The sequence below is a fragment of the Ylistrum balloti genome, unplaced genomic scaffold (genome assembly GCF_031769215.1).
Source record: "Ylistrum balloti isolate Yb309-2 unplaced genomic scaffold, AGI_CSIRO_Ybal_v1 Utg370830, whole genome shotgun sequence".
NCBI lineage: Eukaryota > Metazoa > Mollusca > Bivalvia > Pectinida > Pectinidae > Ylistrum > Ylistrum balloti.
In genome coordinates, this window is record NW_026782479.1 from 1 (window position 1) to 69405 (window position 69405).

General features: G+C 36.7%; 1 protein-coding gene and 1 pseudogene across 1 annotated transcript; one reads left to right on the top strand and one right to left on the bottom strand.

Annotated features, from left to right (window-relative positions):
• The first annotated feature begins 8206 nt into the window (after window positions 1-8206).
• LOC132558842 (N-acetylneuraminate 9-O-acetyltransferase-like) lies at window positions 8207-55532 on the top strand. Its single transcript, XM_060223454.1, has 21 exons — window positions 8207-8339; window positions 10913-11009; window positions 12581-12767; window positions 13624-13734; window positions 13919-13970; window positions 14968-15051; window positions 15429-15519; window positions 15721-15829; window positions 17549-17673; window positions 18330-18400; window positions 18847-18967; window positions 22346-22454; window positions 22693-22782; window positions 30973-31092; window positions 47274-47430; window positions 47593-47672; window positions 51053-51157; window positions 52293-52433; window positions 53028-53105; window positions 53404-53496; window positions 53907-55532. Exons 1-21 carry the CDS (start codon window positions 8207-8209, stop codon window positions 54162-54164), a joined length of 2412 nt encoding a protein of 803 aa, XP_060079437.1. The 3' UTR covers window positions 54165-55532.
• A 9086-nt stretch (window positions 55533-64618) lies between these two features.
• LOC132558849 (uncharacterized) lies at window positions 64619-65493 on the bottom strand (annotated as a pseudogene).
• Between the last annotated feature and the right edge of the window lie 3912 nt (window positions 65494-69405).

A 69405-nucleotide genomic window follows, 5' to 3' on the forward strand; every position in this document is an offset into this window, starting at 1 on the left:
AAACACCCTTAAAGGCAGCGTCACAATCCCCAGGGTTTCGGCGCTTTGGAGCTGATTGATCTTCCGTTTTGGTTTTCACTGTGTTAGCGTCCATTGACAGTGATAGGAACGATTTGAACGGATCTGCCCCTTGACCATTGGTCTTGCGGTTGTAGCTGGACATTTGGTGGCCGTAAGTAAATTTACTTTTTTGTCTAATGGTATTGTTTCTAGGTCTTTATCACATCATTAAAAAAAATTCTTCTGTTGAAAGCACTGCATGTTGTCAGCTACACTGTAATTGATGTGTTTACTATGTATGTAAATCAACCTCTACTTTATAGTTCTATATCAGACAGAAAACGAATTAAAATGAAATTGTATGTGAATTAATTAAACGAATAGCTTAAGACTTAAATGTAGATTACCTCTGACAATGTTATTAGCTTATATTAACCAGAAGACGGAGAGAGAAAAAAGGGATATAAACAACAGTGATTATAAAAGTGTTAAATCTTAGTTTCCTAACGCGTGAGGCAATTAACCTGTCGATGAAAAAACATGCGCGGATAAAAATCATTACTTATATATATATATATATACACTGTTGCTATTGATAATAATATATATATATAATCTTCTCTTTTGTATATGGTACCTTCTGCATGTGGCGTCATCTTTGGGATAATAACTAAAATCGCGGGACTGCAGACAAATATACCAACATTAATTGATAAATTAGCGCCTTTTTCTCTTGACATTTAAATCTTAGCCGGATTTTTCCGAGCTGACATTAAAATCCTTTTTGATCTTCAACAGAACTAAACATTCTCTTTGTTAGTGACGATTTGTGTTTGATTTCTTTCTTCTCATCTATTTATTATGGAAATTTAACGATTCTCGAATTGCGTTTTGTCCTCTCGCATCCCGCCAAACGGCCCCATTGTCAATTCTGTGTTCATCGATGTTTGAATAGCGGAATATTAACGGTGGCGGAAGCCGCGAGAGCGTAAATTACAATGCCTGACATTTCAAACGTGGACGGTTAGACAGAGGGCGAGGCATGGATCCCGCGGGGTTAATTAGCATAATTACTGATAGCGTCCCCACTGGACAATGCCTTCTGTGCTATTGCCAACATCAGAAGCTGCCACGAACATTTGTTACGGGCGCTTTCATTGGCTGGTTTCGGATTGTGAAAGCGCCCCACCCCAGGACGCTTAAGCTTCTTCCGCTCGGTCTAGCGTCATCCCCAAATCTTGTTTACGATTTCATCACAGATTCATAATAACATTTATTTTTTTTATATTCGAATAATAATCCTCATGGTGCTTTATGATACCCCCATCACTCGCACAAAGCTGTTGCTTCACACAAGCTGTTACAATTTTCAAATGTAACATATTGAAAAGGTTTAATTTAAAGATTAAAGAGAAAAATATAACAAAGTGACATTAAATTATTATATTTAAATGAAAGAGGGTAAAACCCTAACAATAAAAACGGCATAGACATGTCCTCGTAATTTATGAACAGAAAGAAATAACATTTTAGACCACACTGTATCTCACCTGTATTAAAATATTCTTCTTTCTGACAGCATGGCGTGCGAATCGCGTAAAAACATACCTGGTATGAATTTTAATTATATAAAAATGTAAACAATGTTGACATTAGATTTAATTTGTGAAACTATTCACAATGTATCCCTTGGTATTTCTCTATAATGTGTTATAACGGGATTGGTCTTTAAAAAACAGTATTTTTTTAATTGTTGATTTTGTTTCTAACGTTTTGTTTATTTGTTTTCTTGTTTTGTTTTTTTTGTTTTGTTTTTCGCTAATGGTATCGGGGGTGATTGACTAAAGGACCACGACATTAATTCTTTGTAAATTAACTACCAACATCACGTTATAACAGTAAACTTGATGGTATGTCATTCATCACAACAGGGTAACGCAACTTAATCTCGACATTTCGAGGAGAAATCACAACAGGTACTAGTTAACAGTAATGAAATTTTAATAGAAATTACAACCGGGGAGAGTAGCATGATTTTGATATTTTCTTGAGAAATAACCTTAATCTGTTGATATATATTTTAGTTAGCCATTCCAAAGAACGCGTATCTGCACCTCTCCTAAGAAACGTTTCTTTTGTCTATGAAGGAATTTGACTGCATGCGAGTTGGTTGGACATATGTTCAGAAATTTGTTTGACGATACGTGAATACTTTTAGTAAAACTATCGTCTAAGGCACCCTGGGACTAAGTTGGTATTTATATAGCTAAATTGTCCCAATTAAAACCTCATTCACTGCGTCATTTTTACTCTTCTCTTTCTTCCGTTTTCAGATCCAATATACCGGATGCATTTAAAATTAGCTAGGAGCTTCGGCCCTGCCGTCGTTACCGGTAAATGGGAAAACCACTGGGTAAGCATGATGTCATACAAGTCTTAATTCTGATAGATTGATATAGACGAGTCTTTAATTTAACGAGGACAAAGTAAGACATTTTTCTTGACCCCAGCCCTTGTTCACTCCTTATTCTTCGTTGCTTTTCCTAGTCGTTCCCTCATTGCCCCTCCCCTTTCCGCTCTTTACATTATACATCCAGCATTCCTGAGTCCTCCCACTCCTATTTTTTTTTACTGTAGCCAAAATTTAAATATCGTTCTTCTTTGGCTCTTTTCCTACTCACCCCAGTCCCTGTCACATTGCCCATACGCTAACGCCCCCTCCTCACCCTAGTCCCTGTCACATTGCCTATACGCTAACGCCCCCTCTTCACCCCTCTCCCTGCACATTGCCCATACGCTAACGCCTCCTCCTCACCCCTGTCCCTGCCACATTGCCCATACGCTAACGCCCCCTCCTCACCCCTTTCCCTGCCACAACGCCCCCTCCTCACCCCTTTCCCTGCCACATTGCCCATACGCTAACAACCCCTCCTCACCCCTGTCCCTCTCTGCCCACACTCTCCCTATTCACCCCCGTCCATGCTACACCGCCCACACGTTAACTCCCCTTATCACCCCTGTTCTTGTTACACTGTCCACGCTCTGACCCCCTCCTCTCTCCCCAGTTTCTATTACACTGCCGACATTATAACCCCCCACTCCTAATCCCTGTCTACGCTACACTGCCAACACGCTAACTTCCCTCTCCTCCCCTGTCCCTGTCCCTATTACACTGCCGAAGTCTTACTCTCCTCCTGTACCCGGTCCCTATTACACTGCCCACAGTCTCAGTCCCCTACTGTACCCGGTCCCTATTACACTACCCACATTCTAACATTCCTCCTGTACCCGGTCTCTATTACACTGCCTAAGTTTTACTCCCCTCCTGTACCCGGTCCCTATTACACTGCCCATATTCTAACTCCCCTTCTGTACCTGGTCCCTATTGCACTGCCCAAGTCTTACTCTCCTCCTTTATCCGATCCCTATTACACTGTCCACACTCTAACTCCCCTCCTGTATCCGGTCCTATTACACTGCCCACACTCTAACCCCCTCCTGTATTCGGTCCCTATTACACTGCCCACACTCTAACTCCCCTCCTGTATCCGGTCCCTATTACACTGCCCACACTCTAACTTCCCTCCTGTATCCGGTCCCTATTACACTGCCCACACTCTAACTTCCCTCCTGTATCCGGTCCCTATTACACTGCCCACACTCTAACTTCCCTCCTGTATCCGGTCCCTATTACACTGCCCACACTCTAACTCCCCTCCTGTACCCGGTCCCTATTACACTGCCCACACTCTAACTCCCCTCCTGTATCCGGTCCCTATTACACTGCCCATACTCTAACTCCCCTCCTGCATCCGGTCCCTATTACACTGCCCACACTCTAACTCCCCACCTGTACCTGGTCCCTATTACACTCCCCACACTCTAACTCCCCTCCTGTATCCGGTCCCTATTACACTGCCCACACTCTAACTCCTCTCCTGTATCCGATCCCCGTCACAATATAACTTTCCTCCCTTACCTCTGACCCTGCTGTTTCGGTTCCACGATCTGTAAATGACGGGGGGAGGGGGTTCTGTACAGTTTTGACATGTCTATCAGACAACTATAGTAATTGCATTTGATTGGTAAAAATGTACATGATTACAATAGGACAGCGAGAAACACAATCACTTTAATCTTTAGTCCCTTTGATTCCTGTAGTGTGAATTTAAAATATGACCAATTTTTCACTGTTTATTTTTGTTTAATCTGAAATAACGATAGAAAATTTCGTTTCTTACATGGACAATGTTTTCGATACTATAAAAACATATAGACTATGTAAACATCACAATATGTTTTAAACTGTAACCGTTATTTAAGTTTCTTCATCGACAACAATGATTAAGGCTGAGTATATTGGGTTAATTGAAAGTACCAAATCACCTCGAATCTGTTGAATTAAGCCTTTACATTCTTGTATCACCACTGCCCAACCTGTTTGTTACCGATCCTCGTATTACCGCACTTGTTCCAGAACACAGACGTTACCCAACCATAAAGTTAATTTAGGTCAGATTTGTTACTGCGCCGTGAGCGCTTGTTGTTTCCACTTAAACTTAGCCTGTGGGGACAAATTGTAATGGAATATGTATATCGACATTTTTTCGTGGTTGCGAAATGGATCGTCAAAGAAAAAAACACAGCATGGGAAAGCCTCTACTCTAAACCCATCTGTATAGTTTGAACAGGTGTCAGAGTCGGGATATCTTACACAGGCAGCAGATAAAATATTTTGACATCTTTGTTTTTCAACGATCAAGAACATCTGTAAAACTAGCTTGAAACTTAACGCGAAGTCTGAATGGGTTTCCAAACTAATGTCATCTCTTAAACCGGCCAATCAGAACGAGCGTAGCAGTTTTTGAAATTGCTGCGCGTGTTCTGCCAGCTGATAGTAACGCTTACTATACGCGCGGTTATCTCGGTGTTATCATCAAACATCGTTGCCAAACAAAAGACAACCAAGAGTTAAAAAGGTTACTTATATTGGCACTGGTTTAGGAGGGAATAGTGCTACATTGTGAACTTCTGAATGAGATTTTTTAAGTGATAAAAATGACTCAGTTTCTCCTCCCCCTCCCCACTCTTTTTACTGTTTAGATCTCGAGCTGATTAGATTTTGATAAGTTTCGTAATGTAGCATTACTAATGTGTGACTGATTCAACTTTTCAAAAGTCAATGTAAACGTGATCTTGGCGTACACACAACCAGGTGGAAATACAAAACGTTAATGAACCATCGGGGTTTTAACACTTTTGCCAGAGGTAAATATTCTACTTTAGAATTTACATTCAAAACAACGCAAAAGGCAAAAAGATTTGTCAGCTTTATAAAACTGAATAAAGTATTTTTGATGCATATTTTATTTGAAACAGTTAAAAGTAAACGATTCCTTAAATATTTTTCTTCATAAATACGATATTTGAAGTTTTAATATCTTCTGGTAAGTGTTTGTTTCTGTCATTACACATGCTAAACGAAGATATTAGTAACGGACTGACGTAGTAGTTTCCAGTTCTGTAAAAATGCCCGCCAGTGGATTATCAGTTGTACCAACAGCGACAGAGGTCTCACCCCCTCCCGTCATTCTGAAAATCTAATCAGATTTTTTCCCAGTCAAGTGGCTCTTCTGATAAATTCCTCAGCAGCCGCGGTGGTTTGGATATAAGGCCAACTTAAAATTAGCTTAAATTCGAGAACAGGGTCAAAGTTGCATGAGTGGTAAATATCCGCTTGTAAGGGCTGAGGCGTTCTGTTTCCAATTCAGTTTTTGACATATGTTGTAGTATTCGTAAATAGTACTTTGATTATAAATAAACTGCATTCATGGTCTTAAAAATTTCATATCTTTTAAACAATTTGTTGATGTTTCTTTCGGTTATCTATCAATATATCATTCTCTAATCATTTCTGTATCTAGTACAATTAAGGAATAGTTTAGCCTTGTAAGATTCACGCCCCACAGATAAGGAATTACTACCGACTCCGGGGTCAGTGCATAGCTTTTCATTAGCCAGTGAACGCACAGGCACTCGAGGCCAGGATATTATTTTTTAAACGTTGATTTTTGTTTTAGCACTCATGACTGACGTTATTTAAACGAAATATCAGCAGAATTCAAGTTTATGTGCCGGTTGACAAATCCGAGGTCCACGGTCATTAAAAATACACAAGGCAAGCAACTCCAGATTTTAAAAAATCGACCCCTCGCTTGGAAACTGGCTCAAAAAAAGTAGTTATGATAAGTTCCTTGTAAAACAATATGTATCCGTAGGTAGTGTGTATATTTACCTTTTATTTGGTGCATAACATTACAGGCAACGAGAAATTCACAATACGTACATGAGATTAACATCTCAATAATCGGAGATTTTATCGTCCATGTAATTATCTTTGACGGAAGTAACATGCCATTTCAAGGGCGGTCACTCCGACTTTTTGGGAGAGGAGTTCCGGATAGCACTATACCAGTGAACAGGTAAGAAAGGATCCGATGTCATTACGCGCGTAACTTCAAAATAGATATTTTTATTTCTACAAATACATTTGCGGGGATGGAAAAATAATGGCTGGGCAAAGAAAGTCCACAGTTGCCAACTCGGATACAATATCATGGTAAGGGATTATACAGAATGCATCAAATTTCAATCAAGCTGGCGGTAATGAGAATTTTTTTTCAAAAAAAAAATAGAAAAAAAAAATCATGCAGATAATGAAAAAAGGGCGCAATTTATGAAAAATATCGTGGGGGAAATATATTAACTTAGAAATTGGAAATTAAATGATTTTTTTTCTATTTTTTTTTAAATGCCCAGCCATTATTTTTCCATCCCCGCAAATGTATTTGTAGAAATAAAAATATCTATTTTGAAGTTACGCGCGTAATGACATCGGAACCTTTCTTACCTGTTCACTGGTATAGTGCTATCCGGAACTCCTCTCCCAAAAAGTCGGAGTGACCGCCCTTGAAATGGCATGTTACTTCCGTCAAAGATAATTACATGGACGATAAAATCTCCGATTATTGAGATGTGAAAAAATCTAGCTAAAACAAAAATCAACGTTTAAAAAATAAAGACAACATAAGAAATTGGAAATATGATAATGATCCGCCCGATCCTTCTAAAACCTTTTCACTTAGTAGAAAAAAAGTCGATGTTTTTTTACCAACAAGTGTTTGTTTACAACCGCAGTCTAGTACCAAACTCGAACAAGCTGGGATCAAGAAATAGGAATTCCTTAAATTAACCACCCGTTGCTTCTCAACATATGACGACATCAATAACAGTTATCGTTTTAAAGCCTTTCTCTAGAAATAATAATAAAGATGGTTTGAAGGATGGACAGACACAACAATGTTCCATTTAATTCATTGATCATAATTTGCACCAGATGGCAAGGCTGTTCAATTTTCTTTTGTCAAATGCTTTACACAATAATTGTGTATATATTGATGAGTCTTTATTTAAATTTATTTAAATCCATTTTAAAATGGCCTTCGCCAAGCTGTTTGGGTACAATTCACGTACAAGCGTGATATAAAAAGGGGCCCATGTGAATTTGTAGGAGGATATCGATATTACATACTAGCTAAATGCCAAATGTCATTGGGAAGAAACAATACATAAGGCACGTCTGTCTCTTGATATTATAGGTCTCGGGTACCAATACTGCCATATAGATTTCTATAGAAATTTCAACTTCAGAGGTCAAGCATAACTAATTGAATTATCGCGAACGTATCATGGTTTGATGATCAGGAAGATATGCATGTGTGTGATCACTTATTATCTGGTCATTGAAAAAATGACCTCACTGTCATAAGTACCGCGTACTAGAGTCCGTGAAGGGACGCCAATGGATGCTTTTTAATACAATTACTTCGTATACATGACGATATATTTTACTAGACCGTTTTCATTTATCGGTTTGATCCGTATATTCCTTTCCCTTTCAAGACTGTATATTACTGAAATAAGACATATCAGAATCGAACAAGCTCCTCAAAGTTAGTCTATAATTAATGACAATTTTTCCGGGTGATTACTTTCTTAATTTATATTAGGAGCTTAATCCACGTGTTAAACACTGCAGACTCCCCTTGGCGAACCTCAATCTGAAATACTTGTCTCGAATACGCTTGAGAAACAGTCTTGCACTACAAACGTTTGAGAGACGCTGTCATTCGGCGTAGAAACGGGCATGGCGGACAACCGCAGTAATTCGTCAACGCCTGAAATAACTTATTATTTGAACATCGAAAATGCAAAAATCCTTGCGTTTACTATGGTCCTGGGGTTCGTTATGTATCATAGTGTTATACATATGAAATATGGTAAGTATTTTTTATCTGGGTAATTGATATTTAAAAAATATCTTGCTCTGCCATCTGACAGAATATTGACACTGACAGACGAATCAGCTTATATCCATGTTTTTATTAATTGTTAGTGTTTGTACCTCAAACTCTTATTCTTCAATACCGATGCCATGAATAGAGACTATTTTCGATATATTTCACAGGGATTGAAGGGTTAAAGTTGTGTTTGTACTTTTCGTGAGACAAATACATGCATGTCAATTGCAACGATATGTTAATCCCGGAAACCTGTATCTTGTCTTGAGCAGGAGTGCTTATGCATGCGGCGTACTAGCGTCTTTCTCTGAGTGATAAGTACTTTAAGGCTTTACAATGCAATTGATTTGTGCACACAGATCGAGCCTCACTAACTCTGGCCTTGAAACACACAGACTTAAAAACAAGGTAATGAATCATGATTCGTGAAGCGAGACATTTATGTGTTATGCACCAGGCCAAATCTTGTTGATTTTATATCATTACATAATTGCAAGTTTTTACTTATTCACACACATACCTTACTTACATTTTATTGCCAATATGGTGTCGTGTCATCTTCAGAAAAAGAACCTAGTGATAAAGGTTTGAATATGACTTGTGTTGGTGATCTTTTCTATTAGGCCACACCAATTTTTAAAATGATTTCTTCAGATTTTTCGACAAAAAACAGGAGCAAGAGGGTGGGGTTTTTAATTTGATTTTGTTTTTCTTATTTTGGATAATATCATGCAAGCGGAAGTAAAATTTAACAAATATGGATTTCATTGCTTCAAGAGATGCACACATTGGATAATTGAAATGGTATTTAGCTGTAAGTAATGTTTTGGCATATTTTTAAGTGATCACCTTTGTACTGGGAATATTCAAATACAAATTTTTCATTCTAACATGTGATAAATATTTCACTTGAAAATGATAATCATTTCTCACTGCACAGTATTTCTTTCCATGGTTTTCCAAATTAATTCATACTAGTTATGAGTGGAATGGTAAAACAAAACAAAAACAAAACATATCCAAAGTGACAAATAACAAAAAATATGAATTGAGGAATTCTTACTTAAAATTCTGAATTTATTCAAAAGCATATCAGCTAGTAAAAATTGGGATGTTTACTCGCAAGTATGAGCACAAGAGAAACCTAAACTCTACATCATGTTAGCATAACATGTATAATTGTTTTCTTAACAGTTGATACAGTTTTTTAACCCTGGGAAAATACTAGCTGCAATATACCACTCGGCTAGAGAGAACTTCTCTTTAGCTCGATTGGTTGAGTGTCAGTCTAGTAAGTCAGGGATCTCGGGTTCGATTCCTAGCGGAGGCATTGAGATGAAAAATGGCCTCTGTTACAGTTTTATTAATATTTATCAAAGAAAAAAAGAAGACAAAGTTAGTAATTGACCACAAACTCATAGTTTATACAGCTTTACGACAATTTTCACTTGTATCACAATGTCAAGTTATGAAACATACTGTTTCATCATAGCTTCTCAAGCTTACAGTACTAAGGCGCAATAGTCCCATTTCATTCTTAGCTCACTTGGCGCAAAGGGGAATTATCTGATAAAAAATGCTTCTCTTCTTTTTGTTCAAGTGAACATAAAAATCAGTGTTGAATATGGAGTGGAGAAAAATCACAAGGTGAAATCTATATCAGCATTATTTCATATTGTAAATTTAAGCAGGATGAATATTAAAATTTACTTTGATATAATTAAAACTGTTAAGAAATAACTAAGTAATAGATAAGATTTTCTTATAAATGGTCTTAAATGTATGTACACAAGTATACAATGGTAACAGAATTATCTCTAGGGTTTTCATGTAAGAAGTCAAGGACAACACATTTGTGTTTTTGTATACATGCTTGGTGTGACTTTTGTGTGATGGTTATAGAGGATAACAGTCCAAAGTTTTTTGGTAGTTGACACAGTCTGTTACAGTGCTCCAGATAACTTTTTGACGTGTGGGGTTTTCACTCCTACCTTTATAAATTGAGGGGTTTTTTCACCCCTGCCTTCATCAAGTGTATGGGTTTTTCCATATTAGGGTAACACTGAATTTGTAAACATTTTTGACAGCGCCATATTTGCTATGTGACTGGTTTATGTCTGTTTGACTTAGATTATTGAGTTTTCTAACTACGTAATATTGGAGCCAGACATTGACGCAGAGTCCGGATTTCGCACGGGTTAATGACGCAAATCTTATTTTTTTCCTAGCGTGAAATTAGAAATATTGTGCGTGAAAACGCATTCACACAGGCTATCTGGAGCACTGTGTTATCTTCTATTGTACTGTTTTTTGGATATATATATACCGGGTATGTGTTTTGAGAAAGATCTCCTGGTATCAATTTAATCTGCATCTTTTCTAGTGAACAATGATCATGACCAACGTAACCCATAACCCATACACTACTGTGCCTGTCTAAATGTTTGGAAATGACAATATTTTAACAGTTCACTGCATTGTTTTCAATGCTAGAGGCCTATTCACCAAACCTGAATTATAAAAAATATTAATCGTTCACTTTTATTTAAAAGGTAATGACTCCTGCAAATGGTTGCTGAGTGATGGTCGTTTCCCGGGTTACAACACTTGGCAACCCTATGGTTGTATGATGCACAAGTATAATAACTTGTAAGTACATATATCATTATCATTTATTGAATGGTTTTGAAAGAGAAGAATGTATGTCCTAGATATATTTTAATTATAACTTTATGGGGTCCTTAAGGATTCAATCAATTGTGTTATTGTTACTATATATAGAACAAATGAATCTCAATACTCCCATGTCATCAGTAATAAGTGGCAAATACAGCGATTAGTGGTTTATCTTACATGGTCTGACCAGTTTTATATTAACCTGCATGCCACATTTTAAATCATTCAAATTGTGATATGGTTGAGAATTTACACATGTGCTTATGTTCTTCCAAAATTATCAGATAAATGAACACTATGGAGTTTATTAAACTATGGGGCTAGTGCACTTCCCTATCTAGATATTGACATTTCTCTTAGCTCGGATTTTCCTCGGTCGCCTTTCTAGATTTAAAAATCTAGACCCTTAGCATAACTAATACAAGTCCTAGAAAGCGGAAAAGCTGTATATGATACTGTATATCCAAGGTAAGTCATTGTTAGCTAGCTATGTAGTGATATACTGGTACACCCCAATAGATAATGTATCATATTGTGTTACAAAACCAACATAACTGTATATCACAATATATCACATGTTGAGTGTTTTATATTAATTTTTTAAGGATTCTTGATAAATAGGAACTGTAATGAAGTAATGTAAGACCCTGTATCAGTTGGTATCCAAAGATGGTGATAAGTTGTTGATACAACATCAGTGCATCAGGATATATCATGAAATGTTCAGCCATGTTGCTTCACCCCTATTCTTAGCCCACCATCATCAGATTTGTGGCGATTCAAATCGCCCTACGTCAATCGTTCATGGTCTATGGTTTGTCCGTCGTCTGTTTGTAAACAACATTTTTATTGCTTTAACTTGAGAAATACTGAATGGTTTGTTATCAAATTTCACGTGTAGGTTCCTTTTGGTCCCTAGTTGTGCCTGGTCGATTTTGGGACTTACCAGAAAAATAGAAAGGCCAATAGAAGGCCATCTTTAATTTTGTTCTTGAGAATTACTTGATGTTTCTTCCTCAAATTTCATATGTAGGTGTGACTTTGTCCTTAATTGTGCCTGTTTGATGTTGGGACTGATCGAAAAACAAAATGGCTGACAGATGGCCATCTTGGATTTTGACCATAAAGATTTGTTACTGTTGTTTTTTTAATAATACTCGATGGATCTGCCTCAAATTTCATGTATTCCTCTTGGTCCCTAGATGTGTGGTACATTGTATTAATTTTGTGACTGATTTTAACAGGCGACCATCTTGGTTTTGGCAGTTAAAATTATCATTGCTATTTCCTGGAGGAATTTTTAAATTTCACATGATAATTAAAATCAAAGAAGATTATAAAGATGAGAAAAGAAGGGAAAAGGACTTGTGAAGAACAAAGAAAACATCAAACAATTGTGGGTGCCAAGATCCATATGGGATCACATGTTTAACTCCACTTCAGTATAAATTTGGATTAAAAGGTGCTATATATGTATATATATTGTGTGTCTTTTGTAAAACCTTTGTAATCATATCAATAATCATTATAAAATTTTATTTCAGAGATGCCAGGATGTGTATGCATTACATATCTTATTGGGGTGGAAACAACCACATAACATTTCTGGGAGACTCAAGAATTCGACAGCTTTATTTTGAATTTGTCAACCTGTTAAGTCCAACACCAATTAAGTCCTACAAGACCCACTCTGATCTACATTTCCGGGATGATAAAATACATGCTACTGTGGTAAGTAGTTGTAGTGATAACAATCCTCATGGCATGCTACCGTGGTAAGTAGTGTGTGGTGATAACAATCCTCATGGCATGATAAAAAGTCTTTCTAGAATTAGAGTTATTGACATGTGTATTTTTTATTTTATTCACAACATTAAAGGGGACAGTATGTCATCATAGAGATTTTAAGTTATAAAAATAAAACTTAATGAAAAACCTGTAATTTTCTTAAGTAAGGAAAGTTATTAATTTAGTCCAAAAGTAAAACACAATTCTTAAAACACAATTCTTAAATTACAAAAACTTAGAAGTGTGAACATCGACCAAGATTAATCCCACCAGCAAGTTTAAATGTGAGCATGCAGCCTCTGTTCAATTCCATGCATAGTTCATCATTGTCAGGCACAAGGACTGGAATGATCCTCATTTAGACATGATGTGAAAAGTTATTATGTAGCATTTTTGACATTGAACAATGGAAGGCCTCTTTTAAGATTTAAGTGCTTTGAACATCAATGGCAAGAAAACTTAATGATTTAAGTTACAAAAATAAAGAGATAAAGTCAACATGATAAGACACAGACAAGAGAAGTAAAGCCAGATTTAAACAACAACAAAAAAAAAAAAAAAAACAAGTGAAAACAACCCTGGAAGACCTTTTCTAATAATCTTTTGAAATCTTGATTCAATATTTCAGAAACAAAGTCCTGCTTGTGTTGATAAGTCAACAGTTTTAACAATAACTAGCTGATACAAGCTTAAATCAATTAAGGAATGAAAAATGACTGATGTTCGAATGTGGGTGTTTGATATTATTGCTCTAGATCTGTTGATTATCCAAATTTACAGTTTACGTTTGATTTTGTAGGATTTTCTATGGCATCCAATGGTGAACACCTCCATGTATGAAGTATATAAGAATTGGATGATGCAGGACCTGAAAGACCAACCCAACCTCGTCATCACAGGCAGCGGCACGGTCAGTAGTCATCAGCTGGTCATTCTAGCATCTACATTCTCTATTTTCTATAGACACATTATTGAATCAATTTGTATTGCTTCACTACACAATTCTGACGTAGAAAGTTTAAGAGTCATAACTGAAAAAAAACTAAATAATTGATATTTTGTCTATTATATAAACTCTATACTTTTGTTGACAGTGGTGTATCAAGCAATTCAATGGAAGTGAAGATGCCAAGAATAATTTTGCAGGTAATTACCATTAATAGACAGTCTGATCTTTGAGTAATATTAGTTTGGAGCAATTCGGTCACAACATTTCTGTAAGAATAATTGATGATAATGCCAAGATTTTAAAATCAGCAAGAAAATACCAACATGCTTAAAAAATCTAAATTCAAACTCTGAATCAATGAAACAATATATAAACAAAATGAAGAATTACATAGAGACCCTTTTACTGTTCCAGAAAAGTGATTGTCTTCATCAACAACATCTACCATGTAAATCTTGGTCAATATTGAAGTTAGTATTTGATAACAATTTCAGCATAGAATTCTGATTTGTTGGAGTTTATATTCAACATTGACAATATTTTGTTCACTATATTATAGCAATGTTGTTTTTTTTTTATTTCAATGGGCTTTTGATGACAATGCCTGTTTGAGAAATAAATTATCACTAGGGTATATCATAACAAAATTTCCTATTATGAACATACAAATATCCACAAAAGTTCCACGGTCAATCTTGCCAAAAACTTGTTTCTCAGAATTCAGCTATGTCAGTATAGAAGTTTCATATGCTTAGGTAACACGAGAGTCATGACTTGTGGAATGATAGAATCTGCAGTTACTCTCCCACAGCTTTAGATCTTTCATTATATCTACATATTAAAAATTTGTTAGTACTGTATGGAAAATTTGTTTAAAGAGTTTATAGTGCAAAGAGAAGAATTATATATCAGAAGAATAATGAAACAGTTTTCTAATCCGTTATTGGACGACATGAAATGCTAAAGCTGTTATAGATATTAAGTCTTCGATTAAATCTTAGATTTTGCATTTCCTTATGAACAGTGGTATCTATTACCGGGTAGATATGCATATTGAATTGCATAAGTTATTGTTGTGCATTTCGTCAAGAATTTCATACCATGTGTTCGTGTATTGGAGTTTTAATTGGTTTTTATAGAAATGGTTGAGTTGCTTTAGACATCACTGTGTACCCTTGTGTTTTCTGACTACAGTAAATCTGACGTTGGTCATCCCACTAATGAAGAAGATGAAACGGGCAGGAGGCGGCAAAACAAATATTATCTGGATGTTACAAGGTAATAGGAATATGACCTTATCCTAAACTGGCTGACACAACCACTTCTAGTGGGGGAATTAGTTTTAAAAGTATTGGGTATCATGAGTTGTATTGAGCAAGATCCTTTAGTAACTGCCTGTCTACATTGTTTTGTTTACACCAGTCCACAGTTACTTTCAAGTTTAAACAAATTCTTGATCAATTAAATTTACCTTGATTATGTAAATAGGATATTTTTTCTCTTTACAATTATATTTTAGACCCTGATAACCCTATGTTTTGCTATTATTTTGTTAATAAGACAAGGCTGTACGGAAATTTCTATCACCCAGCCTTCTGTCATTGATATCATAAGAATGGCATGTAAACAGAACAAATTGTCTTCCTTTGTTTCAGATCCTGTTGATGAGACGAGACTGTATGGAAATAGAAGTTCTATAACAAATCAACAGATAGATAACTATAACAGAGTGGCTCTCGACCATCTGTGAGTATATCTATTATACTTTTGAATTTTAGTTCTGGTAAAATCTAGAATGATGTGACGATGATGGGAGAGTATTTAAAATAGAAATAAAATGTCAGCATTATGACATATCACTAGTCATGTTATTCTAAAACCTTACAGGGTTATCCACATAACCCTTTTTGATTAACAATTTTATATTGATAATTTTTATTTGTTAAGGGATGATGAAAGTGTGGCAAAGGTCTGGAGTTCATCCCGTTTGGTTGCTCAGGGAATTGGGGAAAGATCTGAGGATGGCCTTCATATGACAAAGCCAGCACTAGACCTGGTAAGTATAGATATAAGATGGATATGGTAGATCTGCTTGTGATAAAGGCTACATTATGCCTAGTAAATCTAAACATATCAAAGCTTTTTCTGCACCTAACGTGTGTACAGTTCTCTAGAGTTTCCTCTAGACATGATAAATCTACACATGATGTAGCATACAAAAGGCCTAGGATGTCAAGATATATTTAAATCTTTTCCTGCACCTAACGTGTTCAGTTCTCTAGAGTTTCCTCTAGACATGATAAATCTACACATGATGTATCATACAAAAGGCCTGGGATGTCAAGATATATTTAAATCTTTTCCTGCACCTAACGTGTGTACAATTCTCTATAGAGTTTCCTCTAGACTTGATAAATCTACACATGATGTAGCATACACAAGGCCTGGGATGTCAAGATATATTTAAATCTTTTCCTGCACCTAACATGTGTTCAGTTCTCTAGAGTTTCCTCTAGACATGATAAATCTACACATGATGTATCATACAAAAGGCCTGGGATGTCAAGATATATTTAAATCTTTTCCTGCACCTAACGTGTGTACAAGATATACAATTCTCATGTGTTATAGAGTTTCCTCTAGACATGATAAATCTACACATGATGTAGCATACACAAGGCCTGGGATGTCAGGATATATTTAAATCTTTTCCTGCACCTAACATGTGTTCAGTTCTCTAGAGTTTCCTCTAGACGTGATAAATCTACACATGATGTATCATACAAAAGGCCTGGGATGTCAAGATATATTTAAATCTTTTCCTGGACATAATATATGTTGGAAACATCCCAAGGTTAGAAAAAATTATTATGGTTGAAAGTTTGCTTAACATTTGATTTTGAAAGTAAATAGAATAGCATTGATCATTGTCCATGTGAATATACAGGAAGTTAATCAGTTCAAGACGGCAAATCAGTGATACAATATGAGACAATCATTGGATTGTTTATATCTTTGATAGCAAACTAGAAAAACTCAATTTTGATAAAATTTGTAATTCATTGTTTCAGAAACATCATATATAATTTATAGATGATAAAAGAATCAGAGAAACTGAAAATAATTTGGAAAATTAAAAAAAAAATTATTATGACCTATTGCTATTATGTATCGCAAGTCCTTGTGCACCATCCGCTGCTCGTAAACTTTTCCTTTAAAACACTATCACTGCTTAAGGTCTGGGTGGATTTCAACTAAACTTGATCTAAACTTGGGAATTGGGCCCCTAAAGGGTAGTTAAACAATACTTTGCTTCAAAATGCTACAATTCCTTAATGCATGAATGGATTTCATTAGAATCTTTGAGGTGGGCAATTTATTCAGGAAGTTGATTTGACTCCTAGGGACTTGGGGCCAGGGCTGAAAATGGGAAAGTTTGTCAAAAATTTTGCTTCAAAACACTACTTCCTTAATGCTTGAATGGATTTAAACCAAATGTGGTCTGAAATATCATTGTGGAAATTCATCAGATTTCTCAGATGACTGTTAAGGGCAAACAGCCCTCTTGTTACATTTTTGTCAGTGAAATATAGAAAAATATCTCATTTTTTGTCATAATACTTTGCAGACTTATGCCAGTAGAGAACACAAATCATCATATAGAATTGACACTGTGCACTTGTGAAGAGTACTAAAATATTAGACACACTTGTGAAATATATTTGTTATTACTGAAGATACTATTAAATATCCTGTATTTATTCTGTCTTGAAAGGATGCCCAGATGTTGATGAATATGTACTGTAATGACAACATGAACCATGCCGATGGCACATGTTGTCGCAGTCCAGAAGTAGCCACCACCCTCCAGATCATTGTAGCTTCATTCTTCCTCGTCTGGTAAGTGTTTGGATTAATTACATTCATCAATAAAGAAAATGAGGAAATGTTTTAATTTTCAGTCAGATATTAGCATTCTTCAATCGATAGATTTTCATGAAGATATTTCCTATTGAGGTTTTCAAACTAGTGATGGGTAATGAAAAATTATATGAAAAATTTTGAAATTGTGAAAGAATTCACATTTACCTGGTGTCCTTTCACATTCATTTCCAATATTAACCAAAGAAAGTTTGGTAATCATGATCACCTTTCACACAAGTCAGGATCCTTTTCTACTGTATCTGTATGTAGTCTGAGGGAAAAGAGATTATTTTTCCGTGGAAATACATAATTTGAGTTTCAAATGAAAGAAAACATTTGCATACGTTAACTTTACATTGGCAGTAATATCAACAGTCATGCTGGTGTTATTTAGATGGTGTCATATTAAAAGTATGTTCTTATAAAATATTTGTTCATTGCATCAGTAGTGACAAGCCACGAGTTCCTAGTTACAGTTGAAATGATATGTCATTTTGATGTATTTTACCCTTATTATCTTAATCTTTTAATTAGTTGAACTGTTCATAATTATTATGAGAATATGTTGTTAAGTGTTTGACAGTTGGTTTGTTTGAGCTAGTCCTTGTATAAATTCCTTCTTGTTATTTCAGTATGGTTTCTGCTATAGCCCTGATCATGTACAGGAAGAGACTTCGTCGTATTAGCGTTAAAGCTCGAGCAGGTAGGCTTTTTATGGTCTAAAAAATAATATTATACACAGAAAGTATCAAGAAATGCTATGTTGAGGGAAATATTTGTCTTTTTTTACCCCAATAACCCACGTTTTCCGTGATTTTGTTCCGTGGTTTGATTATACAGTCTGTTATTAACACACTTGTGCTACAAATTTAGACTGAACTTTCCTCTACTAATGATAGAATGCTAGTTATGAATATTTTCTTATGCTGTTTGGAAGTGTATATTTAATTTTAATTAAACACTTTAATTCATTCATCGTGTTTTAAATCCCTTTCCTTACACATTTATCTTGAACCAAAGTGACATATCTGGTATCTGGTATTTATTATCTGTTGTGTTGAGTGGGTTAGTTTTGAACTTTGAATAATCTGCCTGAAAAAAGAAACTTGTTTTTTTCTCAACTAAACAAATGATTTTTTTTTTTAACAGAAAATGGCCAGAGGAATGGTCAGAACTCCAGTATCATTGAGCCTTACCAGCCTTGTTTTGACATACTTACCTCCCTGGCAAAATTTGGTATCATCATGGCATACTTCTATATATGTGACAGGTATGGTGGTTTACAGCACTATTTGATAGCAGGATTTAATCCATACATCAAAGTAGAGGGGATAGCTGTTTAGGTTTAGTTCTACTACAGATCAATGTTTATTGACAATTCTGAGTTGATTCTTGTTATAACATTTAGAAGTACATACTGTGATTTGTTTCTACGATTGATAAAGAGTGTTTCTGTTTGGATGATAATGTAGTCAGGATCATAATGATTGTCTGTTGTGATAAGTCAGGAATTTCATTATCATAGACTTATCATTGTCTGTTATGGTAAGTCAGGAATTTCATTATCATAGACTTATCATGTCTGTTGTGGTAAGTCAGGAATTTCATTATCATAGACTTATCATGTCTGTTGTGGTAAGTCAGGAATTTCATTATCATAGACTTATCATGTCTGTTGTGGTAAGTCAGGAATTTCAGGATCATAGACCAATCATGTCTGTTGTGGTAAGTCAGGAATTTCAGGATCATAGACTTATCATTGTCTGTTGTGGTAAGTCAGGAATTTCAGGATCATAGACTTATCATGTCTGTTGTGGTAAGTCAGGAATTTCATTATCATAGACTTATCATTGTCTGTTGTGGTAAGTCAGGAATTTCAGGATCATAGACTTATCATGTCTGTTGTGGTAAGTCAGGAATTTCATTATCATAGACTTATCATGTCTGTTGTGGTAAGTCAGGAATTTCAGGATCATAGACCAATCATGTCTGTTGTGGTAAGTCAGGAATTTCAGGATCATAGACTTATCATTGTCTGTTGTGGTAAGTCAGGAATTTCAGGATCATAGACTTATCATGTCTGTTGTGGTAAGTCAGGAATTTCATTAACATAGACTTATTATATGTCTGTTGTGGTAAGTCAGGAATTTCATTATCATTGACTTATCATTGTCTGTTGTGGTAAGTCAGGAATTTCAGGATCATAGGCTTATCATTGTCTGTTGTGGTAAGTCAGGAATTTCATTATCATAGACTTATCATGTCTGTTGTGGTAAGTCAGGAATTTCATTATCATAGACTTATCATTGTCTGTTGTGGTAAGTCAGGAATTTCATTATCATAGACTTATCATTGTCTGTTGTGGTAAGTCAGGAATTTCAGGATCATAGACTTATCATGTCTGTTGTGGTAAGTCAGGAATTTCAGTATCATAGACTTATCATATGTCTGTTGTGGTAAGTCAGGAATTTCAGGATCATAGACTTATCATGTCTGTTGTGGTAAGTCAGGAATTTCAGGATCATAGACTTATCATTGTCTGTTGTGGTAAGTCAGGAATTTCAGGATCATAGACTTATCATGTCTGTTGTGGTAAGTCAGGAATTTCATTAACATAGACTTATCATGTCTGTTGTGGTAAGTCAGGAATTTCATTAACATAGACTTATCATGTCTGTTGTGGTAAGTCAGGAATTTCATTAACATAGACTTATCATGTCTGTTGTGGTAAGTCAGGAATTTCAGGATCATAGACTTATCATTGTCTGTTGTGGTAAGTCAGGAATTTCATTATCATAGACTTGTCATTGTCTGTTGTGATAAGATAGGAATTTCATTATCATAGACTTATCATTGTCTGTTGTGATAAGTCAGGAATTTCATTATCATAGACTTAACATATTTCTGTTGTGGTAAGTCAGGAATTTCATTATCATAGACTTATCATTGTCTGTTGTGGTAAGTCAGGAATTTCATTATCATAGACTTATCATTGTCTGTTGTGGTAAGTCAGGAATTTCAGTATCATAGACTTATCATATGTCTGTTGTGGTAAGTCAGGAAGTTCAGGATCATAGGCTTATCATTGTCTGTTGTGGTAAGTCAGGAATTTCATTATCATAGACTTATCATATGTCTGCTGTGGTAAGTCAGGAATTTCAGGATCATAGGCTTATCATTGTCTGTTGTGGTAAGTCAGGAATTTCAGGATCATAGACTTATCATATGTCTGTTGTGGTAAGTCAGGAATATCATTATCATAGACTTATCATTGTCTGTTGTGGTAAGTCAGGAATTTCAGGATCATAGACTTATCATGTCTGTTGTGGTAAGTCAGGAATTTCATTATCATAGACTTATCATGTCTGTTGTGGTAAGTCAGGAATTTCATTATCATAGACTTGTCATTGTCTGTTGTGGTAAGTCAGGAATTTCAGGATCATAGACTTATCATGTCTGTTGTGGTAAGTCAGGAATTTCATTATCATAGACTTATCATGTCTGTTGTGGTAAGTCAGGAATTTCATTATCATAGGCTTATCATTGTCTGTTGTAATAAGTCAGGAATTTCATTATCATAGACTTATCATATGTTTCTTGTGGTAAGTCAGGAATTTCATTATCATAGACTTATCATATGTTTCTTGTGGTAAGTCAGGAATTTCATTATCATAGACTTATCATTGTCTGTTGTAATAAGTCAGGAATTTCATTATCATAGACTTATCATATGTTTCTTGTGGTAAGTCAGGAATTTCATTATCATAGACTTGTCATTGTCTGTTGTGGTAAGTCAGGAATTTCATTATCATAGATTTATCATTGTCTGTTGTGGTAAGTCAGGAATTTCATTATCATAGACTTAACATATTTCTGTTGTGGTAAGTCAGGAATTTCAGGATCATAGATTTATTATTTGCTGTTGTTAGAATTAAGATACATATTATCAGTATCCTATTACCATAACTTTCAACAACATAAAAATTTTGAAATTTAGATATTGTTCTTCTGTATAATGACCAAAGTAAGAAAATTTGAATTCCAGCTTTCACTAATTTAACATTGTGATAAAATGTTCATTTGAATTTCTCATTGTATGATGAATTTGATGGTGTTCCCCATGCTTCCTCAGTTTTGGAACGTATGGTTTTAGACCATCATACATAAAGCTGGACACCAACTCACATGGGAGACCAATGTGTCTGCGTGTTCAGCACACACTCTGAATGACTTCCATGTGTATTTGGATTCCTACAAATTGTTGAAAAAATTAATGAAAATGAAACTGTTTTTATTAATTAATAAGAAACAGTGTAATGTTTGTGGAATTGTGTCCAGTGGGCCAACTCATTATCCAAGACTCACAATGAAGGGGTAGGCTTATTATAGGACATAGAAATAGTACCTTATGAACTGTGCTTCCTAACAGCATACAATATTGGTAGGCTTATTTTCAGGCCTAGACTTATTACCAGATAGATATAATTAAATCACTTTCTTGATTCTGACTCGCAGTTCTTTAGTCTTGATCAATTTCTTTCTCTTTTTTTCATAATATATGTAGTTGGCTCACCACATTCATTTCTGTTTTAGTGTTTTAACCAATTACACATGATCATTGATTTTTTTTTTTACTTGTTTATTTCAGAACCAATTTCTTCATGAAGGAAAATAAATATTATACTCACGTGAACTTCATCCTCCCGTTTGCCTACATAATGATACTTGGATTCTTCTTCACAGAGAGCACTGATCAGGTAGGTGTAAAAACTAGACTCTGTTACCCAGAAACATTTCAGCAGATTTTTTAACATTTTTAATTCAATCCCAGAAACATTTCAGCAGATTTTTTAAACTTTTAATTCAATCCCAGAAACAATTCAGCAGATTTTTTTAAAACTTTTAATTCAATCCAATGTCAAGAAGAAACTGATATTTGTCTCAATAGATTGATTTTCAAATTCTATGTCATGTTGATCTTTTTGCCTTTTCCAGACAGTAGTTTTACACCGGGACCAAACAGATGAATGGAAGGGATGGATGCAGCTTGTAATATTGATATACCATTTAACTGGAGCTTCTAAGGTAGGTATTGTATAATAAGTTATTGGAATTCTGCACTTAGGTACATTTTGTCGCGTTTGTGTAATTCGTGGGAAGATTCATGTGAAAATGTTTCCTTGGCCAAATAATGTATAAAACATTTAATCTCACAACACACCTCTACACTACCCCCAACATACCTTAGTATTACCTCCTCCCATACCACAGCCACCTCTGTCCTCAATACATACTGCTAATGTAGATTCACCTCCCATCTTTAATCTCACAACACACCTCTACACTACCCCCAACATACATTAGTATTACCTCCTCCCATACCACAGCCACCTCTGTCCTCAATACATACTAATGTAGATTCACCTCCCATCTTTAATCTCACAACACACCTCTCTCCTCCCATACCACAGCCACCTCTGTCCTCAATACATCCTGCTAATGTTTATTCACCTCCCATCTTTAATCTCACAACACACCTCTACACTACCCCCAACATACATTAGTATTACCTCCCCCCCCCATACTACAGCCACCTCTGTCCTCAATACATACTGCTAATGTAGATTCACCTCCCATCTTTAATCTCACAACACACCTCTACACTACCCCCAACATACATTAGTATTACCTCCCCCCCCCCCCCATACTACAGCCACCTCTGTCCTCAATACATACTGCTAATGTAGATTCACCTCCCATCTTTAATCTCACAACACACCTCTACACTACCCCCAACATACATTAGTATTACCTCCTCCCATACCACAGCCACCTCTGTCCTCAATACATACTGCTAATGTAGATTCACCTCCCATCTTTAATCTCACAACACACCTCTACACTACCCCCAACATACATTAGTATTACCTCCTCCCATACCACAGCCACCTCTGTCCTCAATACTAATGTAGATTCACCTCCCATCTTTAATCTCACAACACACCTCTACACTCATACTAGTATTACCTCCTCCCATATACAGCCACCTCTGTCCTCAATACATACTGCTAATGTAGATTCACCTCCCATCTTTAATCTCACAACACACCTCTACACTACCCCCAACATACATTAGTATTACCTCCCCCCCCCCATACTACAGCCACCTCTGTCCTCAATACATACTGCTAATGTAGATTCACCTCCCATCTTTAATCTCACAACACACCTCTACACTACCCCCAACATACATTAGTATTACCTCCCCCCCCATACTACAGCCACCTCTGTCCTCAATACATACTGCTAATGTAGATTCACCTCCCATCTTTAATCTCACAACACACCTCTACACTACCCCCAACATACACCCCCCCCCATACTACAGCCACCTCTGTCCTCAATACATACTGCTAATGTAGATTCACCTCCCATCTTTAATCTCACAACACACCTCTACACTACCCCCAACATACATTAGTATTACCTCCTCCCATAATACAGCCACCTCTGTCCTCAATACATACTGCTAATGTAGATTCACCTCCCATCTTTAATCTCACAACACACCTCTACACTACCCCCAACATACATTAGTCCCATACTACAGCCACCTCTGTCCTCAATACATACTGCTAATGTAGATTCACCTCCAATCTTTAATCTCACAACACACACACCTCTACACTACTACAGCCACCTCCCCAACATACATGTAGATTCACCTCCCATCTTTAATCTCACAACACACCTCTACACTACCCCCAACATACATTAGTATTACCTCCTCCCATACCACAGCCACCTCTGTCCTCAATACATACTGCTAATGTAGATTCACCTCCAATCTTTAATCTCACAACACACCTCTACACTACCCCCAACATACATTAGTATTACCTCCTCCCAACACACCCCATACATACTACAGCCACCTCTGTCCTCTGTCCTCAATACATAATACATACTGCTAATGTAGATTCACCTCCCATCTTTAATCTCACAACACACCTCTACACTACCCCCAACATACATTAGTATTACCTCCCCCCCCATACTACAGCCACCTCTGTCCTCAATACATACTGCTAATGTAGATTCACCTCCAATCTTTAATCTCACAACACACCTCTACACTACCCCCAACATACATTAGTATTACCTCCTCCCATACCACAGCCACCTCTGTCCTCAATACATACTGCTAATGTAGATTCACCTCCCATCTTTAATCTCACAACACACCTCTACACTACCCCCAACATACTAATTAGATTCACCTCCCATCTTTAATCTCACAACACACCTCTACACTACCCCCAACATACATTAGTATTACCTCCCCCCCCATACTACAGCCACCTCTGTCCTCAATACATACTGCTAATGTAGATTCACCTCCAATCTTTAATCTCACAACACACCTCTACACTACCCCCAACATACATTAGTATTACCCCCCCCCCCCATACTACAGCCACCTCTGTCCTCAATACATACTGCTAATGTAGATTCACCTCCAATCTTTAATCTCACAACACACCTCTACACTACCCCCAACATACATTAGTATTACCTACCCCCCCCCATACTACAGCCACCTCTGTCCTCAATACATACTGCTAATGTAGATTCACCTCCAATCTTTAATCTCACAACACACCTCTACACTACCCCCAACATACATTAGTATTACCTCCCCCCCATACCACAGCCACCTCTGTCCTCAATACATACTGCTAATGTAGATTCACCTCCCATCTTTAATCTCACAACACACCTCTACACTACCCCCAACATACATTAGTATTACCTACCCCCCCCATACTACAGCCACCTCTGTCCTCAATACATACTGCTAATGTAGATTCACCTCCAATCTTTAATCTCACAACACACCTCTACACTACCCCCAACATACATTAGTATTACCTCCCCCCCCATACTACAGCCACCTCTGTCCTCAATACATACTGCTAATGTAGATTCACCTCCCATCTTTAATCTCACAACACACCTCTACACTACCCCCAACATACATTAGTATTACCCCCCCCATACACAGCCACCTCTGTCCTCAATACATACTGCTAATGTAGATTCACCTCCCATCTTTAATCTCACAACACACCTCTACACTACCCCCAACATACATTAGTATTACCTCCTCCCATACCACAGCCACCTCTGTCCTCAATACATACTGCTAATGTAGATTCACCTCCCATCTTTAATCTCACAACACACCTCTACACTACCCCCAACATACATTAGTATTACCTCCTCCCATACCACAGCCACCTCTGTCCTCAATACAAACTAATGTAGATTCACCTCCCATCTTTAATCTCACAACACACCTCTACACTACCCCCAACATACATTAGTATTACCTCCTCCCATACCACAGCCACCTCTGTCCTCAATACAAACTAATGTAGATTCACCTCCCATCTTTAATCTCACAACACACCTCTACACTACCCCCAACATACATTAGTATTACCTCCCCCCCCCCCATACTACAGCCACCTCTGTCCTCAATACATACTGCTAATGTAGATTCACCTCCCATCTTTAATCTCACAACACACCTCTACACTACCCCCAACATACATTACCTACTCCCATACCACAGCCTCCTCTGTCCTCAATACTAACTAATGTAGATTCACCTCCCATCTTTAATCTCACAACACACCTCTACACTACCCCCAACATACATTAGTATTACCTCCCCCCCCCCCATACTACAGCCACCTCTGTCCTCAATACATACTGCTAATGTAGATTCACCTCCCATCTTTAATCTCACAACACACCTCTACACTACCCCCAACATACATTAGTATTACCTCCCCCCCATACTACAGCCACCTCTGTCCTCAATACATACTGCTAATGTAGATTCACCTCCAATCTTTAATCTCACAACACACCTCTACACTACCCCCAACATACATTAGTATTACCTCCTCCCATACCACAGCCACCTCTGTCCTCAATACATACTGCTAATGTAGATTCACCTCCAATCTTTAATCTCACAACACACCTCCATACATTAGTATCTTTAGCCATCTCACAACACACCTCTACACTACCCCCAACATACATTAGTATTACCTCCCCCCCCCATACTACAGCCACCTCTGTCCTCAATACATACTGCTAATGTAGATTCACCTCCAATCTTTAATCTCACAACACACCTCTACACTACCCCCAACATACATTAGTATTACCTCCCCCCCCCCATACTACAGCCACCTCTGTCCTCAATACATACTGCTAATGTAGATTCACCTCCCATCTTTAATCTCACAACACACCTCTACACTACCCCCAACATACATTAGTATTACCTCCTCCCATAATACAGCCACCTCTGTCCTCAATACATACTGCTAATGTAGATTCACCTCCCATCTTTAATCTCACAACACACCTCTACACTACCCCCAACATACATTAGTATTACCTCCTCCCAAACCACAGCCACCTCTGTCCTCAATACATACTGCTAATGTAGATTCACCTCCCATCTTTAATCTCACAACACACCTCTACACTACCCCCAACATACATTAGTATTACCTCCTCCCATACCACAGCCACCTCTGTCCTCAATACATACTGCTAATGTAGATTCACCTCCCATCTTTAATCTCACAACACACCTCTACACTACCCCCAACATACATTAGTATTACCTCCCCCCCATACCACAGCCACCTCTGTCCTCAATACATACTGCTAATGTAGATTCACCTCCCATCTTTAATCTCACAACACACCTCTACACTACCCCCAACATACATTAGTATTACCTCCTCCCATACCACAGCCACCTCTGTCCTCAATACATACTGCTAATGTAGATTCACCTCCCATCTTTAATCTCACAACACACCTCTACACTACCCCCAACATACATTAGTATTACCTCCCCCATACTACAGCCACCTCCCCCATACTGCTAACAGCCACCCATCTTTGTCCTCAACACATACTAATACATGTAGATTCACCTCCAATCTTTAATCTCACAACACACCTCTACACTACCCCCAACATACATTAGTATTACCTCCCCCCCCCCTTCTACATCCACCTCTGTCCTCAATACATACTGCTAATGTAGATTCACCTCCCATCTTTAATCTCACAACACACCTCTACACTACCCCCAACATACATTAGTATTACCTACCCCCCCCCCCCCATACTACAGCCACCTCTGTCCTCAATACATACTGCTAATGTAGATTCACCTCCAATCTTTAATCTCACAACACACCTCTACACTACCCCCAACATACATTAGTATTACCTCCTCCCATACCACAGCCACCTCTGTCCTCAATACATACTGCTAATGTAGATTCACCTCCCATCTTTAATCTCACAACACACCTCTACACTACCCCCAACATACATTAGTATTACCCCCCCCCCATACTACAGCCACCTCTGTCCTCAATACATACTGCTAATGTAGATTCACCTCCTAACCTTATTGTCACAACACACCTCTACACTACCCCCAACATACATTAGTATTACCTCCCCCCCCATACTACAGCCACCTCTGTCCTCAATACATACTGCTAATGTAGATTCACCTCCAATCTTTAATCTCACAACACACCTCTACACTACCCCCAACATACATTAGTATTACCTCCTCCCATACCACAGCCACCTCTGTCCTCAATACATACTGCTAATGTAGATTCACCTCCCATCTTTAATCTCACAACACACCTCTACACTACCCCCAACATACATTAGTATTACCTCCTCCCATACCACAGCCACCTCTGTCCTCAATACATACTGCTAATGTAGATTCACCTCCAATCTTTAATCTCACAACACACCTCTACACTACCCCCAACATACATTAGTATTACCTCCCCCCCCCATACTACAGCCACCTCTGTCCTCAATACATACTGCTAATGTAGATTCACCTCCCATCTTTAATCTCACAACACACCTCTACACTACCCCCAACATACATTAGTATTACCTCCCCCCCCCCCCCCCCATACTACAGCCACCTCTGTCCTCAATACATACTGCTAATGTAGATTCACCTCCAATCTTTAATCTCACAACACACCTCTACACTACCCCCAACATACATTAGTATTACCTCCTCCCATACCACAGCCACCTCTGTCCTCAATACATACTGCTAATGTAGATTCACCTCCCATCTTTAATCTCACAACACACCTCTACACTACCCCCAACATACATTAGTATTACCCCCCCCCCCCATACTACAGCCACCTCTGTCCTCAATACATACTGCTAATGTAGATTCACCTCCCATCTTTAATCTCACAACACACCTCTACACTACCCCCAACATACATTAGTAATACCTCCACCCATACAACACACACCTCTGTCCTCAATACATACTGCTAATGTAGATTCACCTCCAATCTTTAATCTCACAACACACACACTACCCCCAACATACATTACCTCCTCCCATACCACAGCCACCTCTGTCCTCAATACATACTGCTAATGTAGATTCACCTCCAATCTTTAATCTCACAACACACCTCTACACTACCCCCAACATACATTAGTATTACCTCCTCCCATACCACAGCCACCTCTGTCCTCAATACATACTGCTAATGTAGATTCACCTCCCATCTTTAATCTCACAACACACCTCTACACTACCCCCAACATACATTAGTATTACCTCCCCCCCCCCCATACTACAGCCACCTCTGTCCTCAATACATACTGCTAATGTAGATTCACCTCCAATCTTTAATCTCACAACACACCTCTACACTACCCCCAACATACATTAGTATTACCTCCCCCCCCCCATACTACAGCCACCTCTGTCCTCAATACATACTGCTAATGTAGATTCACCTCCAATCTTTAATCTCACAACACACCTCTACACTACCCCCAACATACATTAGTATTACCTCCCCCATACATACTACAGCCACCTCTGTCCTCAATACATACTGCTAATGTAGATTCACCTCCAATCTTTAATCTCACAACACACCTCTACACTACCCCCAACATACATTAGTATTACCTCCTCCCATACCACAGCCACCTCTGTCCTCAATACAATCTAATGTAGATTCACCTCCCATCTTTAATCTCACAACACACCTCTACACTACCCCCAACATACATTAGTACATACATTAGATTCACCTCCAATCTTTAATCTCACAACACACCTCTACACTACCCCCAACATTACCCCTCCCATACTACAGCCACCTCTGTCCTCAATACATACTGCTAATGTAGATTCACCTCCAATCTTTAATCTCACAACACATATACCACAGCCACCCTCAATACATACTGCTAATGATTCACCCCCATCTTTAATCTCACAACACACATTAGTATTACCCCCCCCCCCCATACTACAGCCACCTCTGTCCTCAATACATACTGCTAATGTAGATTCACCTCCCATCTTTAATCTCACAACACACCTCTACACTACCCCCAATCTACCTCCCCCCATACTACAGCCACCTCTGTCCTCAATACATACTGCTAATGTAGATTCACCTCCAATCTTTAATCTCACAACACACCTCTACACTACCCCCAACATACATTAGTATTACCTCCCCCCCCCCCCCCATACTACAGCCACCTCTGTCCTCAATACATACTGCTAATGTAGATTCACCTCCCATCTTTAATCTCACAACACACCTCTACACTACCCCCAACATACATTAGTATTACCTCCCCCCCCCATACTACAGCCACCTCTGTCCTCAATACATACTGCTAATGTAGATTCACCTCCCATCTTTAATCTCACAACACACCTCTACACTACCCCCAACATACATTAGTATTACCCCCCCCCATACCACAGCCACCTCTGTCCTCAATACATACTGCTAATGTAGATTCACCTCCCATCTTTAATCTCACAACACACCTCTACACTACCCCCAACATACATTAGTATTACCTCCCCCCCCCCCCCATATCACAGCCACCTCTGTCCTCAATACATACTGCTAATGTAGATTCACCTCCCATCTTTACTCTCACAACACACCTCTACACTACCCCCTGACATACCTTAGCAGTATCTCAACCTATCACTATCATCTCGGCTGTCACCTCTACAGTATCCAAACTAACTCCTTGAAATATTAAATTTACTCAAGTGGTTATACATATATATCAAATGTAAATACCAAATGTTGCATATTTTTTCTTTTTCTTCTGCAGGTGCTCCCTATATATATGCACATCAGAGTTTTGGTATCATCCTATCTGTTTTTAACGGGGTATGGACACTTCATGTTTTTCTGGAAGAAAGGACAATACAATGTGTTTCGTTACTGTCAGGTAATTATAAGAAGGCTCATACCAGTCTGTTTTCCTTTCCATCATTACAAATGTACACAATCTTAGATGCGTATGTAAAGATATTTAATCTAGTTCCTATATATACTATTTCCTGATGTCGTATATTTATTGTATATTTCGTAACAAAACTTGTTAGAATATTTATTATCCTTTATGGGAACTTATTATTTTCGTAAGTGAAATACACAAGTGCTGATGGTGAGAATTTGTTCAAACAGATGATTGTTATTTAGGACTCTGAAATGATCAATTACTAATCAATTTCAAATTACTACTCCAAAACCTGGTGTCTGTTGACTATCGTCCTATCTCAAAACAATAATTTCCGTAAAAAGAAAAGCATCTGATGGCTTGAAGGTGACAAAGGGGTATGTCTGTTTGGTGATAAAATCAAACACATATAAACCTTGTCTGATTGTGTGTTATATTTCACCAGAAAACAGTTTTTACCCGGAAATTAATCATTTCATTGAAGGTAACTAACTCTTGCCTATGAGGTCATATAATTGTTATTCTGCTAGTTTAAATAAACAAGATATACATTGTTAATTATTATGTTGTAGTCTGCATGTATCCTTCTAAGTGCTTATCATATGTTAAGTATTTTTTGTGCATACCCAGTTTTTGTAACTTAGTGACCTATCGAAATTGCAAAACACGAAAAACAAAAAGATTAGTCTGCGTCTATTGGCTATGACTTACTTCCCCTCACTTTTATTCATATAATTGCTGAATCAAATTAGAAAGCATTTTGTAAATAATTATTGGAGACAGAAATACTTATTAGGGCCCGCATTGAGATGCGGTGTCCTTTAGTAATCAGCTTGTCTGTCTGCCTGTCATGGTTGTCTGTCTTTTTTTTGGTTTCTGTAAAGTATCTCAAGTTCTCTTGGGCCATTGGCACTCATTCTTTATGCCAAGCTTACTTAAAGCAAATGCTTGCTTGGGGTTTGTAGCTTTTCATCTCTCAAGGTTAAGGGTCAAGGTCACTGTTGCTATACATAGAAAATCAGTTTCCATGTGAAAATTCAAGTCTGCTTTGGCCAATGAAACTCAAACCTTGTACAGTTCTTTCTTACAAAAATGGCTTGCTTTGGATTGTTACGGGTCCCAGGATAAATGGTCGAGATTACTGTTACTCTAAATAGAAAAGTTGTCTCTACCATATAACTTAGGTTCCCTTGAGCCAGTCAAACTCAAACTTAATGCAATGGTTTCTTACTGAAAGTGCTTGATAAGGATTACTTTTTAGACCCAGAAGTTGAGAAGATTGAGGTTATTGTTGCTATAATAGAAAATCCATTTGCTGGAATAACTTGCGTTTACTGTAGCCGATCTTAACTCAAATTTGATACAATACTTCTTAACAGAAAGTTCTTGGTTGAGATAGATTGCCATTCAGGTCCAAAGGTCAAAGGTCACTGTAAATATAAGTTAAGATCAGTTTCTGTGTGATAACTTGCTTCGGCTTTGTCCAATCTAAATCAAACTTCACACAATGCTTCCTTTCCACTAGTGCTCTCTTGGTATATTGCTTTTTATATCCCAAGCTCTAAGGTCAAGGTCACTGTTATTATGAATGAAAAATCAGATTGTTGAATGTATTTGTTAGTATGTTTTTTTTTTGCCCACCATCAACAAATCGCTCTGCCCTGTGGTCCGTCATCCATCCATCATCTGTCTGTCCTTAAACAATTTTTGTAATCACTATTTCTTGAAGAGTAAAAGATGGATCTTTCTCAAATTTCATAGGTAGCTTCTCCATGGTCCCTAGTTGTGCCCATGTTATTTTGGGACTGATCAGAAATACAAATGGCTGACAGATGGAAATCTTAGATTTTGACCTTGGAAGTTTGCTATCGCTATTTTTGAGAGTTACAGCATAGATCTTTCTCAAATTTTGTGTGTATGCTTTCCTTGATTCCTCGTCGTGCCTGTATGGTTTTGGCACTGATCAGAAAAAAATGAAATGGCCCTCAAGCAGCCATCTTGGATTATGACATCACAAAATTGTTATTACTATTTGTTGAGAAATACTCAATAGATCTTTCTCAAATTTCATGTATAGGTTCCTTTAGGTTCCTAGTTGTGCCTGTCAGAGTTTGGGACTGATCATAAAAATAAAATGGCCGACAGGCAGCCATTTTGGATTTTGCTTATTATTATTGCTTTGCTCTTTAAGAGCAAAAACAGAGAAAAGAAGGGAAAAGTAAAAACATCCAACTTTCAAAGAGCATATAAAGATCAAACAATGGTTCTTGACTTCTTTTGTGTAGTGTAATTAAGGTCTTACCAGTAATCTGTCAATTTGGGATGTGTGTCTAAGGATGGGATGGTGGGTGAGAGGAGGGATTTCCAGCCACATAGCAAGGCCCTTGCTGACCTTTCATTGTTGTAGTTTTAGACAGTGCAAGTTTGAGTTTGCACACTAGATAGAAGAATTAACAAGAAGTGAAATTGGGACTTCTAGCATATGAACACAAGTTGGTCAAGCTTTTGCCTCTGAAACATCACAGGTACTATACTGAACTTACAGCGGTTACTTGCTATATTTTTGATGCTGCAGTCAACATAGTTAAATAAATGGGAACTGGAATGCTTGGAAGTAATCCTGTGATTTACTGGCGTTCACTCAGTGAAAGTTATGTCGTGAATATTTACACTACAAATCTATAAAGTACACCTGTGTGACAAATGCTTTGATGACTTTTAAACATTGACATGAAAAGTACCAAAATTTAAAAGAGATAAAATTTTGACCTGTTAAAAATATCTTATGTACTTCCACGCGTAACAGGTTAGTGTGTGTTGTTTTATGTCATAGAATTTAGAATGATAATAATAACTACAAAGAAAATGATAACATAGGGGTTATTTTTGCATATTGTGTCATCTGCCCTAATGTTGATATATTATTGAACGTCCTGGTACTTCCGGGTGTGCTTAGAGATGAATGTAAAGTTATATTATGTTGAAGGTCAATCGAAATTAAGTTTAGCATAATTTTAGAGAAGCTTGGCACTCAATCTTTGAAACTAAGATACCGTATTTATTCCAATAAATGCCCCGGCGTGAAATTTTTCAGACAGGGGGCAATTAATAGAACACAAAATTTCATTATTCGTTGGTCGTGACATGCCATGGCTGCAATTTAAAAACATTGTTTAACAAACTAACAAATTACTCAGCAAAGAATGCATTTGAAAATTGCAGTAATTCCAACATCGTTGTAGCTTTAAACATTGTTGTCAATTGCATTCTGATAACCTGAATTCTTGTATGAAATGACACGAAGTCAGTCGTGTCAGCTTCAGTCAAAAACATACAATGTTCATCATCACTTGTAGGCCTAGTTTGCATAACAAAATAAAAAAACACAGCAGTATATAAGCCAGTCTGTTTCTTAATAAATCCCACATACCTGATAACAATGTCTGGGACAAAATAAAATTACGACACTGCTTTCAAGCTTAAAGTAATCGCTTTCGCAGAGGAGAAGGGTAAACATGCCGTCGCAAAAGTGTTTCGTGTTGGCAGAAAACGAGTGCGGGACTGGTGTCAAAACAAAGAAAAATTAAAAAATCTTCCAAAAACATCTAAATGCTATAAAGGAGGTGGGAGGCATGTCAGATATGAAGATGCGTATGCATAAGGCAAATGGTAGTCAATCGTTCAAAGCCTCATATGGATGGTTTTCTAAATTCAAAAAGAGACATAACATTTCGTTCAGGCGATCTATGCATGTGGCACAACATGAAGTTTCATTAATTGATGATCGTATTGACAGTTTTTTGAATTTCGTGTAAAGAATGCTTCGGCTACGAGAATACCCCGATAGCCATATCTCTAACATGGACGAAACCCCGGTGTGGTTTGACATGCCAGGAAAATCGACACTGGCAATAAAGGGGGAAAAGGAGGTCAGAGTTTACAGTTAAAAAAATAACGGTGACACTGGCAACATATGCCGATGGGACTAAAATTGCCCCCCTTGTGCACATGCCAGGCATTCGTCCCCTTCCGAAAGTTGACATACCAAGTAGTATTGTGGTATACATGTGCGGGGCCGGACAAACGAGGAAAGTATAAAATTTTGGTTAAAAAAACTCTGGGATGTGAATAATACATCTAGGCGGTTATTAGTATGGGACGCTTTCCGTGGTCATCTTACTGAAGATGTAAAAAAACTGGTTCATCAAAAATATAATTCAGACATCTGTGTTATACCCGGAGGATGTACATGTAAGCTACAGCCAGCCGATGTGTCGTGGAATAAACCCTGACGAATGGTGTTTCAGCTGGCCCCAGAACAAAAAATCGTAAAGCCCCATCTAAATCTGTAATGTTGTCTTGGGTCAAGACAGCATGGGATAGCATTAGCCCAGACACAATCAGAAGATCGTTCAAAAAATGCGGTATCACAAATTCGCTGTACGGTAGCGAGGATCATATTTTCCAGCATGATTCTGACGAAGAGGAATTCCAGGGGTTTAGTGAAAAGGATGTCCAAGCTGCAGATGACGTTTTGCAAAATTTAATGGGTGATGTGAACGCGCCTTCTATTCCACAAATAGAACTGAGTGAAAGCGAGACTGGAGAAAGTGAAAGTGAAAGTGAAGACAGTAGTTTGTACGGCAGTCCCGGCCATTAGGCCTGCAGTATATTGAAATGAACCGTGGATTAAATCGATATTACTTGTGTACATGTCGTGACAGTGTAATTTTCTTGTGCCAAAATTTATTTGTTCATGTTCATGGATACCAGGAATGTAAAATTTATTAAAAGGTAAGCTTTGTAACCTGACTTCTGAGTTGTTGAAATTTACTGAGAAAACAGATGGGGGGCGTTTATTAGAGACGGGGCGTTTATTGGAATAAATACGGTATACATTGTACTTACTGGTTACGATTGTCAAATTAAACTGATTAAATATGGTTTGATAAAAAATGAAATGTAGATTTTACTGAAAGGTCTCGTGCTTTAATATCAATTTTACCATCTTGACATTTTTCATGATCTTTTGCCCTTAGGATAAAAACTCAATATTTCACCTAACTGCTTACCCAAGTTCAAAATATTCTGCTTCTGGAAAGCATAAACAGCATCTTGATATAGATAAAGAAATATTGAAGTCATGGTATTGAAATTCCTTGTTATTGATTACAGGGAAAATCAATTGACTGTTACCTTAACATAGTACATTTTGATATATGTTACTGAATTTCATGTCAAGGTCTTTATTTTATCAAATTATAAGTATGAAAATCATTGTTTTACAGCGATAAAGAGTTTGACCTCAGTAGTTCAGAGTGGCTAGTAACATTTAACACCATAAGTGTAGTGTAATTAACCTTTGTTAGTCTGTAGTAAAGAGTTTTGTGCTATGATGCTTGTTATCGAGAGCTTTTTGTGGCATAATTAGGGCTTTTCACTAACTGGTGAAAAGACCTATTGTTTTTGTTATGTTTCTTATTATTCTTATTATTATTCTTCTTCTTCCAATTTTGTGGGTTCGTAAAAGCTAGACATAGTCTATTCACCTTTTTGTAGATACGTATATGAAGTTATCAATGCCAATTTTTTAAGTAGGTCAAAAATCCAATATGGCCGCCATGACGTCATAAGTTAAAAACTTAAAAACAGCAATATCTCGAAAACCATTGATTGTACAGAGTTTGTGCAATTACATTATTTGTAGAGAATTTTCCATATCAAACTTTTTTCATGACATGTTATCAGAAAATATGTCAAATAAAAAAGCTTGCTGTGGGGTAAAGTTTTCAAAATTTAACATTTTTTTTTTTTTCAATTTTGAATTTTCTTGAAATTCTCTTCTTCAGATCGATGCAGAACGTCCTTCCGATGAATTCAGTGTTTTCAGTTCTTTTGAAACGTTTAACATTTCCGCTGTACGTCATTTTGAAAATTTTCTTTGATCTTTTGAAAATGCCGACAAAAAGGAAAAACTCGTTTTAGATCAATATTGATGGGCAATATTTTATCAAATTGTTACTGAGAAGATTTCCCCAGATGTCTTCTACCATTTAGTGACATTTACAAATTCATCGGAAAAACAAAATGGCTGCCATGACGACATTTCTGATTTTACCTGAAATGCCGTAACTCAAGAACTGTTTAAGCTAGTGACCTCATTTTTAATCATATTATGTAAATTAAAAAGAAAACATTTTTCACAAGAAAAAAACTGGGATCAATGGTCAACTTCCAGTTTTCAGTAGGGGTCAAAGTTCAAAAGTGTTATTTTCAGTTACAAACTTTGACAAACTTCTTCTTCAAGGTCACAGGGGTCAATTATGTAAAAATCGTTAAATGGTAATTTTTCCATTGTTAAGCTGCCCAAAGTCTTCAACTTTGGAAATAATTATTCTATGGACATTTCCTGTCGATTGATATAAGAGAAACGTACCCCAAAATTCAACTTCCGGTTTGCGGTTGGGGGGGTCAAAGTTGAAAAGTACTATTAAGGCTACCAGTCTTTGAAAAACTTCTTCTCAAGTTCTGAAAGGCCTAGAGGCTCTATATTCCACATATATGAAGCATATGTAACTGGCAACAAAGTTTGATAATATAAATGACCTTGACCCACTTTCAAGGTCACAGAGGTCAATTAACTAAGAATCGTTTAATGACAGTTTCTCACTTTCTAGAAGGCACACAATATTGAAAATTAATTATAAACCTTCTGTGGACACTTCCTATTGATTGTCATAAGAAAAACGTCCCTAAAATTTCAACTTCCGGTTTTCCGTAGGGCACAAATTTGGAAAGAGCTAATTAGGGTACCAATCTTTGAAAAACTTCTCCTCAAGTTCTGGAAGGCCTAGAGGCTCTATATTTCACATATAAGAAGCATATATTAATGACCTTGACCAACTTTCAAGGTCGCAGATGTCAATTAACTAAATATCATTAAATGACAGTTTCTCAATTTCTAGAAGGCATACAATGATGAAAATTAATTATAAACCTTCTATGGAGACTTCCTAGTGATTGTCATCAGAAAAACTTACCTCAAAATGTCAACTTCCGATTTCCGAAAGGGGTCAAAGTTCAAATATACAAAATAGGGTACCAGTGTTCAATGATTTTCTTGTCAAGTTTCACAAGGTCTAGAGAACTAATATTGGGGATATATTGATCATCAGATGTTACATCATAAGGCTTGCAAATATGAATAACCTCGACATTCAAGGTCACAGGGGTCAAATATGTTTGAACCTTTAAAAAGTGTATTTCTTCGTTATTAAGAAGTTATATCTCCTTCTTTCTCCTATATTGTTATCAAGATAAATGTCACCTTCCGGTCAACTTGTCGCCAAAGAAGTGAAAAGCCCGCAAAATTGTTAACAACAATTTCTAATTTTTATTGAACTTGTGACAAAACACGACATGAATATACTTAGGGAACTGTGCTTTATTGGACAAATGTATTGTATCTAGGTAGGATAAAGATGTACAGTTAGTGGAGTAAAATACCATACAAGCATTGTCAGGTAACTAACACTTTCAGTTGAATCAGCAAATTATTCCTGGTTTATTTAAAATAGTCACAAACTGAATAATCTGTTGATCCTGTATTAAGTCATTAAGTTTTCCAGATATAGAAATGGATTTTGTAAATTTTTAGAAGTGCTGACCAGTTTCACTCCTAAAGTGAGCTTCTTTTGGACAAAATTATATGATATTTCTAATTATTTTACATAACATTCCAGATCAGTGGAAGGTTCAGTTTAGGCTGCGTGTACCAGCATTTTAATAATGTTGGTTTGTTTTCTTTTCAGCCCACCATCATCAGATGGTGTGCTGTTCAAAACGCCTTACGTCCGTAGTCTGTGATCCGTCCTTTCGTCTGTACTCAATGGATCTCTCTCAAATTTCCTCTGTAGGTTCCCATTTGTCTCTAGTTGTGCCTACTTCATTCTAGGACTGTTCAGAGAAACAAAATGGCAGACAGGCAGCCATCTTGGGTTTTAACTTTGGAAGTTTGATTCTTGAGAAGTATTGATATATCTTTCTCAAATTTCAGCCGTATTTCCCCCTTGGTCCCTAGTTGTGCCCATTTGATTTTGGGTCTGATCAGAAAAAGAATATGACCTAAAGGTGGCCATCTTGGATTTTGACTTTATAAGTTTATCACTTTTTCTTGAAAAAAACTGCATTGATTTTTTAAAATTTCATGTATAGGTTTCCCTTTGTCCCTAGTTGTGTCTGTTTGATATTGAGTCTGATCAGAAAGACAAAATGGTTGACAGGCTGCCATCTGGGATTTTCGCTTTGAAAGTTTGTTATCACTATATTAGAATTAATGCATAGACCTTTCTCAGATTTCAAGTGAAGAGGCCTCTTGGTCCCTGGTTGCTCCCGTGTGATTTTGGGTGTGATCTGAAACCAGAATTGCCAACATGTGGCCATCTTGGATTTCAACTTAGAAAGTTTATCGCTATTTCTTGAGAACTACAGCATAGATTTTTCTTGAATTTCATGTGTATGTTTCCCTTGATTCCAAGTTTATTTTGGTACTGATCAGAGAAATACAATGGCTGACAGACAGCTACCTTGGATTTTACCAAGTAAAGATTGTTATCCCTATTTCTTATGAAGTACTAAATGGATCTCTCTCAAATTTTATACATATGTTGTCAATTTCTGCAAAGGAATGTTCAAATGTCTTAGGATTAAGAGCAAAAACAGAGAAGAGAAGAGATAAGAAGGGAAAAGATCCCACATTCAAAGAGCATATAAAGATCAAACAATGGTGGGCGTCAAGATCCCTCTGGGATCTCTTGTTAGATAATACATGGAGATGATTGTTACATTGATCATATGTGAAGTAATGCAGATAGTTGATTTATTTAACCCCATGCATGAATGCTCACTTTAATTTCAGTTTTGTCAACCACGGTATTGGTGTAACCTACTCCCTAGGCATTCTTACTGGCATTATACACTTGTCGTAAGTCTCCACTGATAACCTGTTGCAATGCCAGTGCCATTTATTTACTTCATATATATCCATGATTCTAACACTATGCCTTTAGACTGTTTTAGTTTTGTTCAATCTAACAGTAAAACTGACCTAACTTGCGAGCATTGGATGAAAATATTCCATCTTATATTTCAGTTTTGAACTGAATTCTATTTCAGGGAAATGTGGTTCTGCTACTCCAACGTGGGACCAGTTAGTTATCTTCTTATGCTAAAATTGCAGATATTTGTATAGCTGTTTCATGATCTTGATCGACAATTTTGTGAAATTTTTAGTTTCAAACCATTCTTTTGGTGAAAGTTATTTTATTAAAGGGACATTAGCTAGTGACAATCTTTCAATCAGACATCTTTGTTATCATCTCCCCATATTGATTTGGTAAGTACATTTTATTATAGCACCCTCCAAAAAAAATTGGAAGGGGAGGGGGGGTATATCGGAATCGCCCTTTCTGGCTGTCCGACTGTCCGGAATATTGTGTCAAGTATATTTTACAAAATGCTGAAGCAGTATTTTTCAAACTTGGCATACTACAACCTGATGATGTATTGTTGTGCTCTTTCACTTTTCATTAAATTTTGACAACATTTGAAAGCATTATGCCCCTTGATGTAGATAATCGGTATGAAATATTGTGTCAAGTGTATCTAATCAAAGTACTAAAGCATTATTTCTCGAAGTTGGCATACTACACCCTTGTAATATATAGTTGTGCCCTTCCAGTTTTCATGCAAAACTTTATGAAATTCTATACCTTGTTATAGCCTATAATTTGACATATTAGATGTTCCAAAATCATTACCATGGAAACACTTTGGAGGCTTCTGATTGGTCGAAATTAAGATATATGATTTTTTTTGAAAATTGGTTTGAAAAGGTTTAGGGGGATGATAAATACAATGATGTCATTTTCGAAAATAAAAAGGATTTCTTTTTTTAATATATTTTCAGCAATAAAACCTTTTTTTTCTGTAGTAATCGGGGTAAAATGTGGAAATATTGAAATGAACTCAAAATGTACCTTAATAGTAGTTTTATGATATGTCTTTTGCTGTAAAATAGTCCTGATAATTTCTGCTTTTCAACAACCAATAGTTTCTTAGTGAAGGTGTTTTTGTAGTAGTATGCTTTGGGGAATAAGCTTACAGATTTTACAGAAATTGACTTTACAAACGTCTTGTGTGTAAGCTGCAGCACATGAAAGTCAATCAGGTCTATTGGGTGGGGCTTTTGTTTGGTAGAGAAATGTATTATTTAATCAGTTAAAAGTAATTTTCTAGTTTTGTATGCAAATCACATATTACAAGGAATTGGTCAAAAGTAGTCATTGAAGACTAAAACATGAAATGCTATTCATCTTTGGATTTTTCTTTTGTCATTCACTCCCTCTTCAAGTGTTGTCATTCTGGCATTAAACAGCATGTTTTGGATCTTTTATATGATTGATTTTATCTGTGAGGATAGTGTTAAGTTTGAGATCAAACATTACAATACATGATTTTTACTGCTTTGTATAAAGACTGTATTCAAATCTTTTTGTTACTTATAAAAATAATTCTGAAGTCCAAATGCTGTGCATGTGCATGTATCATCATCAGCAAAACTCAAATCAAAAATTGTTTTGAAAGTAAGGGTGCGTCTTTGATTCAAATTTTGTACATCTAATCAGAACTTTAGTATATTAAAATAGTTTCTCATGACAAACTGACCCAGTGTATTTGATGCTGACTCTAAATCTATTCATGGCTTTTCAACATTTTCTGCCAATTGTCATCATAAATTCAACACTGGTCACAGGTAATTCCACAGTTAGTTTTAACCAAATTCTGTGCTAAGGTAACTAGTGACAGAAGTATTTAGTGCATCAGATATTGATTGTGACATGTTCTACAGTGTATAATGAATGGTAAAAATGTCCCAATTCAATACATGATTTAACGTAAATGTCCTTATTATCTATGACATCACAATCAATTTTTGAATAGCCCAGCCATTGAAAAGCACTCCAGGGTATATTACACTGATGACATATACACAATATTATAGGAGCAAATTTATTGGATAACAGGTGAATTATATGATAAAAAGATTTCTCAAGTTATAACTCATTTGGTACTAAGTATGTTTATTTAATTTTCGCTAATACAGTATCAGGAGAAAAAGGTTAAAAGTGGTGTGCATCTTGCTGTTATTTATATTTACATTTTGATAATTAAATGTTGGGTTTATTTATTCTCTTAATAACAATATCCATCAATTGGAACGACATGTTAATTGAAATATTGATTTTTTAGCTCACCTGACCCGAAGGGACATATGAGTTATAGGGATACTGCATCCTCATTCATCCGTCTTCTGTCCGTCATCTTTTTATACAACTTGTTACTAGTCATGATAATTAAGCTGATTTTGCCAAAGTTTGGTCTGAAGCATCCTTGGAGAAAGACACAATTAGATTTTGTATAAATAATCTGTCTCGTCCCCTTGAGGTGGGAAGGGTGGAGCACATTAGGGGAAATAGAGCAAGTTCTGATTAATGAACACTATATATTGTAATTGTATTCAACTTGTGCATGTGTGCATCTCATATAAATGCTTTCAATAAACTAATATTGTTGTGTGTGTTAGATGATAGTGTTTGTGACGTTTTGCCTGGGCGCGGTATCATTCATTAATGTGTCAACTTCTCTATTTATTGACTAGTCTGCTTATTGTAGATAAGACTCTATTTATTTAAGTCCCAAATGACCTATTGCAATCTAATTTTGTTTGTTGTCAAGTGTCTTCTGTCTTAAACAATCTGTATTTTGACCTCTTTTTAATAATCCGAAAGCCTAGAGTTCTGATATTGGGACTGTAAATATACTGGAATGAAGGGCTACCCAGATTGGTCATATTATCGACCTTGGCCCACTCTCAAGGTCACAGGAGTCAAATGTGTTAAAATCTTCGAACAACTTCTCAATAACTGAAAGGCCCAGGAGTCTGATACTGGGCCTGTAACATGGTGGAATGAAGGGATACAAGGTTTGTTCAAGTGAATGGCCTTGATTTGCTTTCAAGGTCATTGGAGTCAAACATGTTAAAATCTTCAAACAACTTCTTCTCAATAACTGAAATGTCCAGGGTAATGATTTTATTGGGCCTGTAGCAACTGAGAGGAAGGGCTACCAAGTTTGTTCATATGAATGAACTTGACCCACTTTCAAGGTCACAGGTGTCAAATATCTTTGAATATTCAAATGCCTTCGTCTCAAATCTGAAAATAAGCTGGTAGCATGCTGGAATAATGGGCAATGATGTCAGTACATATCAAAGACTTTTACCAACTGTTCTGATATTGGGACTGTAGTATATTGGGATGAAGGGCTGCCAAGTTTTTTCAAGTGAATGATCTTGACTCACTTTGAAGGCCACATGAGTTTTTTTTATTCATTTTCAGTTGGAATTAACAAAACAGTTTGACAGTTTTATTTTCAAAGAGGTTCAACATTTTTAAAACTTTATAGCAAGGCCCTTAGAATCAGATATTTTTTTTCAAATTTCTGCATTGTCCTATAAATCTGCACTTGTTACAAACAACACTCTGCAGGCTTTGATCTGTATGCTTGATATTGGGTAAGGCAATTTTGTTAAGTTTGCTTTTGTCGTTTGTTAAAAACAAAATTCAACTCAGGTGGCCGTTAAGGCCTATGGAATGTTTTTTTAATGAATTGAGGGTCTTACTCCTTAGAAAATGGACAAAAGGATAGGCAAACAAAGGGGATATAGAGATTTTCATTTCCAACACTCCACATGTGGGAAATTTTATGTGATTTTATGAGGTTAGATAATATTAAATGCACTTAGCTTATGAGATCTGCAATTTGGTAAAGTTAGAGATTTAAAACTGCTAATCAGAAGTTTGATTTTTCTCTATATAAATGCACTCTAGTTTTGATACCTGATATGTTACCAGGCCAGAGGCATGAAGGGCCAGTAGCTTAGAGTGGTATATCGTATATTAAGTTTTTCTGACATATCCAATGAGAAAAAATAGTGGCAGTTTTTGTCATTTAGTGAAAAAAATATTTTGTTGAGTTGTTAGTTTTACTATTTTTACATATGTGTACTTGAATAAGTTACAGGAACACCTGTGTGGCTTTTTATATTGGGGATCGGGGTAATTTAGGTAAAACATCAAAATCTTTTTCATACATCCAAAAATATTGTTGTTGTGCATAAGAAACTTTCTGTATTTCAAAATGTTCTTAAAATAGCAGAGTTTAAGTTTTAAATATCAACTCTTTGTATACTGTTAACACTGTGACTATAATTAAACATTTTTGTTTTCTTTGTCCCTGGAATTTGATGGAAGCACATAAAGGAGAGAACAATGTATGGTATAGAGATTTATTGTGTGATGCTGCAGGTGCTTTATTTGCATGTTTGCTTCTGGTTTTGACATGCTAATAAGAATTAATTTTATGCTATAGCTTTCTCAGGTATTAGTGAATAGGAATATTATAAGTTGAGTTTTTAGCCTACCATCAGTTGCTTTTGTTTTTTTCATATTTTTCGCTCACAGGTTACATGTTCATCTGTAAATAATATGTGTTACCACCTATTTATAACTATGCAAAGGATTTTTTAGAAATGTTTTAGCCAGTTCAGACAGTATGGATTCTAGATATGCATTCCACATCCAGAATTTTGAAGTTTGAGACTATGAATTTTCAGGAACATGCTCAAAAGATATTTTTCTTGAAATACTGAATGTATGAGAGAGTTCAGTGAAGCTTAGCACCAGTATTGATTGCGAAAATGATACAGCCAGTGTTGACCCATTGATAGTTTATGATTATCAATTCATGTTTTGTAATTTTTCATTTCTTACCTGGCAAAGATAGCTTAAAGTCAATTGTGACATTTCATTTTGCGCTTTAATTAAGATTTGAAGTTGCACAATGTAATCATCGTTATTACATTGTAATGAAATTAGTGCCAAACTGAACAATGAAACATTTTTATTGTCAATATTCAGTAAGGGGCTGACAAAGACAAGTTTAAAAATATATTGTTACTGGACAATCATGTGTATCAATAGATATCTTTTGAAATTAGTTTATTAACATATCAATTTGTCTTTTCCATCAATTACAGCCCCAGAGGTTCTTAACCAGCTGCATACAAAGGATAAGTTGTGCATCTATTTTTATTTGAAATTCAAGATGGCTGCCAGTAGCCATTTTTGGTTTAGATATGGTTCACACTTTTCCAGATAACTAAGCAGTAAGAGAAAAGATCTATTTATGAACAAAGAGCCAGACGAGTTGAGACCATTTGGTGAATGTTGCCAAGATCCCTTTGGGTTGTTTGACTTGCCTCTGACTTGCTTGTGTTATTCCAGGAGCTCTGATCAGCCTGTGTACCAGAGTTATTGCTTATAGTATCTATTATTCTGTAAGCTCATATCTGTTGTTTATTTCAGATTGATCATAAAAAAACAGAGATTTTTGTGTTTTGTTGACATATGGTTCATTTGTCTTTAACAAGTATGAAATCCTGCAGGTGGCCAAGGGACCTTGGACTCCTCAAAGTGGAAATAAATCTCTCTTTTTTTTCAATTTTCCATAATTATAGATTGGAGGTCAACCTTTTCTTACATATATTTACTGGAAATTGCTGAACAATTTAATCAAATGCTCTCATAAAATGCTTTAAAGAGGTATGGGAAGGAGAGGGGTAAGAGTAGGGAAGGGAGGGGTGGGGGTGTAAGAAGGAAAGAGGTGTGTGTGACTAGTGACTGGTGTTAGTAGGAAGGAGGTGTGTGTGACTAGTGTTAGTAGGAAAGAGGTGTGTGTGACTGGTGACTGGTGTTAAGAGGAAGGAGGTGTGTGTGACTGGTGTTAGTAGGAAGGAGGTGTGTGTGACTGGTGACAGGTGTTAGTAGGAAGGAGGTGTGTGTGACTGGTGACTGGTGTTAGTAGGAAAGAGGTGTGTGTGACAGGTGTTAGTAGGAAGGAGGTGTGTGTGACTGGTGACTGGTGTTAGTAGGAAGGAGGTGTGTGTGACTGGTGACTGGTGTAAGTAGGAAGGAGGTGTGTGTGACTGGTGACTGGTGTTCGTAGGAAGGAGGTGTGTGTGACTGGTGACTGGTGTAAGTAGGAAGGAGGTGTGTGTGACTGGTGACTGGTGTTCGTAGGAAGGAGGTGTGTGTGACTGGTGACTGGTGTTAGTAGGAAGGAGGTGTGTGTGACTGGTGACTGGTGTTAGTAGGAAGGAGGTGTGTGTGACTGGTGACAGGTGTTAGTAGGAAAGAGGTGTGTGTGACTGGTGACAGGTGTTAGTAGGAAGGAGGTGTGTGTGACTGGTTACTGGTGTAAGTAGGAACGTGGTGTGTGTGACTGGTGTTAGTAAGTAGGTGTGTGTGACTGGTGACAGGTGTTAGAAGAATGGAGGTGTAGGGAGGGTGAGGTGTTAGAAGGAAAAGTGGGGGAGGGGGTTGAAATAGGAAGGGATTGTCTCAAAAAGTGCTTCCTCTCCTGCTAGGTAGCTGAACTGGGCCATACATGATTATACAGTTAATATACATATGATAATTACTCCCTACAGAAAATAATCTATATGATGGCTGTTGATAGAGGTATTCTTTCCCAAAGTTTAAATCAATAGGGTCAGAGCGTCATGTTTCAGCTTAAGAGATTTTCTATGCAGTGGTTCTTACGTAACATGTTTATATGAATCTAGTAACTGAAGGTTTAAATGTATAGGATAGGTTTGATAAGTGTTTAAATTCATAACATGTTTTTGACTTTGTGTTTTGAGAATAACCATTGGTTGTCATTGTTGATGTTTTTTATTTCCTTCTCAAGTTATGTATTTGTATGAAATAATTGGTTATTATATATGTGTGAGGAAGATAAATCTCAAACTTATGTGAAAAAATAAGGTTGAAGTTTTTCAGTCAATACATAATGACAAGCAAATACATAATGTTTAAGGTTGTCATTCTGCAAAGGATAAAATGTACATACTATATGACATCAGCTTTAGAAGAAGCAGTGAGATAACTTCTGCCTGATACAAGCCATGGATCAAAGAACACTATGTGTTACTTTTGATACCAATAGTTTAATGAATAATACTGATAAGATCTTTTTTTATCTTGCAGGTTCTGTTCAGACTTAATTTCCTGGTTGTCTCCCTTTGTTTTGTGATGAATCGTCCGTACCAGTTCTATTATTTCATTCCTCTTGTGTCATTCTGGTTTATCATTGTGTACCTCACCATGGCCATCTTTCCCCACATCACCGCTGCATCAGCGGAAGGTAGGTATCTGTGAAAAGGAAAGATCTGATGTTAAAGGGAGATAAAAAGTGTTTATTTTAAAAGACATTGCCATATATAGCAGTTAGTTATGAGATAATGTATGTGATATAATAATATATTATGTACAATGTTGTAAGTTAATATTTCTTTGTATATTTCAGAGAAGAAGATTCATTATCTGTATCTGATACTGAAGTTCATCATTCTTGCTACAATTATAACTCTGTTCTATCTCTCAGAGGTAAGTGTACACTAACAGGAAAAGTTTGTACAATAACAACCCCTATCCCACAGAGATAAGTAAGTGTACACCAGCTGGTCAAGTTTGTACAATAACAGCCCCTATCCCACAGAGGTAAGTAAGTGTACACCAGCTGGTCAAGTTTGTACAATAACAACCACTATCCCACAGAGGTAAGTAAGTGTACACCAGCTGGTCAAGTTTGTATAATAACAGCACCTATCCCACAGAGGTAAGTAAGTGTACACCAGCTTGTCAAGTTTGTACAATAACAGCCCCTATCCCACAGAGATAAGTAAGTGTACATCAGCTGGTCAAGTTTGTACAATAACAGCCCCTATCCCACAGAGATAAGTAAGTGTACACCAGCTGGTCAAGTTTGTACAATAACAACCCTTATCCCACAGAGATAAGTAAGTGTACACCAGCTGGTCAAGTTTGTACAATACCACTATCCCTCAGAGATAAGTAAGTGTACACCAGCTGGTCAAGTTTGTATAATAACAGCACCTATCCCACAGAGGTAAGTAAGTGTACACCAGCTGGTCAAGTTTGTACAATAACAGCCCCTATCCCACAGAGATAAGTAAGTGTACATCAGCTGGTCAAGTTTGTACAATAACAGCCCCTATCCCTCAGAGATAAGTAAGTGTACATCAGCTGGTCAAGTTTGTACAATAACAGCCCCTATCCCTCAGAGATAAGTAAGTGTACATCAGCTGGTCAAGTTTGTACAGTAACAACCCCTATCCCTCAGAGATAAGTAAGTGTACACCAGCTGGTCAAGTTTGTACAATAACAGCCCCTATCCCACAGAGATAAGTAAGTGTACATCAGCTGGTCAAGTTTGTACAATAACAGCCCCTATCCCTCAGAGATAAGTAAGTGTACATCAGCTGGTCAAGTTTGTACAGTAACAACCCCTATCCCTCAGAGATAAGTAAGTGTACACCAACTGGTCAAGTTTGTACAATAACAACCACTATCCCACAGAGATAAGTAAGTGTACACCAGCTGGTCAAGTTTGTACAATAACAGCCCCTATCCCACAGAGATAAGTAAGTGTACATCAGCTGGTCAAGTTTGTACAATAACAGCCCCTATCCCACAGAGATAAGTAAGTGTACACCAGCTGGTCAAGTTTGATAACAACCCTTATCCCACAGAGATAAGTAAGTGTACACCAGCTGGTCAAGTTTGTACAATAACAACCACTATCCCACAGAGGTAAGTAAGTGTACACCAGCTGGTCAAGTTTGTATAATAACAGCACCTATCCCACAGAGGTAAGTAAGTGTACACCAGCTGGTCAAGTTTGTACAATAACAGCCCCTATCCCACAGAGATAAGTAAGTGTACATCAGCTGGTCAAGTTTGTACAATAACAGCCCCTATCCCACAGAGATAAGTAAGTGTACACCAGCTGGTCAAGTTTGTACAATAACAACCCTTATCCCACAGAGATAAGTAAGTGTACACCAGCTGGTCAAGTTTGTACAATAACAACCACTATCCCTCAGAGATAAGTAAGTGTACACCAACTGGTCAAGTTTGTACAATAACAGCCCCTATCCCTCAGAGATAAGTAAGTGTACATCAGCTGGTCAAGTTTGTACAGTAACAACCCCTATCCCTCAGAGATAAGTAAGTGTACACCAACTGGTCAAGTTTGCACAATAACAACCACTATCCCACAGAGATAAGTAAGTGTACACCAGCTGGTCAAGTTTGTACAATAACAGCCCCTATCCCACAGAGATAAGTAAGTGTACATCAGCTGGTCAAGTTTGTACAATAACAGCCCCTATCCCACAGAGATAAGTAAGTGTACACCAGCTGGTCAAGTTTGTACAATAACAACCCTTATCCCACAGAGATAAGTAAGTGTACACCAGCTGGTCAAGTTTGTACAATAACAACCACTATCCCTCAGAGATAAGTAAGTGTACACCAACTGGTCAAGTTTGTACAGTAACAACCCCTATCCCTCAGAGATAAGTAAGTGTACACCAACTGGTCAAGTTTGTACAATAACAACTCCTATCCCTCAGAGGTAAGTAAGTGTACACCAACTGGTCAAGTTTGTACAATAACAGCCACTATCCCACAGAGATAAGTAAGTGTACACCAGCTGGTCAAGTTTGTACAATAACAACCCCTATCCCACAGAGGTAAGTAAGTGTACATCAGCTGGTCAAGTTTGTATGATAACCGCACCTATCCCACAGAGATAAGTAAGTGTACACCAGCTGGTCAAGTTTGTACAATAACAACCCCTATCCCACAGAGGTAAGTAAGTGTACACCATCTGGTCAAGTTCATACAGTGACAACCTTTATGTCTTTTGACCTCTATCTGGTTAGTGTGACCCTTTTTATGTTTACAAAACAACATCATTTTTAGCCTATTGGTATCAAACTTGCTATTAAAGTGGAAGGGGATCAAGACTGATAAAGATACTCATGGGTTTAATATTCTTTTTTTTTTGTAGACAATAAGGAACAGAATTTTTAGGTCACCTGACACAAGATCTCATGTTGATATGTTTTAATCACCTTTTGTCTGTTGTTAAAAAACTTAAAACATTTTCTACTTCCTCTAGAACACTCTGAACTGATTTCTGTGAAATTTTGCAGAAATTTTCCTTGTCCAAAGATGAGCTAAAATTGTAAATTATAAGGTCCCTACCCCTAAGGCCTGAGGGACTGGTCCAAAAATGGTCATATTGATCAATTTTTTAAAAAATCTTCTTCTCAATACCCAAGCATGGTAGAATCAAATACTTTTCATGGATAGAAGTGTTTTAAGATACTATACTAAGATTATTTCATGACCCCTGAGTCCCATGTTTCCCTCGCGGTTATCTAGGTAGGGAATTGCATGGTTGAGAATGATTTAGTTTTTATTGGATATAGTTCAAACTTGATTGGAATTGTTAGTAAAAGGTGACAGATTAATGATAAGTCCTAATGATCTTGACTGACCCTAAGGGGCTGACAGATGGGGCCAAAAGGGGTCTCGATACCCAGATAAGATAGAAACTAATAAATACTGTTCATAGATGGAAAAGTTTATATAGGAAAATTGAGTGTAATTTCTTTTAATTCAAACATGGTTAGAAGTCATAGCTTGGTATGGCAGTTAATATTGATAATATGCACAAGTTACATTTTATTTGCATTACATATAATATAGTTCAAGTTATCATACTTTGATAACAGCATTAAGTCTATGACATGTTAAAAACAGGATGATAGTATTGTAACTCGGGTGACTGTTAAGACCGTTGAGCATCTTCTTTTAAGTATTTATCTTCAGACTTTTCAATTGAAGGTCAAAAGGAATCAGATATGACTTTTCTCTATATCTTGTTACTGCAGGTGTTTTTTGAGAAAGTGTTCCTTACTCAGCCTCTGAAGGCTCTGTTTGTTACCTCCGATGATTCCATACACGAATGGAGATTCCGGTGGAAACTGGACAGATATGTAAGTACAGAAATTTTCAGATACCATATTTTCCAAATTGTAAATGTGTACTGTATTTTGCAGGGATGGTACTTCTTTTTTGACTGAGTACCTGCCCTCTACGTATTTGTGACTGAAATAGATCATGTAGAAGCGTGGCTTGTAATCCTATACTTAATGATTTGAATATTGCAATAAAGAGAAAACTACATGTGGATTTAATTAATCATAGATTTTATTTTTTCTTATGGATTTCATTACTCATGCCTATTAAATTAATGCAAATCACAATGATATCTTCATGACTTTCATGGCTACTTCACAGCAGTTATAAGGAGGCATGGCGGAAGTTTACAATATCCTATTGTACTCTGGGTTTGATAGGTGTATGGCTAAAAGTTAAAAAAAAAAACACTAAAACGACAGCCATGCTTGTTTACCATATGAATATCTTTGTGGTTGAATTACAAGAAGAAATAATATGGGATTATAAGAATTTTGTTAGCATGCAAGGGTATTCATCAATATCTAAGAGTACAGACATCAATGGAGAGATTGTTAACAAACCTGGCCCCAAGCCAAACAAATTCAGTATTTTAATATGTATTTTGAAAGATCAGGATAATTTTTAGAATACATCATTAGATTAAAGGATTATTTGGGCATAATTTGCAAACTTTATTAAATGTTTCACTAACAATCTTGATAAATTGCCTTCTGTTGTCTGTTATATCAACAAATTTTGGTCAACATAATGGTTATTATATTGAAAGAAAGAGTACGGCTTTTATTCTGGTGCAGATAATATTTGGATCAAAAAGTAAAAAATGATAAAGATTGTCTCTGCGGCTTATATACCATTGTGACTTATAGTCCAGAAAATGTTGTATATCATTAAAAACAAGAGGGATTTGTCCGTAAAATTATGAGGGATATATCATTAACTCAAAGGGATGTATCAGTTAAAAGAATTGTGGTATGTTAGTAAAACAAGAGGGTTATGCTGGTACACACAAGATATATATATCAGTGAAGACAAGAGGAATATCTATTGAAATCCCAGAAAGTTTGCATGAATGTAAAATATCTGTTAACAACCTCTCAGTGATAGTAATGTTAATGTAACTGTAACAAAGTTCATGATCTTTCCTTACAGAGTGTGCTATTTGGCATGCTGTTTGCGTTTGCATACCAGATGCTCATCAAGTTTAGAATTATCAATGATACCACGGAAGAATCTCTTGTATCAAAAGGCTTCAGCTACTGCCTCATGATACTTGGCTTCATAGGACTTGGGGTAAGTAAGAATGGGGTAAAATCATTGATGAACTATTGGAGTAAGGTGAACTAGGATCAGTAAGAATAGGGTAAAGCATAGATGAGCCTTTAGGGAAAAAATGAACTATGACAATTGAAGAATGAGGTAAAATGTGGCTGAGCTTTTAGGAAAAATGAACTAGGATAAGTAAGAATGAGGTAAAATGTAGCTGAACTTTAAGGAAAAAATAAACTAGGGTCAGTAAGAATGGGGTAATACATTGGTGAACCCCATTAGAAATAAGCTGTTGCATAGCTTTTACGGGATATCTTGGGTAGTTTAAAAGGTTTCCTATATCGTGATAATCAATGCTGTGAAATCTAGGAAAAAATCCTATTACTTCAAGTTTCATCGATCTTGTGTCTAACCTCACAAGAACAGTACTATTGTTGGGAGGACTCGTAGTTGTGACTTACATCGATCTTGTGTCTAACCTCACAAGAACAGTACTATTGTTGGGAGGACTCATAGTTGTGACTTACATCGATCTTGTGTCTAACCTCACAAGAACAGTACTATTGTTGGGAGGACTCGTACTTGTGACTTACATTGTGTTATTTTATCACTTTTCAGAGTTATACTGCCTTTGCGTTTGTGTGCAAGAACAAAAGGGAATGTAACGACTATCATTCCTACATCGTATTCATTCCGGTGAGTAGACTTTATCACACCTTACTTTGTTATACAATGTTTTAAGTAATGTTACACTAATAATTCAGTACTTTGTGAGGCCCACTGATTTTTCACTGACACTGCTAAAAGAGATTGTTCTCTGGGACTGAACACATAATGCAAGAAGTTGGAGAGACTTGTTATAATCGAGTGGAATTAAATACAAAAACAACATTAAAAACTTTCAAAATCCTCCTTGGTTGCTTTCAAGGCATTCATGTCCCTCTGGCATGTCGCATTTGTAGCCAGATAAATGAACCCCCTTTTTTTTTCTCAGATTGTCTCGTACATAACTGTACGTAATGTCCCTGGCTGGCTGAGAACAAAATACAGCTCCTTCTTTGCTTGGTTTGGAAAAATTTCACTGGAGGTAAGTGTTCTGATCAACAGACAATTAAGTTAAATAAATGGAAAATTGATTGCATAGTCTGTGCTCAATTTGAAGAATAAGGTGATTATCTGTGACTTGGTCTGTGAAATTTTTCAATCTGTGATAGAGCAACTAACATTTCAAACTCCGGTGAATATCCAAGGTTAGGGATTTGGTGCCTGCCTGGCGAAGGTTTTTGTCTCTCAGGAAACCAAGATCATAGATTGGCTTGTGTTGTCGTAGTTGTGTTCTTGGGCAAAACACTTTTCCAATAACCCTATAGCTGTTGATAGAACAATAAACACAGCACACAAGAAATCAATAATCAGCTAGTTAAAATCAAACGAACAGATCACTGTTTTCTCTGACAAAGTTTACATTACTTACATATTTTATTGTTATGTTTGCAGTTGTTCATAGCTCAGTATCATATATGGCTGGCTGCAGATACTAACGGAGTCCTGGCCTTAATTCCAAGCTACCCAGTGCTGAATGTGATTGTCACCTCCTTCATCTTTATTTGTATAAGCCATGAGATCTCTAAGGTCACCAATACACTGGCTAAGTATGCTGTCCCCAGTGAGTGGACACGACTCCTGCGCAACATTGTCATCTTTCTAATAGTTCTACTTCCTGTTGCTATCACACATGGTGTGCTTATGTTCTGAAATCTTACACATTATAAGGATTTTCCATTTATATGCTCAAATTGTTCTGATATATGTACATGTATTTCTTCTAAAGAAAAAAAGGCTACTTCAGTTATTTGATAAATAATAATGGCAAAATGTGTTGAAGCTTTTTTCTCACAAGTAATCAGAAATGAATGCGAGATTATTTGAAAGTCTCCCGAGAGAAGAAATGCATGTGTGATTGTTTGAAAGTCTCTTGAAAAAGGAAATGTATATGTGATTGTTTGAAAGTCTCTTGAAAAAGGAAATGTATATGTGATTGTTTGAAAGTCTCCTGAAAAAGGAAATGTATATGTGATTGTTTGAAAGTCTCCTGAAAAAGGAAATGTATGTGTGATTGTTTGAAAGTCTCCCGAGAGAAGAAATGCATGTGTGATTGTTTGAAAGTCTCTTGAAAAAGATAATGTATATGTGATTGTTTGAAAGTCTCCTGAAAAAGGAAATGTATGTGTGATTGTTTGAAAGTCTCCCGAGATAAGAAATGCATGTGTGATTGTTTGAAAGTCTCTTAAAAAAGAAAATGCATGTGTGATTGTTTGAAAGTCTCCTGAGAAAAGAAATGTATTGATGATCATTTGAAAATTTCCTGAGAGAGGAAATATATATGTCTAAGTATTTTAAAGTTTCCTGAGATAGTATTTGTGTTATATATTGTTTATGTGTCAATCAGAAATGTTTTCTCAACAGCTGTCATGGTATATCAACAAGGGCTGGTCCCTTGTAAATGTATTCTTTTAAATCTATAACTGTTGATTTTGTATGATGACTATTTCAATAAAATGCCTATTCCTTCCAAAACTCCAGGTTTATTTTAGAGATACCCCCTTCCAGGACTCCAGGTTTTAGTTAGAGATACCCCCTTCCAAAACTCTAGGTTTTATTTAGAGGTACCCCCTTCCTGGCCTCCAGGTTTTATTTAGGGGTACCCCCTTCCAGGACTCCAGGTTTTAGTTAGAGGTACCCCCTTCCAAAACTCTAGGTTTTATTTAGGGGTACCCCCTTCCAGGACTCCAGGTTTTAGTTAGAGGTACCCCCTTCCAAAACTCTAGGTTTTATTTAGAGGTACCCCCTTCCTGGCCTCCAGGTTTTATTTAGGGGTACCCCCTTCCAGGACTCCAGGTTTTAGTTAGAGGTACCCCCTTCCAAAACTCTAGGTTTTATTTAGAGGTACCCCCTTCCTGGCTTCCAGGTTTTATTTAGGGGTACCCCCTTCCTGGCTTCCAGGTTTTATTTAGGGGTACCCCCTTCCTGGCCTCCAGGTTTTAGTTAGATGTACCCCATTCCTGGACTCCAGGTTTTATTTAGAGGTACCCCCTTCCTGGACTCTAGGTTTTGTTGAGAGGTACCCCCTTCCAGGGCTTCAGGTTCTGTTGAGAGGGTTCCCCCTTCCAGAGCTCCAGGTTTTGTTGAGGGTACCACCCATAGAACAGACTTGATAATGTGCTGAAAAGTAACAGGTGGGACACAAAACCATGGATAGAAATATATTTTGGAATCCTAGAGTCAGACGGATGTTTTACTTAAACAGCCGTGGTTTCAATAAGGAGGATGCCTTATGTTTACAAAGAATGAAATATTCTGTAAGGTAATGCAAGCATTTTTTACCATCAGGAAGCTTGCATTTTCTTAATTGATCAGAAACAATTCAATGATTTCTATTCTTATCAGTGGGTATGACTTGTAGTCCATATATGTGTGTATATATATACAAAGTTTTGATTTGATTGATGAAATCAATTTCAGAATGTCTCTTCTATCTGTCATTCTCTGCTAAACCCATTTTCTCAGATGGAGCAAAAACAGAATAATAATATGCTGTGTGTATTTAGTCATTTGAATAAGTTGCGCCCCCCCCCCCCCCCCCCCCCCCCAAACCCCCCCCCCAGAATTTTTAATTGTAGAATTAACCGAACAATGTAAAACTTAGTATCATTATCATAATGCTCTGCCAGCTTCCCGTTTATAAGAAGAGATGTCCAGCACTAATGCTGGAGTGAATTCCTATTAAAGAAGTGCATAGATTAATTAAGTGCTGTTGTGTGTATGATTTTAAATTATTGGATGAACCCATATATATTGTGCTGAAGTGGTATAAATAACTTTTAACATGCATTACATCATATTGTTTATTTTAGTGTTTCAGTTACACCAGTTTTCGTCACTTTCATCTTCCATATAAAATGTCTTAATATTTATTCAATTCATGTGTAGTACTACTAAGCCATAAGAGGAATGTTTTTAACCAGATAAGGCGTCTCATGAAACTGAAGTCCTACATTTTGACCTTTGTATTTGCCATTGTGTGATGAGAAAAGGTGCTTACTAGATAAAGTATAAGAGATATGTTGGTTCTGCTTGTAAAACATTTATTGTAATTTTTTTAATTACACATACTTGTTTTAAATGATATAAATGATTTTAGTGGTATTGGAACAAATTTAAACTACTTGTACTCGCATCACTGAAATGCTTTATATGTTTTGAATATTTTTTACCATTTGGAAACTTTAGAAAAATGTTTCATTTGGTTTAGTTCTGCAGTTGTATTGTTAAGGAAATAGCCATGAAACAAGATTTTGTGTTTTAGTTAAATAAATTCTAAAATAATTGTCCTTGTTGATGCCGTTTCTTTCATACAACTGCTTCTAAAACCATTGGTATGAAACAGAATGTAAGCATGGTTATTTTTTTTTAATACAGAACTTAGAGGTGACAGCTTATTCAGCTTTATATTTTTAAATTTTATTAGAAGTAATTTCCCACAAAAAAAAAACTTTTATGATAATTATGAAATCATTAAGAATTAAATTATTTATTTCTGGTTTAGTTATTTTTTGTGCATATTTTGTAAAAAAAAAAAAAAAAGACAATGCTATACACAAAAAGTCATTTTTTGAAAGTTTCTCAAATTACTCTTTTGATGATGAAGTAAGGTAGTATACATTCTTCATTGAATATTAATTGCATGACTAGGCTTAAACAAAGAGTGGATTTTTAGGCACAGAATGTGATGTACACACAGGCACAAATTACTCAATTTGTTTGTCTACAAATGAGCACACTTAATGTAGATACAATTGACACTGTCCTCAGAAATTAATTAATTTTGTCAGGTTAGCAAGGGTTTTGTGTTAACATCAATGTTTTGATTTCGTCATGCCAGTTATCAAACATTTGATAGTTGTAGTTATTCTAACCATCAATTCTCATAGATTTGTCATTGCAATAAATTTTAGGACATTTTCGTTTTTAATGCATGAAAAACAAGTTTAAGGTTGAAGACATGAAATGCTTCCTCCTTGGTTTGTGTATTTGAAGTGAATAACTATTGACCTCGGAATATTATATGATGATTTTTTTCTTGAAGATTGACATTGTTTTGTACAAGGAACTGTGAGGTATACACACACTGCCATTAATGATATGTTCCTGTAATTAGTCTATGTAATGGTATCAACACAGACTAATTGTAACTTAAAATCTACATGGATACATAATGATATGTCCAACTGGAATGCTTGAGGAATTTGAATCTCGGATAGAACACGTCTAATTTCAATGATATGCCATCAAAATATAATGCAGTGTTACATAAATACAAATAACTTCGTACCAGTTATCTCATGTTTTAGAGACAGAGAAAAAAAATCCAACCAAATTTCGTAATTATTGTTTGTCCATTAAACCAACTTTTCTTCACTTCATCTATTTCAGTGGACCTCTGTGAATCTACTTTTAAAAACATTTTATTTAATGTTTACCTTCATTGCATATGGTTTGTAATTTGATTTCAGTGAAGAACTTTGCAGATATTCAATTTATGTTTGGCATTAAGGAGTTGTGATATATAGACTAAATATGCAGATGTTCAATTTATGTTTGGCAATTTAGTCCAAATATTGTGAGAGTAAAGACAGGTTTAGACAAATTACCCTCATTGTCATAAATTTAACTTTGATAAATCATTAGCTAATGAATTAATGTTAATGGGCTTATTGCTTGATGGTTAGGTGGCTGTTTAATTCATTAAAATAAACAAAATGATGATAATTCTCTAGGGAGGTAGATATCAGTAGCTGGGTATTCCATCCAGGTAATTCTGCTTGTCTGATATCTTAGTCACAAATTTAAGTAGATTTTGTCAATAATATTAAATATAAGAAAAGTGAACCCTCAAGTTACAAAGTTGATTGGTAGATATTGATAAAAGCACCTTTAGTTAACGAGTACACGTAACACATTTGATAAGAATCACAGTAAAAGCTAGATATTTTAAGTTTAATAACAGATTTAGTGAGATAGATATTGATTTTAAAAAGAAAAACAGACTTAATAAGATGGACATATATCTAAGTGATGTATTTCCTTTCAATGGCTGCATGTGATGTTCGTTATTAACATAGCATTTTTGAGAGGAAGTATTTTCACTATAGAAATGTATGGAGTTTTACAACAAATTCCACACAGTGTGATAGAGCTGTGTCTGTATTTTATTCATGAATTGTATATATATGGTAATTAAGGCTGTGTACTTGGGTGAAATGTAAATTAGAGATTTTTTTTTATATAGGTGGGTTTATTAGTTGGTACTATTCTGTTCTGAAGTGTTTGATGTTATGATGAAAATGAATTTGTTAATGAACTGTTATCTATGTATGTACTGGATGTGCCCTTGGTGATACTTAACAGATGTTATTATTTTATCATTATTATTATTATTGTATATTCCATAATTAAAGATAATAATGTGGACTAATATGACTATTGATGATGTACACTGCCTGGTGTTATACAGTAACATAATACTCTTTATGTGTATAATCATATCTACTCTAGCAGATATCCATATAGTAGACGGCATCGCTGCTTTAAATCTGTTACAGGTCTTTTATTATTTTTAATAAAAAATTCTATCGAAAGATAGACAATATCTGTTGTGTGGTCATTGACTGACCAACTGTAAACATTCAATTAGATACATAGGTGTTGTGAGGTCACCAACGGACCTCATATCAAATATGTTGACTGATCAACCTTTCTTGTCTGAAATAGTGTTCTCATGTTGTGGTGCTCAGAAAATGGCTTTTGAATTTTCACAAAATTTCACTCCTCTTTTATCCTGCTATGAAATTCTCACTTATTGTAATTTTAGTTCACTTTTGTCCTGATTACATCAAATTTTTCTCCGTTTGGTTTTGTACTTGTTCACTGTTATTTGGTTGCTGTAGTAAAGAAGTGGGTAGGGGTTATTTTGTTCCCATAATTAAATAACTTACTTGTTGACTGACAACTTTACCTGTCTGTAGTGTTATCACATTGTGTTGCGCAAAAAATAGCTTTTTGAATTTCAAAAAAAAATTTCAATCTCTTTTTCCTGCTAGAATCAAAATTAAATTATAATTTAATTCACAGACGAAAGTGCCAGGTACTTAATCAGTGTGATTTTATTTGTATTGTTTCATTGGGTATACTACATAACTGGCTGTACTGTTTTCTTACATTATATTTTAATTTATCCTGAAGATATCACCCAGTTACTTCATGGTTAAAGTTCAAATTTGGCCAACACAGTCCCTGAAACAAGTCTAGCAAACGTTGCTCAATATATTTTTTAAATAATCAATTGGGTAATAATTGTGAATAAAAAACAAGAAAGTAACTTAAATGATTAATTGAATGCTGTTGGATATTAAATAAGTCCTGTATGTTGATAGAACATAGACAACTATGTACTGTTGATTTAATTGTGATTTTGTTTTCATATTTATGTTGAAAATACAACTTCTGAAAACTTTGAATTGATTGGATTTTTAACTGTGGTCTGTAGTCTTCCCTGGTCAAATATGTTTGCTGTCTTGTTGAATTTACAAAGTCATCTTGCCACGAAAATCAGGGTGATACCACAAGGCCAAATTAATTGTATACATAATGTTACCAGGTATGAAATGTATTTCTGTTTTTTTTTTTTCTCGTCACCTTCAGTTAAAGAAAACATCTACTGTAATACATGTAGTTTTATTTTTCAATAATTTAGTAACTTATTTTCATGAGAAGAAATTACTTGGATTACTCATTATCTTGTGTGTCTGGGTTTTAAAAACTATTTTTTGTTTGTTGATGATGTATATTTTAATTTCTTGTATATTGTATATAGAATAAAAGAACAAAATAAATGTTTTAATTGGTGATATAATGAAATGTGTCTATTGTCTATCATTTTTGTCGAATATGTTTAGAGTAATTTGACAATATATGTCCAACATCCGGGGCTGATCCTGACAAAACACTGTTTGCGAATGTTTCCAGCAATCCCATCCGGAACTTCCATGTTGAACTTTTCGACGATGTTTACTGTTTGCACAAAAAAAATGCCTGATCTAAGCCATTCGGGCTGTTTCCTAGCGCTAGTGCTCCTTCTAAGAACACTTTCAGCCTTTTCTATCTCCGGCTTCATCTGCTGCTCTCCCCTCCTGAAGAATCTTCTCCCGCAGAGAAACGGTTGTCACCAGGAGTAACAACAGTTACAGGGCCGACATCTCCAGTTGCTTCAAGATCGTCATCCAGCTCCTGGAATGCTACCTCTTCCGCATGCATATCAGAGGGTAATCCACCCTCAGAATCATGGGAATCCTTACTGCCGATGAGATAAATATCGTCTTCATGGTCACTCTCACATAATTCTGTCTTATCTGTCTTAACCAGAGTATTCTGTACTGACACAGTCTTCTTTGTACGTTTTGCAGGAATGGGTTGTTGACTTGGACTGTGGCCCCTCTCGTCATACTGTACTTTCTGACAATCCTTCGCTTTCTCAGCGAATGACGATGCCAACTTATAAAACTCTTTCGGTCGTCTTTTAAGGCTATCCACATAATCCGGAAGTGGAGTCATCTCACCATCCTGTCCAATCCCAAATGCAATATCGATGGGTGACAGTGGCTCTCTTCCAAACATAAGACAAAACGGTGAAAATCCGGTGGAATCATGACATGTGCAATCATATGCATGGACTAGCGGTGGAATATGAAGTGACCAGTCACACTTCTCATCCTCTCCAAGAGTCCGTAACATATTTAATAACGTCCTGTTGAATCTTTCGGTGGTACCGTTTCCCATTGGATAATAAGGTGTCGTTCTCGATCTTGATTTTCCGAGAACACCACAAAGCTTCATAAGATCACTTTCAAAATTTGCTCCTTGATCGGTATGAATTTTCTGAGGAATGCCATAGTGAACGATGAATAATGCCTCTGCTGTTGTTTGCGCAGTCTGATTTCTTGTAGGGATCGCTTGGACATATTTTGTGAAGTGGTCTGTAATTACTAGTATATTTTAGATTCCTCCTTTAGATAGTGCAATGTTAAGTAATCCAAACACACCATTTCCATAGGTTGAGAGGTATGAATGTTCACAAGTGGAGCTCTTACATTGACAAGGGACTTCGCTCTAAGACATCTTGGACACTTCTTTATTCAATCCTCTATATCATGCTGGGCCAATAGAATCGATCCTTGCAAAGAGATAAAACTCTATCACGGCCAGGGTGTCCAATATAATCGTGTAGTCCCTGTAGAATTTCTTTGACATGTTTTGCTGGTAGAACAAGCTGATCTTGAGTTTTCCCATTTACGATGGGTCCTCTGTGTAGTACAACTCTATTCAGTCGTATACTGTCATAGTTACAGTACAGCATGGTATGGTCGTGTGTCATTGGTAATGTCTGACATCGAGGCTTCTTATGTTCCGTAACCGCATTCATCCACAGCTTAAGTACCGGGTCCTGAGACTGTTCTCGTCTCCATTGTCTGTTAGTTATGCCATCCAAATTAACACCTTCGGGATCCAAGAGTACACCCACTGCAGTAGCTGACATGGACAAACAATCCACATATGCACATCTAATGACTGACATACTGCCTTGATGCTTTCTAGCAAAACCTTTTCTTGGTCATCATCTTCCTGCTGAGGTAATCTTGACAATGCATCAGCATCTCTGTTGAGCTTTCCGGGTCTGTATAATATCTCGAAGTTAAAAGCAGCTAATGCTGAGACCCAATGATAACCAGTTGCATCCAATTTCGCTGAAGTAAGTTAGTGGATTATTATCCATCAGCACAGTGAACTCGTTCATGTATAAATAATCCCGAAATTTTTCTGTAACTGCCCAACTGAGCGCCAAAAACTCTCATTTGTGTGCTGGGTAGTTGCGTTCGGATTTACCTAGTCCTCTACTTGCATAGCTAATAGGCTTCAATACTCCATCTTGGTGTTGATATAGCAAAGCTCCTAGGCCATAACCACAAGCATCGATATGCAACTCAAATGGTTCGTTGTACTGCGCATAAGCCAGTACTGGTGGTGTGGAGAGGATATCCTTTAGATGCTGAAAAGCTCCTTCCTCCTTCGCTCCCCAACTCCATGGTTGCTTGGTATTTGGACGCTTTGCCTTCTTTTTAGCACAAGCTGGTAATAGGCCATTCAGTAGCCATGCTATCTCCGCAAAGTCCTTCACAAATTTGCGGTAATATCCTGCGAATCCAGGAACAAATGTACATTTTCAGGAAACTTTGGTGTAGGCCATGATTGTACCTTAGCTATCTTTCCTGGATCAGCACCAGTACCCTCTTCTGACACAACATGTCCTAAATACACAACTTTCTGTTGGAAAAACTTGTACTTCTTCGGACTTAGCTTCAATCCACACTTCCTAAGATGCTTCAATACCATTTCCAGTCTTCTGAGATGTTCCTCATATGTATCAGAGATAATGATTAAAGTCATCTAGGTAAATCAGGCAAACTCGAAGATGCAAATCCCCTAAACACTCCTCCATTAATCTCTGATAGGTCGCGGACCCATTTGACAATCCAAATGGCATCCTGATGAATTCATAAAAGCCAACAGGCCTGCTGTGAAAGCTGTTCTTTCTTTATGGTCCTCTTCTATTCCAACCTGATGACAACATGACTTCATATCAAACACAGTAAAGAATTTGGATCCAGTGATACAGTCAAGTATCTCCTCGATTCTCAGAAGGGCATAAGAATCGTTAATAGTCCTTTTATTCAGCTCCCTTAAGTCAATGCACATGCGCAACAATCCGTCTTTCTTTCGAACGAGTACAACAGGCGATGCCCATGGGCTATGAGAAGGTCTAATAATCCCAGTATTGAGAAGCTGGTGTATATGATCCTGCACCTCCTTATACATGGACGGGGGAATTCTCTCCTATGTCGTTGCTTCAATAGTTCTGGATAAGAAAGATGAATTTGATGACGAACAGCAGCAGAAAATCCAATATCATCATCACCTTTGGAGAAAATATCCTCAAACTGCCGTATCAAGTTATGACCTTGCTTAACTTTATCCTCTGATAAACCATCTATGTCCAGGTCAATCTTCTCGAGTATGTACAAGAATTGATCATCTTCCTCCGCAAAGGATGAATGCTTGTCTTCAATGGTCACAGGCTGAATTTCCGCAAGAATGACCTTAGGTCGAATAACTGTAGTTCGCATAGAAATATTAGTAACCTGTACCTTCACCTCCATCATGTCACCATAGAAGTAGTTAATTATTCCTGGGGTAAGATCCAGATCATCACCTGCTGTTACAGCATCTCCCGTTGGCTGTAACATTGCACATGTTCAGTGATTGGGTAACTCTTTATCCACATACGCCTTTACAGTCACTTGGCTATTTGGCTCGACTGTAATGTTACTTAGTTTAGTACACTTCACAATTCCAAGTCGGTTATTGCTCTTAGCAAGATCGGTTTCCCTGAGCGCTAAGCATCTGAAGGATAAATACCATGGAGTGTGTAAGTCAGCTGCTTGCAGAAATCAAATCTCATGTTGTTCCTTACAATCTTGCATAAGTACAGTTAACACATTAGTCTTTTATATTGACTATCTGGTACAACAAGCAAAATGCATCCCTGTGCTTGCTGACCAGACGAGAGTCCAATCACCTCCACATCAACTTCTATGTATCCAAAGTATGGTAGTGACTCTCTGTCTGCACACTCAATATCAGGTAAACACTCAAGTAGCTTAATCTCTAAGTCCTGTAAATAAGTATCACAAGATCACTTGGTGACACTGTCGATCCTGTATACAGTAAGGCCTTAGTAACAACACCTCCAACACGAACTTGAACCTCATTGACAGAACCCACTAATTCCATTTTCTCTTGAGGTCTCGTGCCACTGGATTGTTGCGAGTCTGGTTCTATCGACAGCCTCTCCCAACAGAACTGTTTCCATTTAAATGACGAGCTCTTCCTCCTCTTGCACGTCCTCTACCTGTATAATGATCAAGTCGTACTTTACATCCAATCTGAAAATGACCAACTTGTCCACAGCAATAGCAGGTAGGTTCTTCATCATTGTCATGTTGATGACTTTGCTTAAAGCTGGCAGGCTCTCGTTGTCAGTTGCTATAGTGCTGACCGCAAGACTTTTTGCTGTAATGCTGGTTATACTTTTCACCTCCAGACTTCATGTTCCTAACTTCTTTCGTCAGTTGCTGGATCATTCCCTCTAACTTACTAACCCGTGTGTTGCCTTGAGATGTATAACCACTAACCATCTTACTTGTATCTGCCTTGGCACTTGACTTTTGTTCCATGGCCATCTCTGATTCCATCTTCTGCAATTCAACCTTAAAGTCTTCATAGCCAGGACATAAATCAAACTTGACTGTTGCTCTCTCCTTCAATGCTGGCCTTAGTCCTTTCCATATCTTGCTGTGCAGCGTAAGACTCTTCTTCTCCCTGGATAATGGTTCAGAACGTGTAGCCTTAATTAGAAGATCTTCTAATCGACAACCCCATGATGTAACGTCTTCCGTTTCTCCTGGTGTAGCGTTGTAGAATTTTCCCATCAAAGCCTCTTGATCTTCAACAACACCATAATTACTGTCCAGCTGCTTCTCAACTCAGAAATGGATGCTTTACTGCCTCATAGCTATCAAACCTGCTTTGCCTCGAAGCGAACGATGAATAATGGCTAACACCTCCTCAGAGATTGTTTTGTCGTTAAGTATACAGTCCACCTCATATCTCCACAAGTCATTTGAAGGCTCATGCTTTGCAGAAGGATCACCACTAAAAGGTGGGATTCTAGGCAGCTGGGTAATAATATGGTGCTACTTGGCATCAACTTTCGGTTTCATATCTGTACTAATATCCTGCTCTTGTATGTATGCAGCATCCAACCTTTCAGTTCCTCCGCATCCTAACATTTTGGAATATTACCCAAGTCATCGAACACTTTTACAAGCTGCTCCTTCAGTTCTGCATTCATGTTGACTGACGAAGAATAAATTACAAAACAAAAGTAAAATATCACTAGCAGATAAGAGAACATAGATTACACCATCCTTAAAATCACAAATTATACAAACAAAAATTCCAAGCATTGCAAAAATGAAAGTCTAAATGCTTGAAAATATACAGAAAAGAAATTTAAAAAAAGGCCCATGGGCATTAACAGTCATCTGACATAGAATACAAGATTTAAAATTTTGAACTTGAGATGAAGTCGAAAACGTGTTTTCAAGATGGCAGCCATGTTGGATTTCGGACAAACCCGAAATTAACAAAGTTTGGTCAGGATCATGTCATGATCATTTCAGGTAAGTGTCGGCTCAATGAGACATGTAGAACTCGAGAAGAAGTTGAAAATGTTTATGACGGACGATGGAAATCGGCGGACAAAAGGCGATCACAATAGGTCATCAGACCCTTCGGTCAGATGACCTAAAAATGTATTGCAAAAATAAAAGTTTTAATGCCTGAAAATATACCGAAAAAACCTAAAAAAAACCAAAGGCAATAAATGCAAGTGATAATGCCTATGGTTTTACTATAGGCTGTATAACAGTATTGAAATAGTATACCAACACAAGACAAACTAAAAATTCAAACCAAAATACCATGCAAATTTATGATGAAGTGAATTAAGAGCACACAAAATACGAAAAATTCCAAAAGTACAAATGCAAGTAACCACTAATTAAGCAACGCACAATTACTCGAAAGCGGACTTATTGAAATTAAACAAGTATACACACATCAAGATATAACAAGATATTGCACATCCAACATATAATACAAAATACCAAGCAAAATAACCTGGATAATCGACTATCACAATATCACAGAAATAAACCCTAGTATAAAAACTGCTACGCACCTGAAGAACTTTAAGTTAAATGACAAACTACAACCAGATGTACATGTAACCACTAACCAGAGCTAAGATACAAGGCATACTGGTTAACCACTTTCCAGCAAAAATGGAAAAAAAAAAAAACAAAAAAACCAGCTTGACTATGGGAAAATAATTGTTGCAAGCTAAATCAAATATTTATTTATAATGCAAAATCCAAAGTTGGAAGAAAAGAAAAATAATTCTCAGCTTATTTTCTAACGAAATTCTAGAAAAACGAACCTGACTCTAGAAAAATACAAAATGTTACAAATAGGTCAAACACGTGGACCGGATGTTTACAACAGTACCGGAAGCTACTTCATAATCGCTACGTTTTGCATACAAAGCGTCTAAGTGATCAAGACTAAAATTCAATACACGTGGAATTACGCAATGTGTTAAAATGTGAAAATAAACAACACTGCTTCAAAAAGTACCTAATACACACAAAAATGAATTGCTTAATTTCATATATTATAGCTATAAATTATCACATTATATATAAACAAGTATACAAAGAAATTCCAATAAGATGCGGAAAGTGTAAAAAAAAATTAAGTCAATATTGACAGAGACGTATATAACGTGTTATATACGTCTCTGATATTGATCAATGAATAGTTCAACTGTATGGCTGGAATATATCACTGGAATCTGTACCGTGGCGCGACGCGCGCTAAGCCTAGTTGTTTATGCCACGCATGGCTGAACACACAGAGCGTGACTACAGTAGACAGTTCACCGGGTAGAGTGGTCATAATGTTACGTCATCAAAGTCATACTTTACAGCTGGTTCACTTTCTTGTCTGGTCTGAAACATCATGTACTGTAAAAGGTTAATTCCCAGATAGAATCACAGTATCGCACATATCACAAAATAAAATATCACTTCACTTAGGCAAAAAGGCTATCATTTCACAGTGGTGCACACGGTAACACAAACGTGCAGTCGTCGTCACATCTTCTAGGGTGATCGTAGTCTCGAAACAGGAACGTGTTGACCGAAATCCTGAAATCTTGGAATAAGACACTAGCATACTGTGCACTCCTTGATCCGAATTCCGAGATAGGACATGGGCGCCAAATGTAATTTTAGAGTAAATGACGGAGACGTCAAATTCAGTTTCGGGTCTTTATTCTGGGTAGAACATTTTCCCCGAACAATGGGTTGGGGACTACTATTCCGCAATAATCAACGTCGAGATGACCAACTGGATATTCTTCACCTTTTCTTTCAACCGGACATCTCCCAAAACGATATGAACACAACGGCGGCTCCTTTCAAACTGACGCAAAGTGACCAAATAAAGACAAATGACTAACTGACCATTACCTTATATGGAACATTACAAAACGACTGTACACCACATTAATATAACAAGACACAAAACGTAAGATGTACGTATACAGACAAACAATTAGACATTTACAAGTCCGCGCGCAGATAACGCGTACCGATTAACGCGACAATTATAAACTAGCATAGTAATTAAAATCAAACACCTATTAATTAACTTTATTAAAATTACAGATTTTACACATTGTTACATGTTTACATACACATATATTCCTCGAAAAATAAAAATAAAAAAGCAACGGTGACTTTTCCAGTTTATATATATGCACTTTGTGTACCCAATATTTGATAGAGTACGAACTACCTTTATGTACATAAATTATATATTCAAAAAAAATCTCAGAGGTCTTTCTATTCGTAACCAGAGTGTATAGGAGCGTCAAGGATCTGATAATTCTATAGAAAGATTTAAATGTTACATAATCTTGATAGGGTGTTTATCGTATGGAGTCTGTGGTATTTGTGTCTTTTAACAGCCCGTTCTCTGTTACCTGATGCACTGTATTCATTCTAAATAAAACACCGAAAACTTCGTCGGGGACACCAAGTCCTACATAAACTGCTGTCTCCAGACTGACTTCGTAAGTATTAAATGAGATGTATTGTGATATAACATTCATATATTTAATTGTTAATTTCTGTAAATATCATAAACGTTAATTATCTTCCATCATTTTAAGATGTTCACGGCTTTGTCCATATTGATTTGTCAGTCAGTTGTGTCCTGTTTCATTATTCATCAGTATCAATATCGTATTGCTATCGTTATTTAAATATATTATAAGGAGCTGGACATAGTATATTAAAGTTTCAAGAGCTCGCAAGCTGTCACTTGATGTTCAAATTAAGCTGTTTAAATCAGTCTTTCTATATAGCAATTCATATTGTTGAATATTTACATTGTGTCGCTAAACGTCTAACGAACAGCTATGGTATTTTAAGAACGACACCCCTATGTGTGCGAAGGCCAGTGCGTAAGTATTGAGTTCGTATCATTTGGAAGGATGTTAAATGCCCTTGCACGCGCATAGGTTAATACGACTCTATAGTGTTATCACAATGAAATATACCACCGAAGAATATCAGCATAACGCCGCATTCAGTCACATTTTACTGACAACGATCGAACCAGTCGTTACAATGTTTGCAGCGGTTTTAACGTCGCGTAGGGACTTCCGGCCGCCGGTCACTGATTCGTTCAGTGATCCCGGCGCACCAGGTGGTGATGTTGGTGGGGGTCGCCTTGACTCCGGGCCTGTACTTTCGAGTGCAGGTTCCGGGGCCACAGATTTTTTGTCAGGGTTGTCTGTGGCTACGGGAATTAGTGAGGCGCAGTTCTTTTGGGATACAAAGATGGGTGTAGATACCACGTTTGCATAACAAAGTTATGGCAGATACGTATTTATATATGTCTCTGGTTATGGTAAGTATTACGTAATGAAAATTGGTTTTACATGAAGAAACCTCACGTTAAGCAGGTAGTTACTACTACCGTTATCATGTCTTGGGCAAGGGACATAACTCGAAGTCGTCCTCAACTAAAGGTAAAAGTAAAAGCGAAACAAGTATTATGGAAAAAAATATTATAAAAAAATTGTTTAGAAAGAAGATAAAAAGTCGAATCCAAAATTGTACGGATCATGCAA

What these genes read in the sequence shown, in the direction of transcription:
- LOC132558842 (XM_060223454.1), top strand. Translation starts at nt 8,207, where the DNA reads ATGGCGGACAACCGCAGTAATTCGTCAACGCCTGAAATAACTTATTAT. An exon ending in TGTTATACATATGAAATATG is followed by an intron (nt 8,340 to 10,912) that starts GTAAGTATTTTT and finishes TTTATTTAAAAG; the next exon opens with GTAATGACTCCTGCAAATGG. An exon ending in ATGTGTTTCGTTACTGTCAG is followed by an intron (nt 31,093 to 47,273) that starts GTAATTATAAGA and finishes TTTATCTTGCAG; the next exon opens with GTTCTGTTCAGACTTAATTT.